Source organism: Gavia stellata, chromosome 1 (genome assembly GCF_030936135.1).
Source record: "Gavia stellata isolate bGavSte3 chromosome 1, bGavSte3.hap2, whole genome shotgun sequence".
In the NCBI taxonomy this organism is placed as follows: domain Eukaryota; kingdom Metazoa; phylum Chordata; class Aves; order Gaviiformes; family Gaviidae; genus Gavia; species Gavia stellata.
This window is the reverse complement of record NC_082594.1, coordinates 30238782-30310870: the sequence shown is the minus strand read 5'-3', so window position 1 is coordinate 30310870 and position 72089 is coordinate 30238782.

The following is a 72089-nucleotide window of genomic DNA, read 5'->3' as shown; positions in this document are numbered from 1 at the left end:
CTTTTTCTTCCCTTCTCCAAGAAAATAACTTTCGCTATACAAGCATGCAAGCCTTATCTTTTTTTTTCTAAGGCTTGCATCTTGATATGCTTGCTATATGATACTACCACAATTCCTCAAGGAGTAACGTGATAGTTTTCAGCAAAGGCAGGCTATCTGAACTTAGCCAAAATATGGCATTTGGAAAAGTAAGCTGTACATCATTTGTCTAAACGAGACAAATGTAATCAGAATGCAAATAGCTGGCCTTCCCTGAAAATTTCAGACAATTTAGATCAATATGATTTAAAGGTAAGGATTTGTATTTGCATGACTCAAAGTGGAAAAATGAGCTATAGATCATGAGCTCAAGCTCTTCTAACATGAGATTTCTTTAGTTTGATAAAACAGGACGTGATGTTTTGAGAGGAACTGGGCAAAAGTGACATTGCCTGAGTGTAGAGTAGGAGCTTATTCACCAATGAAAGAATGCAGAGATTTTGGTGACTGCATCTTTCTCAAGCTGCTGATTTAATTCCTGCATTTTGCAACTATTGCTTTAAGCGCTAGTGAAAGAGTGGCATTTTTAAAACACTAATTCCCACCCGCCTGGGTTTCTTCATTGAACTCTGTTGACAAATGTCTGCAACGAACTTTAGGAGCACTTTTACATGAAACATTACACTGACATATCTTGAAAAAACAAATGATTGTGTTCTTACACGTTTTTCCCCTTGCTTTTTTTCGTTGCCTTCGTGTTCCTCTTCCTGTTTAGATGTGTGGCCACTGGATGATTTTCAAAGTCTCCGGGGCTCAGGCCATTGGTCCAGACTCCCACTGATGATGGAGGGCTCAGAGGAAGAATACCAGCAGCTTTGCCTTCTCAGAGGTTTGAAACTAAGAGGGTCAGTTTCAGAAAAGGAAGGGGAACTTGAGTTTTCTGGAGTTTGTCAATAAACCTCTAGGTGAAACTGAAGAATTATGTTTGCACTTCAGGTCAGATCTGCTGAGAAATGCCTGTGAACACCAGGACATTGGAGAAATGTATTCAAGAACATTTCATCCTTGTGAAAATATTACCCTGTTACAACTGCCAAGGTCACTGAGACCCAGAGTGATCTGCTGGTCATGAAAGTTAAAGATGCCTGGCGGCTACTATAATTAAGTTATGAGCGCTAGGAGAATAGGGGCAGCAGTTTTCCCACAAATATTTATTTGAATTTAAAAGTGACTTTAGACATGACCATGCTCAGAAATTCTCTTAGTTCTGGGGGTTTTTTTTCTCCTTGAAAACATTCAGATGCTGAAGCTGGATGTGAGTGCCCAGGCTGCCCCAGTTTCCAGAGCCTTTCGCTTCAGCCCAACTGAAGAACAGAAGCGACATGTCTCAGGTTTGGATCAAACACTGTGGGCCTTTTGGATATTTGCAGCTATCCATTTGCATCACACGGGCAAAATCCAGCTATTGCCTGGGTGACCTAAGAGATAGCTAGAACAAGAAATGTATTTTAAATTCCCACCAGGGCTTGTTTGTGGATGAACCACCAAAATAAAAGAAGAGTGACATTTGGATAAACTGCCTTGATAATCAATAGCTACTTGTTCTCATATCAATGGATGTCTTAGGGGAAAAGCTTTAAAATTCATATTGCCTGTCCTTTTGGAAATGCTCTTTTGTTTGTTTTAACTTCTGCTTTTTGGATTTTGGTTAATTTTCTTTTTTCCCTCCTGAAATGCTGAGTTAGCAAGTTCACAGGCAGGTACATGCAATATCCAAAAACCTACTATCACTAGGCCCCAGCATAAAGTGGAAAAGACATCTTACACTACTTCTTTGTAGTTCCGATTACATGAAAATCCACAACACTGAGCATCAGGGAAATGAGGAGACGACCACAAAACACGGAGTGCACACATGTGCGAAACTGAAGTGCAAGGGATGGTGATATGATAGATTTTGTGTGGCATATAGGATCGTTGTGCCTCCAGACTAGGTGTTTAACATTTTTCTATTGTTGTTTACAATGGAGTGATATAGAAGTTTAAAAACAAATACAACAATAAATGGCAAAAACCCTCCAGCTGTGTCTCATGTAGTATTTTAACATAGACTGTATAAAGAACAGTCAGCATCTTAAAGTGCAATTAACCTGCAGCTAGCTGAGGGATTAAACATGACTATTCTCAACTTGAATGACCCTTTCCCCTAAGTCGAGCTGCCCATTTAGCGCCCTTAATAAATACATGGATAATTTAAACCATGTGGCTGCAAATTGAAAACATGGGCTTTTGAACTATGTATTTTCTTTCTCATGTTGGAACTCTTCCCTGGAGATAGACTCAAGTCCCATGATCTTGTAAAAGACAAATCTGTGTATCTTTTTTATTAAGTGTTTCATGATATATATTTTTTCAGCTCCATTGCAGTGGATGCATCTGAAAGATGTATTCCGTTGACAGTATACAATACCCTCAAAGACTCTTGATCCATTTATCAATTCAAACTAATAAAAGGAGGATAATATTTCTATGAAAAAGAATGGGTTTTAAAAGCAGCTTGACAGCTTGGTAGAATACATCAATTAAGTGTACAGAGAAATCGGAGGAAGAATGGGGATCTTACTTTCTTTGCTAGCATTAGAATTAATAAAAAAATATTTAATCTGTCCTTCAACAGGAAAAAAATAGAGTTCATTCCCAGCTTGCATACCTTGTGGTTTGAGCTGAAGAATGTTACACTCAAGTCTATATTCAACTACTGGTTTAAATTATAGCCTTTAGAAAATAATCTACCATTCACTTTAATTAATATCAACAATCAGGGAGTCAGTTGGAAAAAACCAAACACAACACAACATGCTAATGTGAAATTAAAAATGTTTCTGTCCATTTTTTTTCATAAAAAACTTCAAAGAGTCTCATCTATTGGCAGCTTTGGTACCCCGTAACCTTAGGTTTCTTTCATGTTGATCCAAGGAAGGTTCACAAACAGTTTTCTCTAGTCGGTGGCCCATGAGACACATCTGGCCCCATCATTTCATCTGCGGTCAGGAGAGACACAAAGTGCTCTGCTAGACTATTTTACCACAAACGCTCTTTAGTACCTTCTTCCCCTGAGACAAAATCCTTGGGCTTGTCTTTCCTACCACTGTTTTGCGATTTATCCCCATGGAAAAAGTAGAGGCTGAGGTTCTTCTCCAGCACTGGGCCAGAGAAGGCACCTTTCAGGATTTGATCTCGGACCCTGTTGGGTGCCTTGGCCGGGCCTTTTCCTGTTTAAACTGGCAATGCTGAGGTAAAGGATCCTGTCCTACTGATGGAATATTCTTGCCCTCAGCTGAAAGGTCCAGATGTCACTGAAAACAGGGTGGTAGCAAACCAAAAAAGCAAAGGAGGGTGTTTTGCTGTGCAGATCTTACATTCAAGGACTTGTATGCAGCCAAAATGGTTCAACATTACATAGCTGAGAACAAATCTGGCTCAGGAGTTCAATGGGCAGGTTTGCGAATCTCTGACTGAGTGTGTGTGTTGTGTTTGTCTGCTAGGCTGGTGCCAGGGATCATTTGTATTAGTTAGAAACCTGTCTTCATATTGTCAGCCTGGAATCTGTGCGCAGCCCTTGGGTCAACAACGCGTCTCTTCTACCAATGATTTGCTGGAACAAACTGAGTAATATTAGGGCACAGCATACCAAGGGCTTATGGTAAACTATTAGTTTTTGGCTCATAAGGTAAAGCAGTTGCAGAGACAACATTTTGTGAACTATATTCTGCTTGAACAGCAACATTCATTTCTGTTTTGTTATTCTATCACACTACCACCAGTTCTATAAAGCTCCTCTGCGAAACACAAATCTGCAGCATAGTCTGCCCAAACATAACCAATTGATGGTAATCAGCCAAGCTGAGAAGATTTTTTCGACTGTTCTTCTATCTTCTAACAATACACTAAATACATATGGACTGTACAGTTGTGTCAATACTATGGTCCCTATCCCCTATCAGTGAAAGCGTTGTCCACAGTGTATTTCTCATATTTCTTTGCATCTTCTCTTTCGTGAGGGTATAGGGTGAGAAAGGAGAAGTCTATGCCTTCAGATCTTAAGAAGAGTTTGTGCAGGATCTGATGCATCCAGTTTCCATCTCTGCAATGCCCAGAGGCCCTGCAAAGTGATGCACGTAACAGTCCTGTTCACCCTTGGGAAGCTAGCAATTGGGATGTTCTTGTCTGGGTTACTGTGTAGTGCCACAAGTTCAGTGAGAAATCTGCTATTAGTGTATTGTCAGCTTTCTCAGTTTGCTTTTTGAGTTTTTAGAAGGTGGTGGTGAAGAGGTTGACTGACATTCCTAAATAATATGGTTTTTTGCAAGGCTCAAAAATGGTAACTGGCAATTTTGCTTGACTAACCAGGAATGCAGTTAATACATATTTCCATTTTTTTTTGCATGGTTTATTGCTTAAAATTTTACGATTGTACATTCATGTGCAATAACTTTTGTGAATGTTCCTTGCTTTGTGCATTGTCCTCCAGTCCCATTCCCAATGCCAGTAGACTACATTTTTCCTCAAGTAGGAAAGTAAAAGAGGTAAATGCACGAGGTGCCTCAGTCCTGCAGCCCCTTGGTTCATACTTTCATGCCTCTAACAGAAGGGTGGTCTCATGCAGTTTGCTGGCAAGTGGAATCTCTGCTCACGTGTCAGAGTTACATTACCTCCATGGCGTCAGGAAAACTTTGGTATATGATAGCAAGGGACAAGAAGGTTGCGTTACCTTTGTCAGAAAGGCTGCCAAATGAAAAAAAGCAATGTTGCATACTCTTAAATTACACATATGACACGGATCATTCTAGATATGGTTCAGCGCTTTGCTGAATGGGGCCCTTCCTGAATTTCTAAAATTGCAGGTTTTCTGTGGGTGCTTTCTCTTGGCCTTGTCTCTGCATTTGTCTTTCTTCCGCTTCAGTGCTGCTTATATACCTGAGGAATACCTACTGTCAACAAATAAAAAGAAAGGTGTTGATGACTGCAGTTGATTGAGCATCATCTGCTAGTTACTGAAGTTTAAGTTAATATTTCTATCAAATCCTCCAACATGGAAATGGAGGTTTGTCTTGATTTAGTTTATTCCTTATGGTATCAAAACGTGGTGACAGCTTAAAAAAGAAAAATAACATACTGCTTCAGGGAGCAAAACCAGAGTACAGGATTTTTAATGGTTTTAATTACATTACAGCACTGTTGGTCTTTTTTCTAAGTATTCACTCCTCATATTTTTCTTTTGTTAGTAGCCGGTTGACAAGGGGAAGCTCTTATTCCCTTTTCATATTATTATGTTCGGCTTTGTAAATTCCAGTTGGAAACATTTTGTTTATCAGAGCTATATGAAGAGTTGTTAAGTGGATCTTCATTAGCTTCAGCTTTCGAAAGACTTGTTTGGTTAAAGCAAAAGCGTATCCCTCCTCTTTTTCTGTGCTCCCGCACTGATTCTCCTGGTAGGAACTCCTTGCCTCTGTGCAGGGGAGAGAGATGACATCAGGATCTGTGCAAGGGAATCCTGCGGAGTGAAACATTTCTGTTTATGAGCAGTGGTAATAATGAAATAGCTGAGCAAGAGCTGGAGCAGCCTGGCACGTGGGGTCGGCACCTCTGCTTTCAGAGCTTACGTGCGGCACTCTGGTGCCAACGCCTGTAGGAAAACGCTTCCACCCTCACTGCGCGGGGCCAAGTGGCATCTGCTGGCCTGAGACCCCGGCGTAAATACAGGGCAGGGAGAAATGGTTTGGACAGGAACCTGTCTGGGACAGAGGGTCCACGTGCGTGAACTTGTGGACGGAATGGTTCCTCAAAAGGAAAACCGTGGTATAAAATCACAGATTTGAGGGAACATTTTGAGCCTGTGTGAAGCTTCCAGCCAGCTCCTATTGGGACCTTCAAAAGGTCTTCTGTCCCTGCAGCCTGCAGAAACCCCCCATGGGCTTCGGGCCCAGGGAAACCCTAGCAAATATTCAGTACAACCGACAGTCCTGCCAATGTATCTGTGGCAGGGAGCTGACAAGAGGAGGCGCTTTTTTCTTAACCGGTTTTTGGGTGAAATCAGCCTAGAAACAAACAAGAGGGGAGGACGGGAGAATTAGTTTGCCCTTTGCCAGGAAACCCTGCCATTTTGCTACCTCCAGCACAAAAAATTGCTCTATGGCTGAAATCCTGCCAAAGAAGTGCCAAGTAAAGTGCAAATTATGTATCAAGGATTGTGTGTAGAGGCCAGGTCTTTAAAGATGTTATGTATCCATCCCATCTTTATTTCCTGCATTGACTGTAGTTGAATGCTTGAAAGACAAAAGAAAGGAATAGTAAATTACAGGAATAGGGAAAAAAAATCAAAAGGAAAAAAAAATCTGTCTTCACAGCTGGTAAATCTATCCTTATTATGCTTCTGTTCCCTGTGACTATTTTCTGATTTGGAGGTCATTAGCCATACATGATTTTTAAATATTCTTTAAAAACACCCATGCATATTTTTGATGTGTTTAATCATCACAGTTGTATCAACATACAACAAACTCATACAAGGACAGTAACAATCGTGGGGTAGGCTGCCAGGAAACTGGAGACGTGCCACCACTGAAAGTTGCCACCATTGACTTGACAAATCTTAAGGGATTGTCTTGATTCACTTGAACTTGCCCCAGTGCAAGGAAACAGACTGGTTGATCTCTTGAGATCCACCCTATCCTTTCACTCTGTGATCTTTTTGTGGATTTTCTAGTGGCAGTATAGTGTTTGTTATTATTTTCTGCTGCGCCAAGTAACGCAGCAACCTTTGTGAAATGAAGCTTCTATTTTAATAAGCAGACACCCTGATGGGAACCCAAAAGGCAGCAAGAAGAGGTTTAGAAAACATAACCTACAAGGAAAGGTTGAGAGAATGGGGTTCGGTTTTCTGGAGAAGAAGAGATGAAAGGAGACGTGGTACATTTTCCAGAATGCAAAGGCTGTAACAAAGAGAACAGTGATTAAAATTGTTCCCTGTGGCTGTTAGGAAAAGGTCAACAGGAATTTAGATTAATATGCAGCAAGGAAGATTTGGGTTCCACGTTACAAAGCAACTTCCCAGCTATGAGCATGATGAAACACAGCCTGCTTAGGGAGGTTGTGGCTCTCTCCTCCTCTCGCCTTCAAGAGCAGCTGAGAATAACATGTCAGGGGTCATATCCTCCTTATTGCCCCGGGACTGAGGCAAATCAGATGAAGCTGAACCTCTTCCAGTCTTTTGTCTATGAAACAACCGTAAGCCATGGGTGAATTGCTACCACTGCTGACTCCTGGCAGGTTGGCTTTGAACTGGTGCTTGTGAGAGGTAAAGTCCTCCAAAGTGCTGGTTTTCAGCCACCCCAGTCACCAGGGTGTCCCGGTGGGTTGGGCATCCTCTCAATGCCCAGGGCATCCTTGTGGGTGTGGGTCCCACCCAGGTCCCTGTGCACCCCATTCAGGCTGATTGCTGGCTGCTGCAATGTGCCTGAGTTACCCATTTCAGCTGTGGCCACCCGGCTGAGCTGCAGCCAGCCTTCATGGTTTGAACAAAGCAACATGTCCATTACCCAGGGATCAGGTAAACGCTCAGAGTGACAGCTTCAAGCGCTGGAAATGAAAGGGGTTATGGATGAAGTGAAACGTGACAAAACAGCCAGTCTGCTCTCAGCTCAGCAGCACATGGCTCAGCGTAGCCCACCTGAAAGCCTCGTCCAGCAGCTCCTTAAGCCAGTACCCACCACAATGCTTGGTGAGACAATGTCCTCCAGTCTCCTGGCCAGGGGCCACCAGGAGTCCCTGGGATGCAGACTGCTGAGTCTGGCAGGGCGTTTCAGGGGAATATTGTATATGCTTGCTCTGTTGTCTCCACTGAGGAGTCCATTTGGCCACTTTCAGAGATGGGATACTAAGCTATACAGGGCTTTAGTTCAACCAAGTCTAACCACACTTTGTTCTCACCCTGCTCATGTTCAGGACCCTTGTTTTCTCAGAAGCAGCACAACAGAAGAGCAAAACAAGAGTTTTATCCTGTGCATGTCTGGGAGAGGCTGGTTCCTCCCCACCTGGCTCCTTTCTGCCAGGTTCGTGATTCCCACCTCACCCACCTGTGATGTTAAGGTGAGGAGGTATGGCAGCATAGGATGTGAGCGGCTAGCTCTTGCCCAGACTGATGGGAAATTCCTCTTGGCTTCCCTAGGAAGAGACTGAAAGCCATCATCGTGCTGCCTTGGCCAACTTTCTCTCTTTTGTCATTAAAACTTACTGGAAACACAGCTGGAAACACAGCTTACGTACATATACCAGCACTTGTGAATCTAGGAGTTATTCCTTCTAATGACCACTTAAGAGAAATACTTGTAACACTGAAAAGCTGAATCCCCATGTTCCCTGCAGTAATAAAAGCACCATAAATAGATTTTCTAGTCAGGCATTACGCTATTTACAGCAATGAACTCCCTGCAACTATTCAAATCCCAATAAACTATTCACTCTGGAAAATGGATTCCACTAAAAAGTTGTCGGTAACAATGATCGAGGAATTCAGCTTGTTGCCAACCTCCAGTATGCAGGTCTCAGGCACAGCAGCACCCTGTACGATGCTCGCAGCATGCAAACAGATGTTGGTCCACATGCAGAAAGGCTGAATTAAAACAGTGGGGGCTCACATGCTCATCTGGGAGTTAAATGGTGCCCAGGTGTTTGTAGGTCTCAGGGACTTCTTTTCCTCAGCATTACCCAGTTCAGCTGGGAGCCGAATTTCACCCGAAATGATGCCCCAAGGTGTCCTGTTTGAACCACGGCAGCAGCAAGGCAGTACAAGTAGCCCTCTGAGGAGGACGCCCCAAGGGGCAAATGTGCCTAACCTCTGGAAGCAGTTGCTGGCACTCAAATAAAGGGGCTGAAGCAGAATTTGAGCAGGCAGCAGTGCCTGAAAGGAACAAGGTCCAGGCAGGGGACCTGGGGGGTGAAAGAGGCACAGAGGGAACACCCGGCTCCATAATGTCTCTGTTGAGAGTATTGATGGTAGCATATCCACTATGGAGCCTGTGTGGAGCTGATCTCAAAGGGGTCTTTGTTACAAGGGGTTTGCAAAACAGCTGTGTATTTTTAAAGTTTTCATTATTAAAATATTTTGCAAAGACTTCTTGCAAAACTGCCCTGTTCTGTAGAAGGAGGCTTGGCAAGCCAGGACGCTGAAATGCCAGACCCAGGTTTCAGCAGGTCCTGCAGCAGCTGACACAGTGAGTAGTGGCTAATGACTCTGAGCCATGCCAGCTCTGAATGAAAACTAGAGCTAATTTTAAGCTAATTCTATGCTGAATGTTCCTATTGGTCTGGCCGCAGGGAGCCGTCTACAGACCGTTTTAATCTTGTCATTTACTTTAATGTTTCTGGGTCTCATTTTAGAATAGAGCATGTCCTGCTTTTCAAGTTCAAAATCTATTCTGAATTAATTTACAAATTAGGCAGTGTGAAGACCTCACTACAGCTAATGACCGATGCCACCAGTATTTATAATCTGAAAAGTATTTCTTTCTTGCATTCCTTTGCACACTTTGACCTACCTCCTGCAGCAAAAGCACATTTTTGGTAGTTCAGTTCCATTTCAAATGGGAAATGAAATCAGAAACCAAACCAGAATACTTTCTGCATTTTACCAAATGTGATTTGCAATAAATAGTTAACTTTCCTCCGTTTCATATCTACACTTTTGTAACCTTTTTAACTCCTTCCCCTCTTTCCTCCCCACAACCTGCCAGCTCTGGTTCATTTCATCTCTAAAATTTTCCAAACTTGTAATGTCAAAACAAAAATTTTAGCCCATGCAACAGCTTTCTAATCCTGACAGCCATGGGGGACTGGGTTTTTAAAAGAGGCCAGCTTCCCTGTTGCGATGAGACCAGATCCTTCGTATGCTGTAATAGGAACTAATAGAAAAACAATAACAACAATAATAACAAGAAAATTTGGGTCAGTTCCACCCGCCAGCTACACCCTTGTGGCCCCTGAATATTTATTCCCTGTCCTATTCCCAAGACAAGTGCTGAAAGCCTTAACGTGCTCACGTAACTTCAGACAGAGCGTATTGATGAGCAGGCCACTCTCGCCAAGATTTAGCCCTCTGATTTAATGTGGATACTCTGCTACTGTCTTCTCAGTAAAGGGTGTCTCCGGATGGACAGGCTTTGCCTCTGAAGACTGCACTGGAGGAGACATCCCAGCCACTTCTGCCTCCTCTCTGTCTCTCCTGTGCACATTCAGGCATGCGACTTGCCATTCCCCTGGAATCGTTTCAAGCCGCCAAATCAACAAAACTAGTTCACAAAGTCTTTGACTGAATTTATCCCCTCCTGTTTTTAATAACGCGGCAGGAACAGGACATTATCAAAACCTGGCTCCGGACCCTTCCTGAGCCCTAATTCTGATTACTGCTGGGATGGCTTTGGGAGTTGGCCGAGAACTGCTCCATGGGCTGGAAAGATGTCATAAATCTTTCTCCTTTGTCACTGTCCCTTTGGAGATGACAGCAAAGTGTTCCATCCTGCTATGGCTGCTACTGGGCTCGCAGCTGAGCAGCTGCATGGACATCTCCCTCAGCATCTCAGGCGCTGGGCTACAAGCATGGGGGTGGCAGGTTGTGTACTGGTATTTGGCAGAGCCAAAGCCCCTTCCCATATCACTCCTCTTTCCTACAAGGAGATGCTTTGAAATTCGGAGGGCTCCATTTTTCCCACGTGTCTGAGCTCCTTGCGGCTGACGCCTTCCATGATGTCCTCTTAGTCATATGCTCTTAGGACCACTCTCCTGCTCTGTCTCCTCCACCCCACAAATATCATCTTGTGAGTCTAGCAGCGTGTGACCCTTGCTGCATGTTGATTTTTCCAAGACTTTCCAGGGTCTTTATCAAGCCATCCCTCGTTCCTTATACCTGGATTTCTTCTAAGTGTTGCCCTACTGCGTTGCAGCTCTCTTGACAATATTTCTAGTGATCTCCCACTGGGACGCCAGCCTCCCCCATCTCTTTCACACATGAGTTTTCTAGAGTCTCAGACTTCTTGGTTGGTTGATATTCCAGTCTACAGTTTTTATTCCCCAAAGACTGTGTGTTGTCATTGCAGCTCAGCTGTTTCCTGTAGTTTCTCATCATGAGAAAGCTGTCTTTCACCATCACTATTACCAGGTAATGCTTTGCTCCCTTTGGGCTTCTCTTAGACTGGAAGTTATTTTTGTGTCTTGAATCAATATCTTTAATGTCATGTCTCTGGAAGTGCTTCTCTTCTAGATCCTCAGGTGCCACTGTGAATGCTCATATAAGAAAACGTTCACTCTGTGTATCTGTTACTTCCTTTCTGAGACTTGGAGAGGGGTGCCTTTTTCTGCTATCATTTCCCTTGTGCCACTTAGAAAGTGTGGTAATTTCATTCATATATGGAATTTGATCATGCTCCTCAATACATGTAGCTCACTATGGGACTTTTCATGACACTAGGGACAAGTGTCAAGGTTGGCTTGAGCACATATACATGGAACAAATCCCACCACCTAGTGGATTTACTACCTCTAACTTTCTTCTTTCCTAGGTCCAAGCAAGTAGTTGCTATGAGCAGTTTTCTCACTGACATTGGTAGCTGCAATCACCTCATTTTTGTAGTGGGACTAGATTGGGTCATTACCCTGAGTCAGGCTAAAATGACCAGTTTTCTCTTCCATGTTCTCCTCTCCATAAAGCCCTTCTAGTCCTGTATTGCACTGCCTGCACAGCTCACATTAAACTGCTGTGACCTCAAAGAAGTGGTTTCAAGGCAGATGGGGTGTATCTTAACTCTGAGACAGTTATTCCAATGACAGCCTAGACCTGAAGCAATGCTGGCATGGCAGTCAGGAGCAATAATTTTGCCCCAGCAAAGTGCAAGTTGCTCATGGTAATTTTACTCTGATTTAGGTAACCACACAGTGAAGGTGTGGTGGCAGGGGACTGCTGCCTGAACACTTCAAGTCCCTGGAGCGTTTCTGCAGCTGATGCTACCACCTCTCCTCCTCCTGCTATAAACCAGGCTACCTACAGTGTATGTACCTGTGCCGGGGTCACCCCATCTAGGATAACCTTGCTTTGGTTCAGCCTCAGCTTTTGAACCCTGAGTCAGGAATTAATTTGCTGCAAGGCACAAGGCCTCGTGTTGTGCATTGTGGTCTTCGTGCCCTTAAACCTCCAGGGAAGAGCCCCACCACGGCACCTTTCTTCTTCCCCTTGCATCCAGTCACACTCTAATTGCTCTTTTGCGGTTATCTTAACAGCCCAGGGAGAAGAGGGTATGTTCTCAGCAGGGAGGCACCTGTCAGGGACCTGTTTCAAAAGTCCCTACAGCACTCAGCCCTGGGAAGAAATATGGCTTTTGAAAATATTAAAGAAGTTTCAGCTCCCCCTCCTTGCACAGCCCCGCAAGCCAAAGCACCTTGACGCTTCAAGTTGTGAGGTGTGCCAAAGGCAGCTCCTTCCTCCCCCCAACCCAGCCGCTCTTTTTCAGCTTTAGTCCCGCAGCCCCTCAGAGCTGGTAGCACTTCTTGTGGGGTTGCCTCTTCCAGCTCTCCATTTAAACTGACTGAAGAGAAAGCAGCTCCCTCCAGAGAGGCCGCCCGAGAGGTGCTGCGTCCCCTCGGAGCCTGAGAAGCCCCAGGGGGTAAAGCAGTGTGTGCCCAAACCACACCTCTCCCCTCGCCTGCCTTTGTTCGGGCTCTGCCGACTGCGGGCACCGAGGTGGTGGGCAGCTTGCCACTCTCCAGATGGACTTGCTGCCTCTAGTTTTCTTCTTCTTTTTTTCTTTCCCTTGCTGCAGGCTAAATCCTGATCCCAGGGAAGCCGGTGGCAAAACTCTCATCTGTTTCTTGGGGACCTGGGTTTGGCCCTGTATAAATGAGTCAGGGTAAAATGGCAAATGGGTTGTGGCAGAATATTTGTACCGAGGCGGATGATAGGTGAAAACTTGAACTGTGTCCCGTTATTTTGGCTGCTGTAGCAGCTGAACTAACACTGAATCCCCTGAATGCTGACTGAATTACCCATGCTCTTAAGATTGCAGTGAAGCACCCAAATACATCTTTTCCCATTGGAGTTTGTTTGCAGCCTGACGTGTTAAGGTCAAGATCCATGCTCCAGAGAGAAGCAGATGGTCTCCCGAGTGATGAGTTTTCACTCACTGAGCATGAATATGAAAAAGCCTTCGTATTTTCCAAGCATATGAAAGTCAGTAATGTAGAACAGTCTCAGGGAATCTTAATATGTGAATAAACATGTGTGTTGTAAGAGTTTATTTTGGTCTTTGTGCTCACTATGGATTCCTAAGATTAAATGATACCCGAATACTATATATCATTGTTTTTATTAACTTGGTTCAAACGTTAGAGCCATGCCAAAAGGCTGTTTCAATTTCTGTAGATTTATAATAATTCTGACCTTCATAATGAACTAAACAAAAGCAATTCTGGAGTCAGTAAATGTTCACTTTGCAGAAGTCTCTATATATTACAAATACCAAATACATCAGGGATATTCTGAAGTGTTTATGGTGTAGCAGAGCTGTATTGCTGAGGGAATGGGATGAAGAAAATCTCTGGAAACTCTCTGTATAACAAATTATGTTGAGTTTTAAAGCCTGATCCTGCTCTCCCACTGCATCATGCAGCCTTTAGAGAGGAGCCTTAGGCAAAGGCACCATCCCCATCCCTTATGTCCCACAAAGCACATCACACCATGTCCAAGCATGTTGCCATGTGTATCCCTCTCTATACCACCTTTGCCATCAGGCAGTTTGAAGGTCTGTGCCCTTCATGGCCTTTCTTCCCCTATCCCCCACCCATGCTGGAAGGGGGAAACCCACCAGCCATGTTGGGACCCTGACACATCATTTGGTCCTACCATGGGCAGAGTCAGTTGGGTGGTTTCTCCGAGCCCAGGCTGCATAGAGAGGCCAGTATCTACTCCTTCTTCCCAAAATAATTGTGTTTAAGAGCGCAGGGAGGAACGTCAAAAAGTTTTTAATAACCAACACAACATTTGGAGTGCCTGTTTCAAGTCTTATTGAGCCAGTGGAAAGAGACCCATGGATTTCAGGGAGATTTGGATTAGATTCTAAAATTGCATGCATGTCTAAGAGGGGTACAAAGTAGAAAATCAGGGAAAAGGCTCTTGAGCATTTTTTTTCCCCTAATCCTTCACCTGTACCAGCTGTTGGAAAACATCTTGCCAAACATCCTCTCTCATCATGCTCACTACAGAAATTTCCTGAGCTTGTCCAGCCAACCAAAACATTAATTTCTACTAAGACACACACAACCCCCCACCTTTCTTGCCAGCTCAAGTAACATTAAACGTTTTATTCAAACACAGAAAAACACGGAGATTCAGAGCTGAGGCTGCTGCTTCTCTATGAGCTCTGTGTATTTTTAATGTTTCTGGCTAAAGATGTGAGGTAAGGAAGAAGTGGAAGTGAGAACAGTGAATTCCATGTTGAAAGAGTCATATGCAGGTTTTTAACAGCATTTTTAAGTGCACCTGAAGAATTTGCAGTTGCATCCATTTTGTGCGCAGAAAATTGCATGGTTGTGCAACTTCTTTGTGCACAACAAGGAAGTAACTGCAAATGCCTGTATAAAATGTCATCTCTCTGTTCATTTACCCACTTGCCAAATGCAAATAGACATGCCTGCAAGTTCTGAAAAAGGGCCGTGTGGGAGTCTGTGTTGAAAATATGCCCTTTCATGGTCTTTAGATATTTCCTCAGTTTGTTCTTGTCTGCTTATTTCCCCCCCCAGCATCTAAGCCATGTAACGAGGGTAAAAGAAAACCTCTGACAGTCTGAGGCACCCCCATAATCAACAGTTCATTGGTTCTTAAGAGCATTAAAGCCCAGAAATGAATGCTGCAAGAAACTTTATCTGGGAGCTGACTGACTGATGGATGGAGCAATCCACAATGGTAGGCATTTAAAAACCCAGCTGGCTGTGCCACACTTGCGCTCTTGAGTGTGAGCAGAATGTATTGTACCTCCCCTGAACAGTCTTACAGCACAGTCGTTCCTTTATGAATTTTGATAACCGGCTTGTACACCATGCATTTTAAATCCCTCAAGACACTGATAGTCTGCAATTTTTTTAATGTGGATTTTTTTTTGGAGTGAGATAAACGTTTATAGTTGCCAGCATACACCAACACTATTGGTTAAAAATTGATATTAAAACGTTGTTTTGCTTTGAAATAGAAGGAAAAATCCTTTAAAGTCACAAATTTCTCTTTTGTTTGTTTTTTTGGAGGTTGCTGTTAGATCCCTACCCTCAGCCTGCTTTTAACCTCTTTTGACTCAAAGCGTATTTGTTTCTTAAGAAAATAGGTTCCCAGAGACTTCGTTTGCCCACTATATGCATTGTAATAGAGGCCACAATGTATGGGGTTAGCAGCGAGAGCTCGCTGGTCATGTTTTTTTAATTCTAGTTCTGACTCACTTGTTGATTTGGGGGAAATGTTTTTGTGAAGTAAGACTTATTTCACTGCATTCCTAATGAAATGAGCTTAGCCCAGTGATTACGGCAGCAGCTTGACCCACCAGACCATTGAATATGCCTCCCAGGCTTGCAATGTCCCTGTGCAGATCCTCAGTCCCTCTAGCAATGACCCCAGCTCCCTGTATCCCAAAGGGGGAGATGGGTGTTAAAGGATGGGACTCCCAGAAGCCAGTATGATGAGGGAGATGGTACATAGTGAAAGACTCTAAGAAAGGGTTGAGTTTTGGGTCCTTCCACTGCAGAATTCTCCTGCCCCGAGGTAAGTGCTGAGAGGCAATTTTGGGCTTTAGAAACTGTGGTTAGAGTGTCCCCTGGGGAAGTGGACTGGGAGGTAGCCATCTGACCCCATCTATAGGTCGGAGGGACGATCCCTCTGCTGTCAGCTGGGCTCAGCCACATCTCAGATACTCCCACAAACCTTTCAAAAGCCTACAGTGGTGGACATGCCATGGTTCAGTTCGTTCCTGTGTGACCCTCCTTTAGCATTAGGAAAGCGTTTCCTGATCTCTAACCTCAGTCCTCCTTGCCTTAATCTGTGCCCGTCTTTTGTCATCCTATATGCCATGGCAGAAAGTCCTCTTTTCTCAAGCAACCCTATTGTTTTAGTCGTCTTCTTCTGTATTGCATTCCTTGGTTTCTAACAAGACCTTTTCCTGTTCGCTCGATGTAGTACAACTCAACCATATCTTTCTTGGAGAACAGTGCTCCAGAGTGCACACAGATATTCCCAGTCATTTTGTAGAGCTGAAAATTGATTGTGTGTCTCACAGGGTGTAATTTTGCTTGTGCACTGCCAGTCTGGGGCTTCCCTCTTCTGCAACAACACAAAGTTGCTGTTCAGCTTGTGATCTGCTACAGCCTCTGGACGTTCTTCTGCAGAACTGCTCTCCAGGCAGCTGTTCTGCATCCTCCAGTATATAGCTGGTTATTCCTGGTGAGATGCAGAATCTGCAAGCTTGTCTCCAGATTAGCATGTTTTTTCTGTCAGATCTTAAAAACACTGGTTTGCCAAGATCATTTTGAATTCTAATCCTGTCCTCCAAACTCCTGACAGTCCCTCCCTGCTGGCTGCCATCTGTATATCCTCTCTGTTCCCTAGTCTGGAGCGTGAATAAAAATATTGAACACAACTAAACCTGGGAGAGGCTGTGCCGCACCTAGCCCATATGTCCTTCCACTTTGACTGGCAATACAATATTCTCTGAGTACAGCCTTCGTGCCCCACCGTGTCTTCTTCTGGATTACACCTCCCAAAGTTGACTTCAATGACAGTTTTCCTCACCAAAAAGCCAGACTAATGTGAAAGGCTGTTATTCAACTTCTTCCCATTCTCCATGTTTGTGTTTACTAGTATTAAATAATTATTTGTTATAATCAGTTCTGAGAGGAATAATCTAATAGGTACATAATTCACTTAATCTGCCTCATTTTACATTTTAGAGGTACACGTGATATTTGCCCTTTCCTACTCTCCTGCCTTATCCAAGACAATCTCTTTCTGTAAGCGGTGCAGAATAGTGTGTCACACTAACATTAATGCAAATACATTAATACAAAGCTTCCATATGTATTTGAGATCTTTAAATATATTTTTGGGGGAGCCTTACCTATTTATTTTTTGATCTGTTCTCTTGGGACCTACGTTCCTGACGTCCCCTTTTTTTTCTGTTGTTACTCCGTCTCCCTACTGTCCCATGGTCATTCTGCCACGGTCTGCTCCCAGGGGCTGTCTGAGTCGGTAGCCCCTTCCCCTTGGTAACATCATGTCTTCAGTGCTGGCGGTTCCTCTCACTTCTCTAAAAGTACTGCCAAACTAACCTTCCTGGTCTGAAGGTCCAAAGTAGCTCTGTCCTACGACAGCACTTGTGCAATTTTCCCCTTTTATCACCGCCTAAACTCCCTCCTCAGGTCGATCTCCTATGGTCTCAACCTTAGGGCAAATGAGAGCATTTTAGTCTATAATGCAGTATGATTTTGGCCCTGGGGGAGAGCAGGGGAGCGGGCAGCCCTCCCTGTAACAATGGCAGCAAAGAGGGGCTGAGCACTGGCCCCGGTAACTCCTCATCTGTGGAGACAAGTTGGAATTTGGGGCTTGTTAAATTGCCCTGTCATTATAAAGGCACTGCAGTGGCCCAGATCTAAAACCTACCCTGGCAGATTAGGAATGTGTCAGATGCTGAACCCTTCAAAAGTGCTAATACCTTGCTGCCCTTTTATGTGGTTTAAGTCCTGCATTTGTTTTGGAGCCAACAGACAGTGCCAGGAAAGAAGACGAAGCAACCTTTGCCAGTCCTCCCTTTGTAAACCTTCATTGCACAGCGGGAAGGAGGAGAATTTATTTTAACTAAAGCCAAGTCAGTGGTTTAATCTTTGTAAACATGTCTTAAGTGCTCTGCCTCTTATCTTTATGCCATGGCTTTTGTACCAAAAAGAATGGGTAAAAAGCTGTTCAGCCAGAAATATCACAGTTCTGACATGAAAACTGGTCATTAATCACTTTTCTGTGGAGCTCTGTGTGTGTGTGCGTGTGTGTCCCTGTGTGTGTTTGTGCTCCTGTGCTGTTGAACCAGCTACTGGTGGCCTACAGTACAAACACGGGCTGCTCCTGCAAGTGCCAGCACGCATTAAAAAAAAAAAAAGAAAGGATTAAATAGTCAAAAGGGAAAAAATTCCTCGTACAACAAAATCTGAATTCTCTGGATTGTTTGGTAAGTCTTCCAGGGAGGGAAATGTCTTGCAGACACTGAGGATGTTGCAAGCTAAACTCAAGTTCTGTTTGCCACCTTTGTCAGCCTTTGTGGAATAGGTTAGCATTGTGGATGCTAGTAGTCTACTAAAGGCAGATGTGAGAAACAATAGTTTGAAGGCTCAGCTTTTCATCTAAGACTTTCAGAAAAATATTCCCCCCCTATTACATGCAGATATATGTTCAAATTTAATTTTCATGGAGCGGGATAGCCTCTTATACATCACTCCCCACCACAGCACAAAAAATGCAACATAGAATAGGAGGAAATTTAGCACAAAATAATACCACTTTTTGCTTGTAGCACTGAGTAACTGGACTTCTAAAATGAAACTGAGAGAACAAGTAATGTTGGTGGACCACAAAAAGCTAACAGTGAATCCCTTAGATGCAAAGTGAGCTTCAGGACCTGCTCTTCCTACATTTGTATGAGGCAGTTATATTTATCTCATCTCTCTGTGCCATGCAGATGCAGGCACCCAGGGGACGTTTTATTAGGTGCTGTGTTTACAAACCTTTTCTTCAGGTGCATCTTCCTTTTAAATCCTGTTTGTTACATTGATAACAATAAAGGGCAAATTTGGTGCACTGTGCATTAAAACCACATTTTACCAGGAAGCTTTGTGGCATACCTGCAGCCAGACCATTTTGGTTTTGACATCAGAGGGGATCCCTTTGTGCAAATGAGGTGCGTGTGCATCTTCTGAATCCCTGCTGAAGGAGGGTACTACATGATGGTGATGTGTCATGGGCTGCTGAAGGTGCTATTTTTATTAAAGTCTGTAAAACATTATGGGACTTCTGATCCTAGAGGGGCCAGCAGGAGGTTTTCTCAGAATACTGTCAGCTGGGAAAAGAAGCAAAGGATGTTTTCTTTTTTTATATATATATATATATATATTTCTGAATCAAACTAGAAAAACCTCTGTTGCACAGGAAGAGAGACCTGGAAGAGGCTCTTCAATGTTCAATGCTTGCAAGGCAAAACACTAAGGGGAAATCAAGAGTGGGAAGCCTGCTGGGCTCTGAGAGAGGTTGGGGTCAGATTTGTAGAGAGCAGACGGACACCGTGCTGCTCAAGCATCTCAGAGATGCAGACTTGGGCTGGAGAGAAAGTGGTTTGAGGGCACCACAGGGCTATCTGTCTGCTCAGCAAGGTTTACCAGGCAAGTGAGGTGCTGGGCTGACATAGCTCCCCTCTTCCCAGACCCACCAGGTTTGCATCTTGTTTGTTCGGGTATCTGCACAGTGTGGCGATGTGTGCTCCACAGATGTACTGTGTGCTGCATTAGGATGATCTGGTTGCATGTTTTAGACAGTGGGAGAAGATCTGACAGATGACTAGAGAGAATCACGGGATGTTTTCTTGACCTTTTTTTTTGTCAGGGATTTTTTACCTTTTGTGTACCCTGATTTTCTGAAATAGTCCAAATTTTCTGTACTAAACCAACCTGAGAGAAAGGCTGCCATTGCAAATGTTACAGACAACAATTTCAGTGCTACATCCAACTGGGAAATCTCCTACATTAGATCTTGTCTTTACTACAGCAGAGACACTCTTTATAAAATGAACAATTAGCAATGGCTTGGGTATAACTGATGACAGTGGGATTATATTTATTTTTATCTCCAAACAGAATGCAGTCCAAGCCAATAAAGCATATTCATTGTGTCTTAAAGAGAAAATTTCATTTTAGCTGAAAACAATGCTGGGAGAAATTCAACTGGGAGAAAGATTTTATTAACAGGAAAATCTGAATGATGATTGAGAATCATTGGATAATACTTAAGTGGATGCCCAAAAAAGCCACACCCAAGAAAGAAATCTGCAGTCATTAAATGGCCTGCCTCAGAAGGGAAGTAAAACTTCTTATGCATATGTGTACTCGGACCCCAAGAGAAAATGCAAAAAGTGCTTAATGACAATACATATAAATTAGAAGGTAGGATTTGGAGAAAATTGGTAAAAGGAACAACAGGTCACAAGGAGAACCATGACAAGCAGAGCTGAGGAAAATTGCCTGTTGAGGAGTATTTTGTTGTATGTTTGGGATTTTATTTAAGTATTTCCAGAACATAAAGGATACTAACAATGACACGAGTCCATTACGAGATGGAAATAGTAAAACTGCCAATAAGAAAAAAGTAAAAGAAGAGGCTTATTCTATAATATTTCTGTCTTACATCCAGGGGTGAAAAAACCCTCTAATCATTTATTCATGTCAACCAACAGTGATCACATAGTTTTTGTTCTAGTCGTAACTAAAGAGGAGGTTAAACAGCAGATAATAAAGTCAGGCAGAGATCTGAGTAACCTGTATCCAGCAGTCTGAAAAAAAAAAGCCAGCCAAAGAAAATAAATCTTAGCACACTGGGGAAGTTCCAGATGCCTGGGAGAAAGCTAGCACGATAAATGGCACGACCCGGATAATTTGTAGACCTGTCAGCCTGATGCTGATCCCGGGGATTTGAGTTGGTACTGCATAATGTTTTTATTAGGCAACAAGGGTGATGCAGAATCAATGGGGCATGTGCCAGATGCACCAAAGATGGGCAAACCTCTGGTCTCAAAATAGTTTTGCGCAGGGGTATGTTCATGATCTAAAGATGTTTCTGATATATATACGTGTTTCTGTGTGTACTGGAAGAGAGAGCTGGGGGAGAAAGGAAGCAGGTGTTAGGAGTTGGAGACCTTACACTGATGTTGACATTCCTGAAACTATTCACAAACAAAGCACAAAAATATGCTGAACTGGAAAATGTACCTGATAGAGAAAGGTCTAAAGGGACCATCAAAGCAGAAGGTGGCTTGATTACAACCTCTAGCCACCTATAAGTTAACAGCTGACTGCAGAGACTGTTTCAGACACAAAACAAGATCCAGTGGCTGGGGTTGGAAATAAATTTTTAATTAAAAGTAGTTGACTGTAAGAAAGTACTTCATCATTGGAACAACTCACAATGGATAAAAAAAATGTTTATACTGGAAGTTTTTCCAGAAAGATCTGTTTTATTCCAACCATTGTCTTTGGACCTGAAGCAGAAACTGATCTCAGTAAGTCTTGTGGTCCATGCAAAAAAGGACGTTGGCTTGAAGGTTCGTGGTGAGTCCTGTCCTTAAAATCTATGACCTGCAGCGAAATAAAAGCAGTGCTGCACGCTGAGGGACCTGCTCTACGTCAGGTGCCTGTCAGAGGAGGCCTCACTCCTGGTGAAATAAGTGATTTCTGAATCGAGGAGATGTTTCAGTCAAGAAAGTGAAAGTCATTTAGGGCTCGTGTAACAGCTTGGTGGTTCAAAAAAACCATACTGCAGTAATCTAATGATAAAACCAGTAAACAGTGCAGTGGGAGAAGGGTGGTTATTCACTGTCTTCAATATCTTCTTTAGCACATCACATTCAAATAATTCCTTGGACTGGAAGAGGTACTCCTTATTGCATAGATTAGATTCAGTCATTTGGGAAAATGGGGTAGGGGAGGAATATTAGGGTGTTTTTGCTTTGTTCCTTTTCGAGTCATTGTATCTGGCTGTAAAAATACCACCGAGCAAGTTGGCAGTATCACCAATTCCCAATAGCACTATTTCACCCCCGTTTTGCCCAAATCTAAAAAAAACCAAAAAGCTTTAAAAAGCAAGAAGCACTACGTAAGGTAAAAGACAGTTAAGAGAAAGGCCATCAGAGCTGCCGTTTGCAATGTCTTTTTGCTAAACCAGCTCAAACTTGAAATAAACCAGCAGTGGGGGACATCTGTGGACTGTCAAAGATGGTGCAAAGGTTGGTGAAAATCTTTGTGGCCACTGTGATTCATAGATACCAGCCAAATACAAACAAAAGCTTTTTCTTTTGTGACACACATAGTATTGTGGCTTGAATCACACAGAGCCCTATTGTTGGGTTATTTTATCTTATTCCTTTTGTAGATTCAAGTGGAGAAATAGGCTTAAAGAGCTGTTGGGACAGAGCCTGTCTTGCATGCAGACAAGTGAGGTAAGCTCTCTCATCTCAGGCTCTTCTCTCACAGCTTTCTGTCCTGGGCCCTTTCTTCCCTCTCACTATCTGTTATCCAGAGATGGATGACCATGTGACCATGGGCAACCTCAGTGCAGTTTTCAAGAACCACCGGGGCCTTGGGTAATTATTTGGGTGTTTAAAGTACAGTCAAGTCCAAGCTATAACAGCAACACTAGTGGCAGAGCTCATCTGGGATCTTAAACCTAGCACTACAGTCCAGTCACACCTTTGGTTTTTGGGGAAAGCCAATCAGCCCAAATGCTCCTTTTTGCTAGTACTTCATTCCATTTTTTCTCAGCAAAATTGATGAATGGTCGTAAAATGAAAACAAGCCATGCCTCTGCAAGTAATCTGTTGCAGGGGATGCCAAACCCAGCAGCTTGATCGAGGTGAGGCAGCAACAGCTCCATGCCTCCAGGTCTGTCCTGTATAGAGGGGCTGAGCACGAATCCACCACAGGCACACGTCCACACCCCCACAAGATGCACATACACATGTGGCTGGCCACACAGATCAACACAGACAGAAATATTCATGCAAACACAAGCGGCTTAAATGGTCTAATCCTGTCCTGCTCTCTGGCAGTTCAGGGTGAAGGTCTGTGAGTGGGAAATGCACACATACATGTAAAGTGTGTCCCTCCAGCAGCTGGGCTTGGACTGTCAGTCTGCCCAGCAGCTGCCCCTGGATCCCAGTCTCCCCAGGCTCTGGCACCTCGGTATGCAAAGCCCTGTGGCTGTGGCCCCACTCCAGGTACCTGAGGTACAGACCACCTTGCACACACTCACATACACATGCACACACACAAACAGGTATCTCAGTCATCCCCAATATCCCTTGGTCCCTACAGTAGCTGGCTGACAAACCCTTGGGTCCCTCCAGGATGTGGCCCAAACCTACAGGCACCTCAATACCTGGCTCCAAACCCTCTTATCCTACTCACCAGCTGGCCCGGCTTGGCATTTGTTTGTGAACACACGCTGACATATGCCCCTACATAATACACACACACTCCGGTCTCTCCCGTCACACGTGTCTTTGACCCTGCTCCCACTCCAGCTGCTGCAGTCAGACCCCACACACCCACAGAAGCTCAATAGGGTACCTCTCCCAGGAGAAGGGTTAGAAACGGCATTTAATCAGGAGACAGGACAGACTGTGCTGATCAGGTGCAGGGCATGGCCAGACAAGTGTACTGACCAGCTGCCTATCTGCACGACTGACCCCTTTTATCCCCTTATGTCTCCATTTTCACTTGCTTGTTTCTCCCCAGACACCCTTGGTACCTCCCTTTCCCCACCTTTGGTTCTTCCCCTAAATGTCCCATAATAAGTCTCATGCAATTCTGAAATGCCCTTCCCCAGCATCCCATTCCCTCACAGACAGTAACCCTCCTCAGCCTGTCAGGCGCTCTGGAGACCCTCTCCTGCTGACTCCTCTCCGCGGGTTTCACTCCCTGTCTGTGGGGCTGACGCTCTCCTGCAACAGCCCTGGCAGGAGTCGGGTCAGGATGCTCTGTTTTCTCTGATCAGGTTATTGGGGTTCCCTGCCTGTCATTGGTATTATGTGCTCCATCATGGTTGTGGAGATAAGCCTTTAAACACAGAAACTAATAATGTGAATCCAAGTATCACACCTGGCTACCTCAGTGGCTAGTGGTGCAGCTTCAGTGCCCAGCCATGGTGAAGGGCAGGGAAGAGAGAGACCTGAACTTTTGAAGCATCACTGCAGAAATCTAACTTACATAGAAATATCACTATAGCACATAGACCACCATTAGTCACCTGTGTGTCAGTACCTTCTCACAGAAAGCAATGTGCAATTTGCTGCAATTTTGCCTCTCTGAAAATTTTACATTATGTCAAGATTCCTGATGCATGGGAAGTCCTTTAGGTGTTATACACTAGTGAATGTCAGGACAGGCAGTGACACTTTCCATGTCATACGCCATAGAAAGTGCACTCACTCCTGAATCTGCCTGCAGTATGCAATTGCCATTAATGTCAGCGGAACTAATTTGCTGCCTCTTCTGAAGTTTCTCTTTACTTCATAAATGAACAGGAGGGAGTTTAGAGAGAAAGGGGGAAGGTTAATTTTCTTCTCATTAGGCCTGGATGGATACCTCCAGCATATTTCCTAAGTGCACCCACTTATCTAAAACATTTAATTTGTTTCACTCAAGTGCACACTCTGCAGATACTTTAGTGAGGGAGTTTGCTGGCAGGGTATCTCACAGAGACAATAGAAGTTAAGTAAACAGCAGGCAATATTACCTTTGCAGATAACAGACAACTATAGCTAATATATATAGATTGTCAAGACTAAGCCATTTTGAAAATCTGTTCATCAAAAATTAGGTCATATCTGGCAGAGGCAGCAATGAGATCTCTGGCCATGCTGAGGTCAAAAAGGACTTTGAGGCCTTTTGTTGAAAGCTTGAGTGCCGTGTCTGGCGCGGGAGGCTGAGTTAGCATCTGTCTCACTGCAGTAAAACTGTGTGTCCTGGCTGAAAAGAGGAAAAGAAGATATGATGCTGATAGGTCTTTCATCTCCTATTTGATGTGCATGGAGCCCTGCAAGCAGTCTGCTAACTTGCCACCATCCCCAGTAGTCCCTTGTTACCACAACTGATGATAAAGGATGATGCCATGACAGCATCTCCTGCAGCTATGGGCTTCTCCCTCGGCACTGGCTCCTCTCATCCTGGGACAGACTGGGCCCCAGCACTTTTGCCAGTCTAGCTGAGACTAATCCAAGCTCCCCCCTATTTTTCCTTGATAAACTAGCAGAAATACTCCAGACTTCAGCACTAAAACATCTGCTGGGAAAGGCCAGAGCCCTGGCTTTAACTCAGTCTGACCAGAGCAAGCATCCCAAAACTGTGTGGGTCATTCACAAAGATGCTCCATGTGCCAGTCTTTGATATAACCATCCCCACCATAAATGTCTATCACTGAAGGAGGTCATATAAACTATTCTGATCTTACCTGTTTGGGTCCCTTAATAGCTGCTTTCTCAAGCAGAAGAGGGGGGCTGAAACAGAGCAAGAAAAGTTTCACAAGGCTGATTAATCAGAGGCATTTCTTCTACCCTCAGCTTCTTCCCATCAGTCTATAGGCTCCTTCTCTGTTGCTTTTTTATTTGCTGGCTCTCAGGATTTTTAGGTGTCTCAGGCAGTACCTAGTGTTTTCCTTAGCATCCAAATTCTCAGCGGTAAATAATTCCCCAAGAGGAAAAGGAAGTTGGTGTTCTTAGCTGAAGTAGAAGTATCTAACAAGTCAACCAAGCGATCTCTACAAGCCCAGATCAAAAGACAGATAATCTACAAGTCACTGTTGTCTTTTTTAAACTCCTAATTTTTCAGGGCTGAATCTGGTGTTTGTAATTGGCTTAGCTTTTCCCATTTCTTAGCCCCCCTCTCTCCACCTCTTTCCCACTTTGGTCACAGAAGCAGTTGTTGAGATGGTCTTAGTCTAAGCAATAGTCATCACCCGGAAGAAATCACGGTTTGCTCTTTCTAGATGTTAGTAGCTGTTATTAATATTTACCTTTCCTGCAGTGGTTTTGGAAGGCTGACAGATGGTTTTGGAGTACTGTATTTACAGATCTTCCAAGGGTGGAGTACTTGTGTTATTTTGCTAATGTGCTTGGCCTCTCCTGTGGCAACTTTAGTGCTACTAATCTGTGGATGAAATGGAGCCCAAAAGCATGCAGAAATTTTTACCAGATAGTTCCACAATACATTAGGAGCTGGACTTTCCCTTTGCTACATGCCAGTTAACAACTACACTTTCATCATCTTTTCCACCTATTTCCCCTTCTGATGTAGCCAGCACGTTGGAATCCTTCATAAAAACATGTCATTTATACTTATGCAATGTAAGGTTTTGCTGTTGCAGACAACTTGCTTAGAGTTTACTGGCACCAACAAGAGCAAAGCATACAATGGTAAATGGAAGCTCATTTCTCGAGCCAGCTTGGAGCTGAGGGTCTTTGTATTTGCTGTTTCCTAACTGTGAAAATTATATGGAAGGTTCTGCAGGTATCAGCATTTTGCTATAATCATTTCCATATAACCAAATAGAGAAATTCAAGATTTTGGTTTCTGCACCTGAATTTGCAGGTTTTTAGAGCAAACTGAAAGACCTCTGAACAATATCCTCCTACATTTTACATCTCAAAGTGTAAAGCTCTTGAGGGTGGTGACTCATAAAACATTTCTTCCTTCCTCAGAGATCCAAGCTTGCAAATGGAAACAAGGTCTGCAATTCCAGTGAGGAAGCCGGCATGAGGGGTGGGGGGGGGTGTCAGGGCCCACACCACATTACATGATGATGGATTGATGGGACCACATCAATGGGCCTTGAGAGCCGTGTGGCTCTCTGGGTAAGAGAAGATGGCAGCAACAGAGGAACGTCATTAGTTAACCCACCCATGGGGCAAGACAGACCTCAAAACCGACAAGCAACAGCCTGGAGGTGTCTGGAAGCTCACAGCTGAAGCCGGCAGGTGAACTTGGCTTCCTGAAGAGCAATCTCCAGCCAGTGGAAAGTCACCAAAGCCCCCATCTGCTCCCCCACTTAAATCAAAGTCACAAGGTGTCATGCCACAATGCAAACAGAAATAAAGTCTGGCTCAACCTGCAAGTCATATATTTAAAAAGCAAGGCAGGCCTCGCTAATGCCTTGTAGTTCCCTTTGCAGCTCCTGATTTTTTTAAGTCTGGAAGAAATTACCCAAACCTAGATGTATTATAAGCTGGAGCCAGAGCACCTGCCTCTGCCTCTTTTGTCACAAGCCCCACCATAACTCCAGTGGTAAAAATCAGTCAAAGGAGTAAGAAGGAGCAGTTAGCATTTCCTCCACAAATGCTAAAAGCAGCACCAAATGATGTGTATGAATCATCACATCTACTCTTACACAAGCTAGGATAAAAATGTAGGAATCATGAAAGCTGGGGTAAGCTGTCATGCTCTGAGATGTAATCTGTCTCCTAAAGTTAAGCAGAAAGTGTTCCATGGGCAAGTCATTGCATAGCGGTACGCTGTGTGGGGCTTGCACCTTTCTTCAAAGAACCTGTGCCAACAACTGCCAGAGGCAGAATACCAGATTGCAGAAGGCATTTGACGAACCTGCAATAGCAATTCCTATCTCACCACTGGTTATATTCTGTTCCCCTTTCACTTTATCTTTGTCGTGGTTTAAGCCCAGCTGGCAACTAAGCACCACACAGCCGCTCACTCACTCCCCCCAGGTGGGGTGGGGGAGAGAACCAGAAGAGTAAAAGTGAGAAAACTCGTGGGCTGAGATAAAAACAGTTTAATAGGTAGAGCAAAAGAACACTGCGCGGAGAAGCAAAGCGAAAGAAGGAATTAATTCACCACTTCCCGTCGGCAGGCAGGTGTTCAGCTATCTGCAGGGAAGCAGGGCTCTATCACGCGTAGCGGTTGCTCGGGAAGACAAACGCCATTACTCCGAATGTCCCCACCTTTCTTCTTCCTCCCCCGGCTTTATATACTGAGCATGATGTCATATGGTATGGAATATCCCTTTGGTCAGTTGGGGTCAGCTGTCCCGGCTGTGTTCCCTCCCAACTTCCCGTGCACCCCCAGCCCACTCGCTGGTGGGGTGGGGTGAGGAGCAGAAAAGGCCTTGGTGCTGTGTGAGCCCTGCTCAGCAGTAACTAAAACATTCCTGCTTTATCAACATTGTTTCCAGCCCAAATCCAAAACACAGCCCCATACAATCCAAAACACAGCCCCATACTAGCTGCTATGAAGAAAGTTAACCCCATCCCAGCCAAAACCAGCACAATCTTTCACAAGGCCATCAAGGTGTATCCATGTCCCTGCTGTCAGAATGTATCAAGAATGCCACTCAAAAGCGAGAGGTTTGCATCCAGTCTTAGGTCTGCCAGGTAATGAAATTGTCCTTTCAATGCTTGTTTAATCACTGTGATTTCTCTAGTGCTGTAATACATATGTGATGAAATGATGATGTCTTACTTCCACAGATTATATGAGTATCTTTCTGCTTAATGCACTCACACTTTTGAAAGTTACTGCTCCTTTTGTTTTGCCTCCTGCAACAATATTCAGAAGACCATATTCTTAAAAGTAGCAATTAGGACATTGCAGTGGTACAAACGTCAGCTAATCCCCATGTTGATGAGATCCCAAAGGCAAAGCATGTGCTAATATACTGAACAATGCCAGGGAACATTTCTGGGCACTGAGACTTAGTCACGTGTATTGCTAATGTGTCATAGCCCTTCCAGGCACATTTTCAGCCCAGCACAACCACCAATATCTCAAACAGTCCTCATTTTGGGAGTTAGCATGGGACACTGACCCCCCAAAGTAGTTTGGATGTGGTCACCCTCCTCTGAAGATCTGCACAGCGTAGGTGGCAGCGCAGCCCATCCTGTGCCCAGTGTCCTCATTTCTATAGGGCAGTGATGGACACAGTTAATTTACTGGTGTTGACAGCTGAACTTCTATCATCTCATGCTCACATCCTTGTACTCCTGCATTTCCTGTTCTTATCAGCCCTCTCCTCTGCTTTATCTCATTAACAGAACATGCTGCCAATGAGTTGGGCAAGGATAGCCATGATTTTTTATGCGCTCCCACAGGCAAGGTGTTAAGGGCTGCAGGACTGGCAGAAGGTCCTGGGTGTCACATTTTCTCATGTTTAGCCCCCCCCTTCGCTCAGTCAGGCACCACATCTGCTGGGCAAAGAGTGGGATCTTCAATAGCCAGCAAGCTGAGAGGTGCATGAGAGAGCAGATGGGGAAAGTCCTGGAAAAGAGCAGGGTGAATCCCCTTCACAGAGCTAGAGCAGCTGGATGCCTATGGATGCTCCCTTCAGTGCAAATTGATGCTGTCTGCTAGTTTCTGGGATTACATTCTTAAACCAGCCCTTTCTTAGGAGCCATTCAATGTAGAGGAAACTTTCCAGGCAGGCTAGTAAATGCTTTCTGGGTTCAGGAGGAGCAGGGGGATTAGGAAACATGCATGTGTTTACACCCTTGCAGGGGTACTAGGTTGCCCTTGCTCGCCTAAATGATTTGTGGATGAAGCCACAAGTCAGCCACTGCTGAGATTTATATGGTTTCCTCTGACTAAGCATCATCTGCCCCACATGCCTCACCACAGCTCCCCTGCTCAAGTGCTCCATAGGGACCCCCAGCACAGAGGGCCAGACCAAGGGCAGGATACCTCCGAATTCATCAAAATGGGGCCTAAATGAACTTGACGCACCGTGGAGGCACCGTGGTGTCTCCACGCAGCAGTCCCTCTCACCCCAGCAGCTCCTGTGTGTTGTCTAGTGCTGCGTGACGTGCAGCGCCTTAAGCACAGGCTTCCTCCAGCTGAGCACACACCATATGGGTGCCTCCTTCCCTTGACAAGCGGCTGCAGGTTTCCTGCTGCATATGTTCAGCCTCCCACAGCTGGAAGCAGTAAGAGGTAGTTTGATCTACATGTTATACGCAGGAAGGATTGGAGTTTGCAAATTTTTAGCACTCTGCACGCTAGCAGGCCAACAATAATCTTTATTGGCTGGTTTGCTTGCTTTATGGTTGCAGTTTTCATCCTCCTGTGAGAAGATGCATGTGCTTCCTGCAGAAGGAAAAGGCTCTTGTCACTTTATCACCTCACTGTCATGGATCTCTGTCCACCACTCGCTAGTTTGGGGGGAAAAAAAACCATCTTCAGCATTGCTTCTGTCCATCAAAAGAAAGGGTTGAACTGGCATTTTGCCACGCTTGGCAAGCGTGGGTTGATACAAACTGTCTGAGGTTTTTTATAGTGCCTATCACCAGAGTATCAAAGCACTGAAATACTGTTAGTCATGTTCGCCTCCCCATTGATCTTATCACCAAAGGCCAATCCTACTAGACACCATCGGTCTTCCATGTGGTACTGCTTAGAGGGTTTGTTTCGTTAGATAGGCTGATCTGTAGCCAGCGCTGGAATAGTCTCTAACGCTGGGGTCAGACTCCAGGCTGTAATTAGTACTGATGGTAAACACACTGTTTGTAACAGCTTTTTGCAAGATGATTTTAGTGCTGTTTATAGACGTGTTTTCTTAAATTGATTTGTTTCATGTAGTGAACCTTCCAGTGCGTAAAGAGGTCTATGGACAATGCAAGTCTTGAAAGGGAGGTCAAAATACCCTGCAACAGGTGGTACTCATGTAGGAAACATCACGGAAATGGATTTATAAGAAGTCTATGATGTTTAGAGATATCTGGCTGTGCCATTCTCATTTGACTGACAGTTTTGTCCATGATCTATATAATAGTTACATTAGACCTTTTACATTTCAATATATTTTTATGCTTTGGCACTCTCCAGACACATTGAAATCAATCTTGTGGGTTTTTGCATGTTGCAACAACTGGGTGCGTGCTACTGTGGTCAGTTTTAATAGGTATTAATACAGTGAGTAGCAAGCAAATTATAACTGTTTCACATTAGACATAATTTTACAGCAGACAATTTTATAAGGAGAATGGAATGAATCAAATACAGTAATTTGTATTAAAATATCTTTTACATTCCCTGTGTTCCAGTGGAACTGATGACAAGCCTAGAGAAGCATGCTAGGACAAACAGACCAGAAAATTAAATTCTTTTAGCTTTCATATGCCACAGCAGGAATAATTTGCATTTTTTCCCTTTCTCAGCCTTTCTTTTCATTTTCCTTTTTGGAGAGAGGATTACTATGTAATCTTACTTTTCTAAATCCTTTCAAAAATATTTCTTTTCAGTTTCATAGAACTGTGATCCTGTGATCTGTTTTAGGTTTTTTTGGGGTAGACTCTAATGTAGTATGCGTGATAGATGGCATTTACTAGCATTTGAAGAAAACCAAATGGTTAAAGTCAAGGTTGAAATCTCAGGACTCTGGATCTTTGGGGAATGTTTATTCTCTTAATTAAGCATATACATATATTTGCCAGATGTCCAAGATCAGACTGTGTTTTTGACATACAACCCATTGTAAAAAGGGTTGTGCTCAAGCTCTAGATCCCCCTGAAAGCAGGGCACTTAAATACGCGGGGTGCCTTCGGGCTGAAGCACTGGCAGTTTTGAGCTTACTGTGCCCCATTAGTCAGGAGATGCCTACAAAGGCTCTGAAGGGCTTCATGGCTGCTGGCAGCTGTGGAGCATTCAAGGTCAAGTCTTCCTTAGTATAAAGTGAAACTCCTTCAGCCTGATTTTACGTACCCATAGATTTAGGGTCTTGTCAAAGTCACTCACCTAGCTATAATCAGTTCAGAGACAGATACACCTGTAAGGGCGCTATTCATCCCAAACTTCTGTAGGTATTCAAGACCAGTGGAAAAACTGGTGCCTGACTGTCCATCAACTACAAGGAGACCCCAAACAACAGGCTTGGCTAGATGTCTAACATTTAGATAGCTGCACTATAGGCCCAAGCTGTTGCAGTCTGCGACTGGGGCACAGACAGCCATCTACATGGGAAGCATGGAGTGATGGAGTTTACCATGGTTCAGGTTTTGTTTTCAAGCCCTTTCTTCACCTTGGAGCAGACACAGTCGCTTCACATCTCTGAGCCAGTCATAAATCAGAAAAATTAGTGCCTTCTCCACCAGGTCTTTACCACTTGTAAAATAAGGACTATCAAAATATTTGTGATGGTTGTTACACAAGGCTGATACATGGTCATTAGTCAGTGTATGCAAAGGGCTGTGTGATTCATGGATCAAAGATGTGGAGCCTGTTTCTTTGGTTTAGGGATTTCCATTGCACTCATTACTTGCTCTGAAGTCCTGACCCTATAAACACTGCTGTATGTATGTCCTCAACTTTTTATGTGAGGAGTTTCATTGATGAGCTAAGTCCTGATACCACTTTTACACAGTTACTTATTCCTACTCACTTCGTTTATAAACCGGGACCATTTCTCAGAAGTTCAAAAGCTCAAGGCTCTGTATATGCCTATGTGAGAAAAGTCAGGTATGTTTCTATTTGAAGTGTCCTTATTTCTTGGTAACGGAAATAAAAAATATTTTGCTTTCAAAAACCAGAAGCTTTGTAAATATATAAGAAGAAGAAAAAACTACTAGATCTTTCTTTGTTCCCCTTTCCTTTTTATTAATATTCACTAATGCTATTTTTCTGGAGAAGGGCTTAATTTTTGTACTACTAGTACTGATGATATCTAGAGCTAAGTGGTGGGAAAGCTTAAAAAGAAGATAAGTCACATTTCTTTTTCATAGCTTCTTGTTTCTTTTTGCAGATGGGCTGATATATTGTTCTGCATGCCGTTCTTTGAGATACTGAAACCCAGTGAAAAGAAGCCTTACTGACCAAAATGTTTTTTCTTTTTTAGAAAACTTGTTTTCTCTTCAGTGTCACAACATGGTCAGCTTTTGAGATTTTATCAATCAGATGTATGGCAATGAGACTTTTTTTTTAATGATGCCTCAGTTTATGCTGATATGTCATTACAGGGAGACTTGTAGTTTAGGAGAAAAAAGTTGTGGGTGGACACAGGACCTGGAAACTACACTCTGACTTTAGACTTTACATAAAAGCAGCCTGAACTGTGCTCCAAAAGAAAATAGCTTGATTTTTCAGCCAGTCTCATTTGAGGGGAGAGTGCTCATAATTTTTAAGTTTCTGAGGCTGTCGAAACTCAGGCTAATATCAGGCTACACTGCTGTTAACTTATTTGCTAGTCTTATATTAGCCTAGGTCTGGGGACTACTTACCGGAATTGATGCTTTCAGCTTGTGGTAGAAATTAAAGCTGCTTTTATTTGGCGTTATCTCCTTGGGAGTCAAAATAGAAACAGCTCCGCAAGGAGGAACAGGGAGGCAGAGTGTGCTGCTGCCTCAAGGGCCTTTCACAACCTGACTGTGAACACCTTGGGGGACCCACCGCCCTCCCATGCATCTGGATGGGAAGGAGAGAAGGTGTCCCTGCACTTTGGAGCCGGCCAGCTTTCCCTCTTCTTCTTTCCACCACATGTATGCAATTCAGCTGCTCACTGTCGTTTCTGTACAGAAGTGTGGCCACGGAGTGGTCGCACAGTTCTGCTGGTCTGTGACATTATTTCATGCTCAATAAAAGTTGTTGCTTTTGTATTAGCACTTTATACTAGATTTTTAAGGGGACAAAACAAACTGTTTCTGTACAGGGAAACAGAAGGCTCAGATGTTTAACTGCAGGCTAGGACCCCTCAGGGATAATGATAGGGGTGGAAAGGAAGCCACAGGTTTCTGAGAGGATGAAAACTGGATGTAGGAAGGCTGTGCCATGGTCCCAGCTGTGCCAGAGCGGTGTCCCTGAGCAATACATTTCCTTCTCCACACCGTATTTGTTAAACAACTATAATAACTTTTGCATGGCTGTCTGCTCCATGCAGAATTGTGGACTGTCACGTCTGCGTAGCATTGCTAATGTGTCAAGACCCATATAAATAAATGACAGGCAGGGCTACTTGCAGACTTCCCTTGCAAGCCAGGTGAGTACAACATGGCCTTGAGGCTTTTCCCTGTGTTGTCCTGTTAGAGCCTCTCCTTTGTCACAGAGCAGGAAAATTTGCTGTTCTCTTGATTCTTTTAACATTTCCTTCTTTCAGTCTCAGCTCAGTTTGGTCTGCTCATGCTCTAACTTTAAGCCTTCAGCCAGGCCCCGACTGTCTCCTGTACTGTAAAAGTGCTGTACATCACTAATATATTGTTTACAATATGGCTTCTTTTACATGTACATTATACCATAACTAATAGTTAATAATAGCTAACAGTTATATATAGATTTTACGTGAGTGGTGAAAAACAGATGCCCTATAGGCACCATTTTTGAGTGCTAGGAGTCCTTACCTCACTTGTACAAAAAGCAGGAACAGCTGTAGCAAAGTCAGTACCATTCTGCCAATGCCTTCTAGCGTCACCAGTGAGAGAGTCAGCAGCCTTTTAAGGTCACTCCAGTCAAAGACTAGCTGAAAGTCCAAGCAGAAGCATCCCAGAAGTCATCTAGAGTTGCCTTCCCTACCTCTTGGCAGCATTTGGGAAAGACAGTTCACCTTTGGCTAGATCCTCCCCCATTCTGACATGGTAATCTCTCAGCATCTGCTTATTTTTAGTCTAGGCAGATGCTGAGGAGGAATCTGTGATGAATTCACACTCTTCATCTGAGTGAATTTTCCAGGTATGTTCCCTTTGTTGCTTATGCAGAGGGTGAGACTCTCATGGCTGGAAAAATGTCACTATGTTTTCTGCTTACATAGCGCATCTGTCAAAAGGTGTAAAGATCTGCTATCTAGTCAAGGAACTTCTTGTGGTTTCCATTCACTTGGCACAGTAGTTAGGAAGATCATCACAGGTTTTCCCTTTACTTCAATAAGTATTATTGAATAGCAGGCATTGAAACGCTGGTGGAGTTCCCGGCTAGAGTAGACATACAAGAATAACACAGACCTATCTGCATCTATGAGATCTGCATAAAAATACCAAGTCGTTCCAGCCATTCTGGAAAACGAAACAAATGTACAATGTAACACTATTCACAGTCACAGCCTTAAAGCTCTGTGCCATAAAGATGACAGCAGTGAATATCATGCTAAAATTTAACAAGTTGGAAAGTATAATCAACCCGTGGCACATAACAGTTACACAAAGACGCCCTGAAAATATTTGGCATCATGGCTGTAGCCCTCCCTTGTCTAGAGGGGTAGCCATGTTCCAGCAGCCCCAGGGTTGATCTGCCCCTCATTCCCACCAAAGTAGCTGATGAAATAACCAAACTGTATAATACCAAGTGGCAGTCTGTAGAAGGCTGTCTGAATTTGACTGTAAGGTCTACAGCTACGAAACAAGGTATTAGGAGCCCGTCTTTCAAAGACCCCTGTGCTTCAGCGCCATGGTGCACAGAAGAGGAAAATAGTTATAGACAGAGCTGTTTTAAGAGGTGAGCACTCTTGGCAGTTGTCCAGGACCCCAAGTCAACAGGTCCCTCTTTTGTCCAGTTTAGCAGAGAGGCATCCAGCAGGCAGCTGGCAAGAGGAAGCAGCCCATATTCCCAACCTTTGCCCAGGCTCTCTATGGATCTGACACCACCTATAGAGCAAAGCTGCTGTGTTTGCAAACAGCCCTGTCAGCAGAGATGCCCCCAGAAGAGATGAATCTAAAATCTTTGCTGACCATCCCACACATTGCACTGGACATGCTCATCACCAGCTCTCTCACGTAGATATTTTTACACCACTGATGTAGACATTCCACCATGGTACACCACCATGTGGATATCCTTACATCATCAATGTTGTCCAAACCCAGGTTCTGGGTGAAATCCAGAGCTGTCCAGAGGGCCACTGCCACCTTCTTGTGTTCTTCAAGACCAACTTAAATGTTTTTCCAAGTACTTTCGGGAACATGGGACTAGATGGTGATATCTGGATTATCAAGTCAACACCCCTGCAGTTGTGGACAGCACGCCATTCAGTTTAGTCAGAAATGCCCAGGATGACTTCCTCCTGAGGAACCCCTGAGATCATTCCCCATCCTGCTATTACAAACTTACAGCCTGTGCAAAGTCCAAGAAAAGCAAGGCTAGAAATGACAACTATCTCTTACAATTGATGCCCACTCGGAAGAACCTGGTGCTTCACATGGTCAAGCAGAGCCCTGGGAAGAGTGGATTGTGCAGCCCCCAGTGTCCAACACTGCACTGGACAGTGCTGGCATGGTGAAGAGGGGCTCCCACCTACCACCACAGTACTTCCATTCCTGGTTTCTAACTATTCCAGCATAAAATCGTATTTGCTTGTTTCTGCCCTGCTGAGATGATTTCTTGATACAAACAAAGTGCTGTATCTTCATCTCTCTGCTTTTTAAAGGTGTCCTTAATTACATAAGGTTCCTGAGAAATTAAAAGTAACAATTGAATTAAGACCTGATTGGTTGTTTCTGGAAATAAAAAAATATGGTGTCTTTTGACATGTCTTTCATGTTTCCTCGTTTCCAATGGAGATTCAGCTGTTATTTGTTCCAGTGGAGATCCTTTCTGAGTTTTGAATTCCTCCCTCTGCCTCTCCCACTTTGCATGGACCAGCTTTTTCTTTTCTACCAAAAACCCAAGCAGCAGCAAAGTTTCACAGAATATACCCAAGAAGACCTGAATGAATTCCTGGTAGCCCACCTGCACAGAGGCAGACTTTCTCCACATTCAATGATACTTCTTTGCAAGCTCTTAAATGCTGTGAGAGTCACAATAAAATGATGGTATATGGGACCTGTTGACAGGGTCAAGTGTCTGATTTGTTCTTTGGCTAAGAGCTTTCCCTTTTCAGGATGTTCAAGAGCCCACATCCTTGGTTCATGAGTACCTTTGGTTCCCTGCATCTCCAAGGTGCTATCTGTATTGTGGTGGGTTGCTATGGCTGCTGCTGGAAGTGCTCACATAAAACCTCTGCTGGACTGAGTGCAAGTCAAAGTAGTCCCTGATCAGGATAGCTCATTCAGCAGCCTGCTGAGGAATAGCTCTCAACGTTCCTTTTTACAGTTTGTCTTTTCCTGCACTCGGTCTGTACAGCCTGCAACTTTCCCTTATTCCCCCTGGCTCCATGGGGACCATGCTTTGATTGACCACTGATCCATGCAGACCTCCTGGAAATATCCTTCAATCCTATGTGCTTAGGGAGAAAGACGTCTAAAAGAAGCCACATGTGCTCAGTGCCAGGCTCCTGGGCTGCAGGAGAAGGCACAGGGAGAAGGAGTCCACCACCGAAAAAGCCCATCCTTGTGCAAAAGCCTCTCTTACTACACAGCCAGGAATGCAGGAGGAGACATGGCTTTACATCAGGTGGACACCCCCTGCCCCAGGGCCCTGGAGAGCCCCCGGCTCTATACATCTCCACACGTTGTCCCCGCATGCAGCCATGAGCGTCAGCCGTGGCAGAGGGTTCTCCAGCCTCAGTTATACTTTGGAGATACATTTGTTAATTGTGTCTCAAGTTCAGCTTAGGCAAATGCCATTTTAGTATAATTTAATTTTCACAGGGGACAAATGAAACCAACAGTAATAATGACACGTACTAGGTGCAGCTGTCTATTTTGTTCCCCTAAGCAGGCCTGCAGCACTGTTGCCTAATGTAAGCCCTGATCCTACAAGTCTGAGGAAATTTTACACCTGGGAATATTTCCTCTAGAGTTGTTTGAAGCTGCTCAGATGTGCAAAGCTGGGCCTTACTACAAGTATTTTCAGGACTTAGCCCGTAGTTCGAGAGGCCCAATTTAGCCTAGTTTTTGCCTGTGCTTCAGAAAAAAAAAAAATACCAAAATTACCACAAAGAAGTCCAAGGAATCCTCCATTACTTTCCTGACCAAATTTTGATGAATATCTTAATGGTAGTGATGGCAGTAAAATGACCTTTTTCACTTTGGAAATATTCTTGCAAAAGTCTGTTGATCATTGTTTGTGTCTCATTAAGATGATGTACAAATCTGAAAGGCTCTATGTTTTAAAATTTAAAAGGAATGAAGTTTTGTTTGGTGGTTTTTTTTTTTCTAAATCTAGAACCCAGGAGATGATTACCTAAAATAGGGAAACAAATGCAAGATAACTTCACAGTCAACCTCCTTAACGTGTAGCTGAACATGGTGAATTTATATGCTGTGGAGCATGTGACAGATTCCTTTCTATTTTTTTCATTTGTATCTATAATATGTAAAAAGTAACACAGAACCCAAAATAAGAAAACAGAAACAAAGAGAAACGGAGGACTACCACAGGAAACTATAGGAAATCCTTTATCTCCTTTTAATTAAATGTATTTCCATTGATAATTATGGTATAACTTACAGTATAAAAAGTATCTAAAAATAGTCTGAGTTTCTGCACCACTAAATGCAGTTTTCTGTACAACAGCAATAATATCGGCTTCACAGAGGAGCTGTGACATTGGAATTTATAAATCATGGAGAGGTCCTCATACAGCAGGTATAATATAAAAAATTCTACAGTAAGTGATTAATCTTTTCTTTAATCAGGCCTGAAGACTAAATAATTTATGTTTCTAATAGCTCAGGAAATTTTCAGGATGTTCCATAAACATTTCAGGACATGACCCTCAGCTGGATAACAGGATTGTAGCTCACTGAGTCTCTTGTCTAGTGGTTGATGATGACTTCTATTATTTTTCCACATTTGTGATTTTTTAATTCAATTTTCATATTTTTCTGTCATTGCATTCTTTTTTTTTCTTAGTTTCTGCCTCCTCTGACTATGATGGAAAAAAGCAGTGAGCTATTGTGGGCACTGGCAGACGGGGGTAGGGGGAGGCAAATTAATTCTGCATAGGGCATTTAGCACTCTGAATTTTGCAGACTTGTCTTTCCCATTTAACAACATTCCCACTTACTTAACAACATAAAAACATATTTTCATTTAATATAGGGGGAAAGCAGAGGAGAAAGTGACGCAGATCTTGCTGTGATTGTAGCAGATAGTAAAAAGGAAAAGGAAAAAAATGTATTTCAATTCTTCATGTAGCTGGAAGCCAAAGCCTCTGGCTGTTGGTACAAGAACAGTGTTAACAATATTAATAACAGGAGATGAGACAGATGATGGAACTGGGAAGAACAATTTAAGGAAAAATTACCATCCCTCTATTAGACTCAGTCACATACAGGCACAGAATGGTTAGTGTCGCAATTCCTCTACAGCTGAACGGCAAGAAACTAGCTGTTGTTGGATCACTGTGGGTACATGAAAAGCTAAACAAAAAAAAGTGGCTAAATAGCGCAAAATATACTGTGAAAACAGAAAGGAAGATCACGTAGGTGGGACCATATGGCATAAGCTTCTTCAGTAACTACAGAACATTCCTCTTCCGAGAATGAAGAAATAGAGCTTGATATAGAAATGTTTTCCCATGAGTTCAAAGTACTTGCTTAATATAGAACATGGAGGGAATCAAACTTGAGATTGTTTCTAGTATCTGTATCCTTGGTGGAGGTTTTTGGGCCACATTTATTGAGGAGCATAAGCAGGGATGCAAAATCAATGACAAGTACATGAACTACGTGCTCGACGAGAACAAATCCAAAGGAAGTTTGTCCTGTTGGGCTAAGGTGGGGACCAAACTCCGCTTTTTCGGCTCATTGTTTTCTCCTGAAACATAGCATCATTTTTTGGAGGAGAAATTGTATAAAAATTGAATTATTTTCTTCCTTCTTTGTCAGGAGAGACTAGGAAGACAGCAATTCCATGCCATTTTATTTGCAGAGGAATCCTGAAACGGTCAGCTCACAATAGAGAGGACAGGAGAAAACCTAAGAAGGGTATGTATGTTGAGTGAGGAAACACAAATGGCCCTTGACAGCACGAACCCTATGAAACTCTGTGAAGATACTGTGTGAAGGCTTCCTGGAGTATTGAGGTTGCAAAGCCCAGCATGTAGCCCTGAGGAGATATGAAGCAGGAATTGTTTTCTGCTAGTTTGAGTGGTTTCAGCCTTTAGGGCCTGAGTTTGGGTGTTGGTTGAAGAGGAGCAAATTGAATCCCTGTGTGGTTGCAAGGAAATGCACGGGAACCTCACCTTGGGCAAGAGAGGGGGCTCTGGATTCATGAAGGACATGTGGGAAGGAGAAGGGGGAGAGAAGAAAGCAGCTCAAAAAAGGAAGGATCTGGATAGAGTAAAAGGAAAAAGGGAATGATAAGAAATAGGATAACATTGTTACTCTCATTTGATTTTGGACTTCCGTTTCCTAGAAGGGACAGAGGGGTTGATTTACACTGAACTATCTCAGTAACAGGTAACTGGGACACTGGCCTCAGGCTTACAATGAGTTAAGGGATTGAACAGTTTTAACTGGGAATGCCAGTGTTGGTACAAGTGGCATGCCTGCCAGAAGATGGATTGAAGTAGCAGAATACACAAAGTTGCATAAATCTGGCTTCAGTTGTGGAAAAGGAAGCTAATTACACTTAATGATGCTGGTGTTGGAAGAGAGAGCTGCAGAAGGAGAAGGGAAAGTGGCCAGTTCAGGAAGAGACTATTCTGAGGGCATGTCAAGAGTATCGTCCTGCTTAAGTGATTCAACCATTTGACTCAGGAAAGGGAAACTTCACAGATGTGTCATCCCCAGACACATCTTCTCCCAGTTCTTTCCTCAAGGTTATCTGGATACCGGTATCTTGTGGTTAGCTGGACAACCTGTGCTGTGCTGTCTGGATGCAACCCCAGCTCTCAGTCTCTGATGGCAATCTTCCCAGCTAAAACAATGGTCTTTTTCACCTACCAGTGATGCAGACCTAGCAGACATATCAGACCATAACTGTTTTCTCTTTTTTGTGTGTGTGTGTGTTGTTAATCACCAGCCAGTGATTTTATTTTAAATGAGCATGACAAAGCAAGGGGCCGTGGTAGCAAGAGCACATTGTAGGAGCTCTGGCACAAATGCACTTGAGCTGTATCAGACATCCATGTTCTTCGTAAGCAGGGCTATTCCTGCATCAGCGAGGAGAGGAAATCTAAATGTAACCCCTGCACTTACATAGCGACCCTTGCACCTGACTAGTTTTTATGGGGCTGCTGCCTTCAGCAAGACCCAGGAAACTCAGGGAAAGAAAACATCTATCGTCTTCTAATATTTCTTAGATCTGAATCTCTCTTACCTTTCCTTAAATTTCTCTCTTCTGCTTGAAAGATAGAGGCCCCAGTGGGCTTTTCCATCCCTCTGCCTGGCCACAAAGACTGCTCACTGAGTTTGGAAAGAAAGATAGAGGTGACTGATGGCCCCGGCTGGGACATACTAAGTCTGTTTCTGTTCTCAGTACTGCTGGCTCAAAGGAAGCTGTCCTTTGTACAATTATAATATTGCCAAGGAAATTCAAATATGGAAGGAACCCCCAACTGTCTACAAAGAAAAAGGAAATCTAACTCCATACAAATTATTCTTTTCATTCTAATGGTAGAAATGCTGCTGTTTTGAAGAGATAGGAGCAATTTGTCCTCCAAGTACCACGATGAAGCTTTAGAGAAACTGCTGCCCTCCCAGTGCCATGGGAAATGCTGCTCTCTGAGCATCCTCTGGCAGTGTAAAGTACAGTACAGCCTGGAAGAGAGAATGCTTGAGTGAGCACCTCACGGCACAGCACCGCTAAACACTGTGTAAGGTCTAAGGAGAGATTTTGGCTGGGGACATAGTTTTCATTTTCCAGAAATGGCCAAGGGACTTGGTCACCCAGCCCCTCTGTTAAATCAAACTACTGCTAAGCACGTCGGGTGTGATGGACCTGAGCAGAGGCAGACCTTTGCACTTGTGGTAGTCGTGCAGGCTCCCGGTGTGGTCATGGGAGAGAAGCCCCACTGCTGTGCAGCTCTCCTCCTCGGGAAGCAGGCGTCTAAAACGGGCTAGATGAGTTGCACTCTGAAGAGCCTGCTTGTCTCCCGTGACTCTAAGGGGAGCTGACAGTGACTTGCTCAGAAGCAGAGGTCCCCTCCACGAGCACGCCATGTCAGGTGAGGTGAAGCCCACCACTGTGTCTTCCAATCTCCTTTAGTTTGGGGCATTGGAGACAGCAGCTCCATGGAAGGCTGGACCCTGGACAGAAAAGCAGACACATGTCTAAAGATGCCTGTAGGCCAGCCTGGGCATCGGTCGTTCTTTGTGCCAGGACTGATTTTGGATCCCTGTGCGCAAAGTGCAGCTCTGTGAAGCATTGCAAGCCGGAGAAAGCAAAAGCGTGTGGGAGGTTTGTACCATAGAACAACGAAACATCTTTCTTTCAAACCTTGGTTGCCATAGAACAAAAAGCAGTTATCGCAAGTGTTTGGAAAGCAGAGTTTCTTCTTAATAAACACTTAGGATGGTGTTTATTCCCTGCTTAATAAAGTCTCTGTGAGACAGCAAACTTAATTGTAATAGTAGTCTTTCTACATGGCAAGTATTTTCCTGCTCCGAGGTCTCTAACATCTATTGAGACTGTCAGAGACTTAGAACGTAACCAAATACAGCTGAAATTTTCCATGAAGTGGAAACTGAAAACGTCTGATGATTTGCAAAAGTTAATTTCAGAATGATTTTTTTAAATTATTTTCTTTTAGTTAATGTAATGTGTTTATCATTTTTATACTCATTATTTACAGTATTTCACAATGTGTAACTAGTGATAGCATTTAATTACTTAATTGAAGTATGCTATTATTTTAATTATATTCAAAAATCATAGAAAGGCAAGTGTTATTTAGGATGTTTAAAAGTTTGATCTTCTTTTCTATTTCAAAGTGCCTCCTGCTTGTGATTCTTGATGCTGGCATAAATGCTATGAAATTGTGTAAAAATAATAAAATTAAAACTTAAACATTAAATTACTTCAAAACTGGATAATGAAATTCTGAAAATTATGAAATTTTTTTTCATGGTAAAGTGATAAACCAATAACTTTTGATCAGATATTATGAAAATCTAGGTTTTTTCAACTAAGTTTAGATTTTTATGTACAGTGCAAAAAGCAAGACTGGGAATAAATTCACACTGATCTATTATAGAATGCTCTTCTCCAGAGTAGTTTTCATACAAATTTTGTTCAAACATATAGACCTTTGATCTAGAGTTCTCCCTTCAGAGACATATTTGTAATTCCCACTAAACCTAAGAGACATGTGCATGCCATTGCATGCATAAATCTGGAGAAAAAACTGGGCCTAAAGTTTGAAGAAAACAAAATGATCAGATTGCCAGATAAATTATGGTGATGGAAGATGTGACTAGGCAGGGACAGCTAAATTAATTCAAATAATTGCATCATGTTTGCCATGGGCAAACACATACCCCAGGTTAACTCTGAAACTTGCTGCAATGCTAGTTTTTCATGTGTTAAAATTATTTTTAGCTATATCTACTGAGAGGGAAACTGTATTAGAAATGAAATATGTATTGATATTATTATTTTATAAGCATAAATATTGAATTGATTGCATATTTTGATGTAGCATACAATGAAGCAGTGTAAAACACATCAGTATTTAGACAAACAAAATTATCGACTTCAAAAATTTGTGATGTCTTAATCTGGAGGGTAGCACCTAGGTGTGCATAAGTGCTAAGAGAAGCTGGACTTTCATACATGTCGCCTTAATGAAGAAAAAGAACCATCTAACGGGGCTAAATGAGCCCTGCAAAAGTGGTGATCTAGTGGTGGGCAAGGTGAAGGAGAGTCAAGAGAGCCCAGTGGAGCTCCTGCATCTTTCAGACATGGCCTCCTGGCTTTGGTGAATGCCATGAGAAGAAAAGGAGGAGGGGAGAGAGGAGAGCACCTGGGACTCCTGTGGTCAACCATATGCAAAATCAGCTTTATGGCTCCTGGGGGTTGTGACTCCATGGGGAATGTATGAGCCCCCACCGCAGCTCTGGCGTTCAGACCTGGAAACCTCTATCCCCAGACGAGATAACATCTGCTGCTGCTGCTGCTGCTGCTGCTAGATGATGATATTAGTCAAGCAGTTCAAGTGGTAGCAGAGTGCAGGAGTGGAGAAAGTTCAAGCTTAAAGGCAGCTGTCGATGCATGACTGAACAGGGCGGGGGGGAGGGAGAATTGTTACAGCTGCACATAATGGCTTTTATTTCTAGGAGTGAGGTTTTGAGGGTTGGGCTTTTTTCATTTAAATAAAACCTTAGAAATTAATTGCTGCTGCCTGCAGTCAGGGCAGTGTGTTAGAGGGACCTGGTCAAGGAGCCTTTCTGGTGCAAAGAGGCCCCAGCTAAAAACATCGCAGACTGATCGTGGCCAGGAAACTTGCAAGTGTGTCAAAGCTGCCTCTTTTTCTGCACCCCATTTCACGTCTGCAACCTTACAGTGAAGAGAATGGAAAAGCACTCTGACAGCATGTAAAAACCCCAAAGTCCGTCCCCCCACAAAGCAGAAGCCAACTCCACCACCCTGTCCCCGTTCCATATGTGAGATAATTTGTATTCATCCAGATGCTGGGGAAGTTGTTGTATTTCCAAGATGTCTAGCACGTGGACTCAACAGGTTCTGGATCGCCTGTATGATCCTAAGGGCAAGGGAAATGCAAAACCCTGAGCGCTGCTGTGGGCACCTGGTCCCTGTGAAACACAGAAAGCAAAGCAGGATCGCAAGGGCAATCATTCAGCATCCAGGTACCTCAGGGACCAAGGAGCCAGCCGGCCCCGACCATTCAGTGTGGGCACCATGGGCTATCAGCAAGGTGTTGCAGCCATCTTCTGTATTTCACCAAGGAGATTTTGTGTATTAGCCCAGCACCCAAAGCCAGACATTTGAGCACTTTGCAAACACCGCCCCCCCCACCCCCCGCCTCCAAACCTGGGCCTCGTTGTGAGGCTGTTGCATCTCTTCCTTTGACTGTTTGGCTGATATCCAGTTTTTTGGGGGTGTTGGTGGTTTTTTCGGTGTGGGGTTGGGGGTTTTTTTTGAAAGTCTAAGTCAACAGAACAACTCAGTGAAAAATACAGAGATGGCTAATTTCTAAGGGAAGAAATGTGCAGATTTTAGAGGACTATATGACAAGAGACAGCTCAAACCAGAAGGGTCTAGGACTTGTTTTCTACAAAAAGGTTTTTTTTTTCCCTTGACTTCTCACAGTGTTCTGGGGGGACGGGGAGGATACGAAGGTCTTCATGTTTGTTATTGCCACCTTCCCTATCTGTGGAAATTGTGATACACACAGACACTGATCCTCCTCTCACCAGCGTAAACCCACAATAAATCTCCTGGTTTCAAGGGAACCAGTTAGATTTACCCAGCTGCCCCCTCCCCGCGCCATCCCAGCGTCCCTGCGGTGCCCCGAGGAGCTGGGTGAAGCATTCGGCCAAGGGCAGGAGGAGGGGAAAACTGAGAGGGCTCAGTGTTGCTGTGTTATGAAGTGACAGATAGAGCCAGCCAGGCGGTGCCCCGGCCCTGCGCGCGATGATATTCATTTCACACAGCCCCTGCCTGTTCCAGCTGGAACGATAGGAGATGCAAACTTTGACTTCTGCGTTTGAAAGAGATATTGTTTGATGGAAGTGTGTGGGTGGCGGGTAAAACAAGCAGCTAAGTGTCAGCACGAGAAGCAAACATTCTCCTTCCCCCCCTCCCCGATGTAGTTTTTGACGTAATGAGCATTGCTCCCAATTTTCCTTCCAAATAGGCATTGCACCCGTCCCCATGGCAACTGTCATGCTCAAAAGATGTCCTGTCAGGAGCCATGAAAGGCCCAGAGACATTTGTATTAGATGGTCACAACTGTGCTAGCTAATTCTTAACAAATACACTACAAGGCTGCATTCGTCAAAATGAAGAGCGCAAACATTTGTGTTCCATTAAACAGAAATTAATAAGATTCGAATAGGAAGAAACCAAACCGGACTGTTTTTTTGTGTATACAGCTGTGTTATGAAGTAATACAGGGAACGTTAGTATGAATAATGATTGCACATGTGCATTCAATTTATTTCTTCTACTTCTTGTATGGTCTCCTTTAACCCTTTTTCTCTATAGGTTTTTCAGAAAACAAAAACAGGTTTAACAGCTGGGCAAGACAGGGATTTCAACCGCTCCTTTCACACTACCAAGGTCCAATAGCACTTCTTTATTTAAAGGCACTCTGGGTCATTGGGAAGTTGTGCTTTTGAAAAATGTTCACGTACTTGATGATCGAGCACATGAATGTGGTGGTCTGATTTTTACCAGGGAAAAGAAGTGCTCCGGTCTCTAAACAAGGCAGGTCATATCCTGAACCGCTGTGCATCCTCCTACCTTCCTTGGCTACAGGGAAGCAGAGCTGATTTATCCCAGCTGAGGATCTGGCCTCGGGTCCAGGCATTACAAAAACAAAACAATAAGGAATCGTGTTTCCAGCTCAGCTGAAAATCAAAAGTGAAAGTTCAGGAAGACAGCGGAGCCTCCTCCCACGACGGCCCTTCTCCTGGCTCCCCATCACCCAACATAATTTAGAGCAGTTCCTTCCACCCACTGCTGCAAGTAAACAACAAAAGTGGACTGTGTTACACAGCCTGACAATGACAGCCTGTACTCGGCTTTGCAGGCCACAAAAGGCTATGGTAGCTTTGCTTTCTCCGGTCAGCTTAACCTCGCTCCTTTTCTTCCAAGAAGGAAAAAAAAGAAAAAAACAAAAAGGAAAATTGGCCAGGGTCCTGGTTCAGCAATGGGCCCAGGCCAATTGCCCGGTGCATGTGCGTGTGCCAGTGCCTGGACTGCCTCTGTCTTCACTGCACATAACTCTTCTTCAGTTATCATTTCCCTGTTTTAAACTCCTAGCTTCACAGGCAGCAGAAATAATCATCCCAGAGTCTGCATTTCCATCGCACAAGGCTTTTATTCCTACAAGGCCTAGTTTTGCAACAGTTTGAATGCTTAAATATTTGTTCCAGGACTCTTACCTCCCCGCCCCTTCCCCCTTTCTCCTCACACTCCTGTCTCTTTCATTTCATCTGTGAAACTCCTATTATCCCCCCAAACCTCCATCTCTCGGGCTGAACTGAATAAGACCCTTATCCCAGGCTGGGCAAGTGGGAGGGAAGGCAGCAAATGGAAGACATTTCTCTTTCTAGATGTAATTGCAAAACAGGAATTTGCTATTTCATCAGCATGCACATGTCCAGACCTGGACGTCTGTAGAAAAGCCAACTTTCACTTAAGCCTTTGAATAGGTAGCCGTTCTTCTGGAGAAGTTTCACCATGCCACACTCCCATACTCCTGTCCTTCTTTTCCCCAAGTCTTCAGGACAGGACAACAACCAAAGGAGACTAATAGTCTTCCCCAAACCAAACCACTGTGTTCAAACACAAATGACCTCTGGGCAGTTATGGATGACTACAAAAAAGCCCTGGCTTGAGCTCATTCCTGCTGTTGCATCTCCTGTGTGTGCCGTGCAGTCCCATGAGATGACGGGCCCTCTCCACCTGCACAGAGCACCTTCCACCTTCCTAAACACCTCCAGGCTCTGGAGACACCCAGCCTTGGAGCAAGGAACTTTTGTCCACAGCACATATTTTAAACTGGAAAATGCCTATTTGCTAAAACCAAAATATTTCTTACAAGGGAGTCCTTTTCAGCAAAACTTCTGTTCAGAAGCTCCTGACCAAGCTCCCCTCCAAAAAGAAAGGAGACAACTCCCACAGAAGCACCTCTTGGTGCAGCCGCTCAGTCGGAGTTTCAGAGACTCGGCTCAAGTCTGGCCCCAAACCCTGAGAACAGGGATTTAAGTGGTGTCTGCACCCTTCTAGGTTTGTGCTTCAAGGAATCATCAGCTATTCCAGTGTGTGTTAAGCAGGTAGTAAAATCTGTCTCTCCCTCTGAATACTTCTGAAAAAAATTCATTTTTCAATGCACTGGAATAAGGATTTTTTAAAAAACAAAATTCTTAGTGAGACAAAATTCCCAGTTTATGCCCTTTAATTCCTTTCTTTATCTAGCAGCTTCAAGGAGAACAAACCAATATTCAGTATTCCCATATGGGGTTCAGTTTTCCTCCTGATTAGCTTACATACCCAGTAACATGTGTTACGAACAATTCTTGCCATATTCATGAGCTAAAGTCACAATAATGGATGTCACTTTTAATGCCAGACCTTTTAGGAATAGTCCATATTTCCCAGCCCATATCCATATAAAGGATTCCAAGGTTTTGTGATCTTGTGTTTGACATATCACACATGTATTCGCTCAGCTCAGGCCATTGTTTTAGTGAAGCCTTGGAGTCCTTGCAGTCTCCAAGCCTGTGTACAGAAGCATCTTTGAATGATGTTGCTGGGCTAAAATCAGGCCTCAGTTTTTTGTATCTTTGTCATTCCTCAACTGGACAACATGGTAAATGACAGGAGCCATCAGCACTCAGGAAATGTGGTCCATGCGCCTCTTCAGCAATGTGAGCTACCATAAGCTTGTCAGACTCATTCTTTCCTCTCTACAATGTTTTCCTATAATGTTTAAAAGAAGCTTGAAGTTTAAACTGTAATTAAAGAAGTAGAAGCAGAGACAGGTGACCCAGGAGGAATACAGAGATACTGCAGGACCAGGGTTAGGAAAGCCAGAGCCCACCTGAAGGGTGATGAGGAAAGGCTTCCACAGGTATTACCTGTTAGCACCAAAAGGAAGACCAGGGAAAACGTGGGCCCACTGCTGAATGGGGCAGGAGAGCTGGTGACAAAGGACATGGAAAAAGATTGAGGTACTCAAATCTCTCCTTCTCCTTGTCTTTACTGGTAAGATCTGCCTTCAGGAATCCCAGGCCCCTGAGACCAGTGGAAAAGGCTGGAGCAAGGAACACCTTCCCTTGGTGGAGAAGGATCAGGTTAGGGAACATTTAAACCAACCGAATGTACCCAAGCCCATGGGACCTAGCAAGATCCACCCATGAGTGATGGGGGAGCTGGCGGATGTCATTGCAAGGCCACTCCTGATGATCTTTGAAAAGTCATGGGGATCACAGGAGGGTCCTTAGGACTGAAGGAAAGCAAATGCCACTCCTATCTTCAAGAAGGGTGTGAAGGAAGATCCAGGGAACTACAAGCCAGTCAGCATCAACCGAATCACTGGGAAAGTGATAGAACAAATCCTCCTGGAAGCCATTTCCAAACATATTACGGACAAGGCTGTGGGTGGGAGTAGTCAGCATGGATTTATGAAGGGGAAAACATGCCTGCACAACCTGATAGCCTTCTGGAGGAGTTAGGCACCTGAAGTGGGGCTTAGGCAGGATACAGATACCAAACACAAAATTGCCTTTTTGCCATTTCTTTCTTGAGATTGCTCCATAAGAGAGATGGCAAAATCTCTGGCAGGCCTCTGGCCTCCCTCATTTCTGAGCAAACTTCTTTTTATGAGCAGATAGTTAAGTGTCCAAAATATCTGCAGTCAAGGCTGAAGAACCTTGATAAAGTCAAACTCCAGAAAAGATATTGCCTTGTGTGTATTAGCCAAAAATTCTACCCTCGTTTGCTTGAAATCTGTATTTTATTTAGTTAGTCTATGTGAATATGTGGTTATGACTGCAGTGTGAAAATTTTGGTAACACTCTTTATAACAATGAATGCTCTGGCCCCAATATTTTCCTTTATGTCAGTGAAAGTTCTCATAATTAATTTTGACACCCTGTATTAAAATAAAAATAAAGAGCCCTTACTGAGCTTCTTGAGCCAAAAATGTAGCATAACACTCAGAGAAGCTTGAAAATTTTCCAGCAGACAGGTTTTCTATCAGAAAAGGTTGTTTGATTTGACAAAATGGAAATGTTTCACAAGCATCTTACTGAAACTTTGGCACTTAACTGTAAATATAACATGTAATTTTTAGCTTTATTGAACTGTCCATAAATTATTCCATTCTGGTCTATAGGATGAAAACCTCTGAGTTTTGAATTGAAATGCTGAATCTCTGAATGACCACCTCTGAATGAGGTGGAGAAGGTTAATAAGGACCCCTCTTTCACTTTCACCCAGGACAAGAACCAGGAGGAGGAAGGGGAAGAGGGAGTCAAATGCATCTAGCAGACGTCAGGTTGAAAGCAAGCAAAAGGAAGCCCTTTTGTGTGTATTTAAGCTGAGGATGTCCTTCAAACAAGAAGATGCTAAAAGTTCAGGGAACAAATCTTATGAGTACTACTGCAGACAAAGACACCAACCCCAGCACAGAAAGTCTCGGAGCCATAACCCCTTGAAAACTACAAGAATATTCTGGTGAAGAATCACCATTTGTTTGCTGTTTGACATTTGGTACATGATGCCAGGTTCAGAGCAAAATGCATCTTTGATCTCATGTTCTCAGGGAGGGAGGAAGTGGGGTTTCTGACTATTAGCAAAATTTTGTTTCCACCTGAGCACTTCCTGCTTTTTTTGTTCTATCCTTACTTTTTCAGGAGAAAAAAAACAAACAACAAAACCAATATTCAGAGGGGTTTATTACAAAAGATTAAATTTTCAGAGAAAAAAACAACCTTTATTAAATTTCAAGTTTGGGATACACTTATAAAGCATAAAGGAGAAAATAATGAAGCATAGGAGAGAAACTTTAGTCAAACTCCTTTAAAGCAGGCTGTAACAGGACCAAACACTCTTGTTACTTTTCAGGCTTAACACTTTATCCATAACTCACTTAGTTATTTCTGCAAAGTGTACCCTGCCCTACGTAACAGCACAAACAGATGCCGTTCAGTAACTAAGCATAACTTACAGACCTGGGTTTCTGTTCTTTAAATCTGTAATCTGGAGTAATTTACGTCAGGTGTACCCTCAGCTTTTGGGAGAAGGGTTTCATCCATTTTCCTCCGGGGACCAAGAGAAGCCAGAAGCATGAAAATTACTTAGCTGGGGTTGAAATCTAGATTGGAGATGTCATCTTTAATTTTTAACATCCTTGGCTTTTCCTATTGGCATAAGAACCACAATGTTTTAGTATTTTGGAAAGTTTATTTCTTGTTATTTTAATGTAAACCTTAAAAAAAGCAACATGATTAATCATTCTGGGACTAAGTATGAAAATTGTTAGAAGGAACCTTTACAGTTTATCGAACTATTTGCTAACTACCATGTGAAGGTATATATTTACTAGCCCTTTAAAAGTATGATTATTTTTCCGGAACACTGGAAGGTCTTTTAAGACCTGTTACAGTCCAATACGAAATACTTGTTCAAGGAGATTTCATATCATAAAGTGTTGAGCTATTTATCTTTATGCTATGCCTGGCATGTATACGTAGCGAGTTTGCAAGTTTTAGGCTGTCATGAATGTTTCTTGAGAAACAGCCTTGGACGGAAGTAATTTTTCTAAATTAAATAAATATGTTGTTTCTGATTTTCCAAAATACCCAAAGGAACTAGCTCACATTCTAGATCAATGGCCTGCAAAATTTCACTTTGAAATATGATGACATTTTTTACTTAGTGAAGCACAAAATATCTCTGGAAACAAAGAAACTCTCTGCAGAGGATCTGATCCTGCAAACTTTACCCTCTCCAGGCAAGTTTTCCCATTGACTTTAACAGGGCTGCTTATCTGAGTTTTCATGTTAGCTGAGTGTCAGGATGGAGCACTGTGCACAGGTGTCTCAACAATCAACATTATTTTGTAACCAAAGCACATAATTGATGCTTTCCAGGATATTCAGACTTTTAAGAAGAAATGAGGGTTGGCTGTTTTCTTAAGAAAAGAAAAATTCCAACCCTCTAACAGATAAGGATTTTTGAGGGTCAAATTCAGAATCATTTTAGACATGATCCCCAAATCCTTTTCTGTGTGTCGGTTTATATAAATTGCGTTCAAGGCTCCAAGTTATGAAGCATAAGGGTAGGAAATAAAACCTTTTGAAGGCTCTGGCCTCTCTGTAGACACTAACTCAAATTGTGCCAGGAGCTCTGGATACAGCAAACTACTATAGACACAAATTCAGGCTGCGTAAGGTTGTTGCTGGGTCTGTTTCAAACACACTACCTAAAGCCTTTAGGAATCGGTGGAGAGGATCCCACAGAGATACAGTTTTAAATGAGATCTTATGGGTAATGGCTTCATTATAGAAGGGAGACAAGAGCATCACAGAACTTTTATTTCCCCACTACCATGGAGCATTAGAAATGCCAAGGCACAGATGGGCATATGGAGAGCAACAGCAGCCCTGAACAAATTCAACATCATTTAAAGTGATGCAACAGCAGTGAGGAACCAAAGGCAAAATGGGCTCCGGAGTATTTATGACTTCACTGTTTGCTTGCAGTTATACATTGCTTTGGCTTAAATTTCTCTGCAAGCGGGGCTTTGTCTTGCGTAGATATGCTTCTTGTGAGCTTTGGCAAGAACTACACAACTATCTCTCCTCTCATTTCTCTGCCAAAAAGGTAAATTGGATGTGCAGGAAGACTTGGGTCTGCTCCATGAAGTGTTATCCATAGAAATAGAGTCAGAGTCATACAGATGTTCCTAGAAAGGCTATTAGATCATCAGGACTGTTTTCCCAGGATAAAATAGGCCATGGTTTTGTTTGTTTGGTTGTTTTTTTTTTAAATCAAGGTACTTCCATATCATGTTGTCTACCTGGAGTTTCTCTGAATCACAATCTTCCATATAAACATCTAGTCTTCAGGTGAAGACTTTTGAACCAATAACTTAAATTACTTTGGCTTTCCAAAACATTTGCTTTATTTCTCTTGTGAAATTGTTTCACTTTTACTCTCCTTTGCTCATCACAGTAGCCTTCTCCACTTTAGTCCCAAATTAGTGTCTTGTGATGAAAGTACTCATGGCATATTCAAGGTACCTATTCTTCCTCTTTTTGATCAGATCTTTATGTCTTGCATTATGTAGAGGGGTTTTTTTTCCAGCATTGGAATATTTTTCTGGCTCATTTTTTGCATCTTCTTCAGTTTTTCAACATCTTTCTATAAATATGGGATGACCAGAACTGTACATAATGTTCTAACATCGCTGTCCCTGCAGATGTGTACAAATGTAAAATTATGTCCGTATTTCCACTGATTGCCACCATCTTTTTACATTTAGGGCTTGTTTTAGCTACAGCATTGCAGTAGAAACTGTAATGCAACTCCTTGCCCATGAGTCCCAAGTCCTTCTCATAGGCACTGCCTTCCTGAGCCTCGGACTCTGTGACCATCCTTGTCTTCCTCAGTCCTACATGCAGATTTCTGGTTTTTGCCTGTATTGAAACACATGCTCTTTGTCTGTCAAGTCCATATAATTTTGTATATCTGCCCAGCCCTCACTGTCACATACCACCGTACCAGGTTCTGTGTCATTAAGACATTTTCAGTAGTAATTTACATTCCCTTCTAGATTACCGACAGAAATACAGACTAGCATCAACACCAGTACTAATTGGCACAGATTTCTATTGTAAACATTTGCATTATCATGTGATTTCCCACTGAAAATGTTATTTTAGGATCTGCCAATTATTCAGTTCTTCACCTACTCCAGAATTGCTTCACAGGTTCTGTATTTTGCAATGCTACATAGATAGATGGTTTGATATTAAACCATGTAGCATTCAGTAAGTGTTTTACATCTATACAGTGCCTTTCATCAATGAGCCATCATCAGACAATGAAAGGCGTTTGTTTAACATGGTTTATTTTTCTTTAAACTATCTTGACTGGCAATATTTTCTCACCTGCTATTTCCTTATTACAGTTGAGTGAAAAGTTTCTTTAAACCTCCTTTTTCCCACTGAAAAATGCAAATTGAAATAGACCAATATATTTTCTGAAATCATGTTAATTTTCTCAAATTATTTCAGCTGAAAACAAGTGTATCTATATATGTATGAGTACAAGGAGAACCTGAAAATAGAGTTGAAAAGTATTGGGTTGACATTTTAAAAATTGAATATTTGAATTTTTCCATCTGAAATATTTGGAGAGATTCATCTTGAGGGCGCTCACAGGGCACGTGAAGGACAACTAAGGGATCAGGCCCAGCCAGCACGGGTTCATGAAGGGCAGGTCCTGTTTGACCAACCTGATCTCCTTCTATGACCAGATGACCCGCCTAGTGGGTGAGGGGAAGGCTGTCGATGTTGTCTACCCGGACTTTAGTAAAGCCTTCGACACTGTCTCCCACAGCATTCTCCTGGAGAAGCTGGCGACTCGTGGCTTAGACAGGTGCACTCTTCACTGGGTAAAAAACTGGCTGGACGGTTGAGCCCAGAGAGTCGTGGTGAATGGAGTGAAATCCAGTTGGCGGCCGGTCACAAGCGGAGTCCCCCAGGGCTCAGGTTTGGGGCCGGTCTTGTTTAATATATTTATCAATGATCTGGATGAGGGGATTGAGTGCTCCCTCAGTAAGTTTGCATATGACACCAAGTTGGGCGGGAATGTTGATCTGCTCAAGGGTCGGAAGGCTCTGCAGAGGGATCTGGACAGGCTGGATCGATGAGCCGAGGCCAATTGTATGAGGTTCAACAAGGTCAAGTGCCGGGTCCTGCACTTGGGTCACAACAACCCCATGCAACGCTACAGGCTTGGGGACGAGTAGCTGGAAAGCTCCCCCGCAGAAAAGGACCTGGGGGTGTTGATTGACAGCCGGCTGAATATGAGCCAGCAGTGTGTCCAGGTGGCCAAGAAGGCCAATGGCATCCTGGCCTGTATCAGAAATAGTGTGGCCAGGAGGAGTAGGGAAGTGATTGTGCCCCTGTACACGGCACTGGTGAGGCCGCACCTCGAATCCTGTGTTCAGTTTTGGGCCACTCACTACAAGAAGGACATTGAGGTGCTGGAGCGTGTCCAGAGAAGGGGTCTGGAGCACAAGTCTTATGAGGAGCGGCTGAGGGAACTGGGGTTGTTCAGTCTGGAGAAGAGGAGGCTGAGGGGAGACCTTATCGCTCTCTACAATTACCTGAAAGGGGGTTGCAGAGAGGTGGGTGTTGGTCTCTTCTCCCAAGTGACTAGCGACGGGACAAGAGGAAACGGCCTCAAGTTGCAGCAGAGGAGGTTTAGGCTGGATAGTAGGAAAAATTTCTTCACTGTGAGAGTGGTGAGACACTGGAACAAGCTGCCCAGGGAAGTGGTGGAGTCACCCTCACTGGAGGTGTTCAAGGAATGTGTGGACGTGGCATTGTGGGACATGGTATAGTGGGCATTGTGGGTGTTGGTTGATGGTTGGACTTGATGATCTTACAGGTCTTTTCCAACCGTAGTGATTCTGTGATTCTGTGATTTAATTTCAAAATTTGCTTTAGCTTTATTGTAAGAACATTTTATACTTGAATACCAAATAAAATATTTCTTTTTGAGTCAAATAAAGCAATTTCTTTAATCGATTGTATTTTTTTAAAGTAGCCTCATCAATCTAGAACAATTTAAAGAATGGAATTGCAAATAGATTAGGAAAGACTTTTATTCACACAATTGCTTCCTTTATTGATGAATGTCATTTCGTCTTCTCAATTTTTTTCCTAAAATTTCTGTCAGACAAGAGAACCTCTCACTGCTTTTGATTATAATTACCTATTTGCTTTCATGAATCCTGGCACAAAGTCAGCATCTCCTCAGTTACCTGAAATTATCCTGATACACTAAAATCTCTTAAGCATCTCTTAAATATAACGCCAATATGCCAAAGGTTACCTCAGACATATCTTCCCCTGGAGCAGGTGATTTTTAAGAGCCTCTGTAGGTAAATTGCTCTGTGATACTCATGTGAGCAGCATGTGCCTCCTTCTGCTGCTTGTGAAGTGTCTCATGGAATGATTTATTTCAAATGTCACTGTGTGTTTATGAGAAATTTTGCCATCTCCAAACACTGAAATTCCTATAGCACTCATAGGCCTTTTTTTCTTTCATGATCCATCTATACAGTTCTACAATGGAAAGGCAGGTATTTAATAGACCCATTTATTTCCTTATGCCTTTACTTTCCTTATTGCCTTTCCACATTGCCATACTTTGTGTCTACATCATCTTTTTCCTGCCACATCTTATATATTGTCACTATTGTTGTTTTATTCCTAGTTATCTTTCTTCTTCCCTTTCTTGTTTGTGGAATCGAAGTGCTTTGGTCCATGCAGTAAACATCTTCTAAAAAGCTTTATTTCTCACTATGCTTTTTTCTGGTTTTTCTTTCTGATCTGTGAAGTCTGCAAGAACTTGTCTCCACACACAGTTAAAACTGTCCTAGTATTTATTCTGTGTAAATTTTTATCAAGCATCATTTGCCTGAATACCCTAAACCAAAGCTTTTTATCTTATACTGCTAGAATAACTGCATATAAAGCACGGAGAGTTCACAACTGTGAAATACTTGAGATAAAAAGGCAAGGTATGAGAAGGACATACTAGTTTCAAAGTTATTTCTTTTCATCGTATCAGTTTGCAGCGGTGATGATTTTGGTTTTTGCCTGAGTATACATTATTTAAGGAACTCATCGCAGTCATTTAGGACACTATCACCATTCTGTGCCCAGTCCTGTCCCCTTGCACTCTCGTGCTGACTGGTGGGATTCACAGCCACAGACATGGCTGCACAACCCACAGTCACGTCCACTCTTGGGTATGAGCATTGCTTAACAAGCCACTGGCATGGGAGGATGCAGCCGGCCTGAGAACATGCTATAAAAAATAGGAGGGTTGCCTCTCAAGTGTGATTTAATAGTTGAGAGGAAGAGCACTCGAACAAAAGCTAACTTCATTGACACTGGTGGGGAAAGCCCTATTCTGTGGAGCTGAGTGTGTAAATGGTGGTTAGAGTAACCTCTAACAAGGAGGATCTTAGTACTTAAATAAAGGGATCATGGGGTCATATGAAATCCCCTCTAAGAAGGCAGACTCTTTATATAAATCATGGGAGCATAATCTCTCCAAAAAGCACAAATAACAAAGAGGGCTCAGTACATAGATGGTGGGACCACAGGTCACTCAAGTTTAAGTCCCCTCTAAAAAAGGGGAATTCAATACCTAAATACTGAGAGAACAGTGTCATTGTGAACCATCATAACAATAAGGAAATTATTTTTAAGATGGAAAAAGCAACCCCTTTTGCTCCTCCGTGGAAGTCTGTCATTAATGCCGTGACATGCATTTCTATGCATATTTACAGCAAGAACTGCATGCCCACTCCGGGAAGCTGCCTGAGACATTGTGATATTATTAACTTCCTTCCCTGTGTGAAGATGTGTCCTTCTACCCAAGACTTACACCAGGCACGTGGTGTCCACACTGTCTCACTGCTCCCGTCCCTTTCCACGTTGTCCCTCCCTGCTCATATCACATCCCTGTTCCGTGGCACTGTGCTCACAACCTTTTGCAAATGGTCCTGCCTCCATCATGTGGCAGGTTTTATTTGGTGTGAAATACTGCCAGCTGCCCTGACCCAAGGCAGAGGGACTTTCAGAGCCTTCTCAAGACCATCTGGAGACAACACATTGCTTCCCGGTGCGATGCATGGAGGGAGGCACAGCAGCAAAAAACAGCAGCTGAATGGGACATGGAGGGAGATGTGGCCTTCCCACAGCGTTTGTTTAAAATTAGCCATCCCTTCCCTAGACAGCAGGTCAAAGATCTGGTGTGGAGGTGCCATTTCGACAAGTGGAACACATTCTACATAACTTCTACACATTATGGGCCGAGCTGGAAGGTGGCATTAAGGGAGGTTTGCTCTTCCAGGAAGCCATGGACCGCTGGGACCTTGGTCCTGGGTGTTTCCCAAGCAATGCTATCAAGATCCTGTGGAGTGCTGTGCAAACCAGTGAGCCCCAGATCTGAACCCATCCAATGCATTTCTTCCGAGAGCTCAAGCCTGTTTTCAGATGGTATTTGCAAAGAGTGAAGGGTTCTTGCCTTATCCCGTGAATCATCTTGCTATGCAGACTATCACTTCAAAGCACGAGAGCATTTATACTAAATTTGCAACATGTTATAATGTAAGAATCAGATTACACAGAAATATCCTCCCATAAAATGAAGCATAAGTGTTTTATTGCATGTTAGCAGGGAAAACATTTTATTACATTTTTATATGTAATGCAGTCATGTCCACATCCATATGTTGCACTTACAGGGGAAAGAATAGCTCCCACTATGAGTGTACACACATACATCTTCAACTCAAACAGGCCCACTTACAGAGACATAAATCCCACTGAGGAGCACAAGTTCTGACAGGTCTTTTATTGTTTTCTGCTCAGAAGAAGTACATCTGTCTGGTGTAAGATCAGAGGGATGTCTTTTGCCTTGAACAGAAGTTACATTGGTATAACTGAGGGTAAAATCCTCAGTGCTTAACAGGGCTCCGTGTCATTTGGACTACATGTCTACATATATTTCTGATAAAAGTGTTGTCTTGGCATAGTTCAACAAAAGCAACTGCAGAGGAAAGCAATGGTTTCCATCGTTAAAATAATACTGGGTCGTCCTTTGACCAGATAACAGGTTTGTACAATCCTGATGAAACAGTAATAATAATATATGTATATGCATGTGTGGAGTGAGTGTGTGTATGTACATATACAAATGGTATTTACATACTCTTCAAATCTATGCTTCTAAAAGGAGACTGATCTGGTAGTCCATGATGCTGAGAACCTAACCTCTGAAAACACAGGCCACACACATACTTACTCGATTTCTAGTGGTTGCTGGGGCCTGATCCTGAATACACTGAAATCAAGAGCAAAATCCTCAGTGACTTCCCAAGCACAGAATCAGGCCTGCTCTGCAACCACAGCTGAAATATTTGAGTAAGCTTCGCTGGAACAGTGGAGAAGAGTGGCAGGCTGTCTGTGTGGGGGCGAATTTTCAAGTTAACTCCAAGGTCACAGGAAAAAGCACCGGTCCGGTTCAGGAAAAGGAAAATGCAGGCTTCAGTCCAGCGTGCAAGTGTGTGGATAGCACCTCTGGGTGTCAGTCCTCACACTGACTTCAGCAAAGATCTGCAGATACTTAAAGTTAAGGTATGTGTTTAACTACTCTTTTGGATGGGGACTAATTACTGCTGGTTTAAATCACATGAAATGGCCATGGGTACAAGGGCTTAATCAGTGATTACAGCCTGGTTGTACTTCAACATAATTTTTCATTTTCATTATATTCCATGTTTTCTGGCTTGTGATCACTCCTTACAAGTTTTTGAAAAAACTAACTTTCCATAGGTGTCATCTGTGTGGCTATGGGCTGTTCTATACCTCTGGAGCAGTCTAAGTCAGTAAAACTGTGAGGAAGGCACAGAGTTGCTAAGATCAGGGTTATGTGTTGGTAGTAAGCTTTCTTTTACCCCTTTAAAAGAAGCTTAGAGCACAATTTTGGAGCTGGATTTGATTGTGTGTCAGAAAGGTGAACCGCCTCTGCTCATTTTGCCCCTATTTCTGCTCCTGGAACAGGCCATCTTGTCATGATGGCAGAAGTTCTGGCTCACTGGTGACTTTAGGGCGGTGAGATACAAAAGCTGAGAGGGTGCAGAGCCGAGTCTCCGATCCAGACAGCTGCAGGAATTACTTCTATAGCACTAAGTTTAAAGTATTTTTGTTGCCCATGTCTCCAACAGCTGACCAAGCTTATGGGCTTACCTTTCCTTGTCAACCATAGGCTTAGTCTCCTGTCTCAGCCTGAGAGTGCATGAAACACATCTCTTGGCAATCCAAAGCCATGGAATCCAACAACCCCCTCCACCCTCAAAAAAAGTTTTTCTATCGAATTCCCTCAGAAGTTTTAAAATGTTGTTTGGGGTCTTTTGGTCTTCTGTTTTCAATAGTTGTATTTTTTTGGCATGTGGCACATACATTGTTTTGAACTTACTTGCTATAAAGACCCACCTGTGATGTACATGAAGGGCACTATATAAATTAATGTAAGTTGTAAATCATTTCAACAAAACATTTGGTCTTCGAGGCCAAATCAAACGCAAGAGAGGCTGATAGTAAAAAAACACATGGGGGGATGAGGGGGGAATCATGTTCATCCCGCAGGAGGCCATTACCGGTTACCACCATCAGCCTGTGAGATACCAAGACGCACCAGCCCTTTTTTACAGGCAGAGGAGCAACCGCCTCCAACTTAGGGGTCCCAAGAGACTTCTTGGCTGCACTCGCAGGGTGTGGGTCAGGGGGATTGAAGGTACAAAGACGGAGCCCAACCTTGGCAGTGTTGGGAGAGAGGGAGGGTGTTGGCGCAAGTCCTCCTGCCTCTCCCAATTGAATGTGCAACTTTCAGGCATAAAACTATTGTTTTGCTTGCTGGGCCTTCCACAGCAGCCAGGCCAAGCTTCCTGCTAGGAGCCAGGATCTGCAACCTTATGAAAGTTGCAGGGCCCGGCAGGCTGTCGGTATTTTCAGCTGGATCGAGCCCAGAACAATTTTATTTTCATCAGAACTGTTCCCTGGCCCTACCACATGTGCAAGTCTACATGAAACCACCAAGAAGGCTCCCTCCCCCAGCTATCTTATTTAGCTCAGATTCAGCTGCCCAGCAGAACTGTTTCTTATCCAAGCCCTTAGAGACAGGAGAGGAGTGTAGAGATTTAATTATAATCTTTCTCTCTCTCCACCTCCCACAGTACATTAATGCTTTTCATTAGCCAAAGCCAAACCTTGCTTTATAAGCTGTGAGAGCTGTCTTTTAAAAATATGTCCAGCATTAAAAGAGTTCTGAATGGCAGTAACAGCAGCGTAACCCCTCATCCACAGGTGTGGGAGATTCGCTGGAGGATTGCTGGTGGAGAGGCGAGTTTTATTTGAAAGACATCTGATTCCTATTTCTGTCCATTGGCTGATTACCCCTCACATTACAGCACTTCTGTGCCCACTGACAATTTCACATACACATCCAAATGAATGAGAGAAAAGCCTCGACATTCAGGAGCTCTGGATGATTTTTATAACTATCCAGATGTTTAGACTTTTATCTGAAGTCTATCCAAAAAATATGAGGCCACTCCTAGCAGCAGCCTGACAAACATCCACAGCCATTTATTCTGTGGGTAGGTCTAGAGCATACATTCATACGGACATTATCACTGGAGTAGGTACATCTGTTGACCTCAGTGGTATAGAAATGCAGGTAAATCAAGAAAGACATTTTCGACTCACAATTACAATGTGATTTGAGTGACACAATTAAGTCAGTTTCTTATATTGATGGAAAGGTTCTGGGGAAATGTAAGACACTGACTTAATTGTCATTGCCTTACAGAATACATAAAGCCGATTTTCATCTTTGAAAATTAGTACTTGCCCAGAAGGAGACTACCCAGTGGTCAGAGAGCACTACGAGAAAGACGGAGACTGGTTCCTCACAATGGCTGATTTTCTATTCTTTTTCTCTTCAAACAAAATATCACTTTTCTCATAATTCCCTTGACATTTGCCAGCTTTAATGATATAAGTAGGCAAATGGACCTCAGCAAATTGCAAGGGTGGCTTCAGGGGTATTTGATTTTTTTATCTGGTAGCCCTTGGAAGCTTCAAGTGGGCAGCTCCATTGTGCCGGCGCTGTGCAAACACGTAGTGTGGTAGGAAATCCTCATGTGTTAAGAGCTGACAGCCTGCTTGGAGGAAAGAACACAACAAGCAGCATAACAAATACCTGCCTAGTTGATAAAGGACAAGTGAAAGGGCCATGGGATTACATGGATTACAGTTGTTGGTTACACAGATTAACCAGGCAATTAAAGGCAGCAGGAATAATAAATAGCCTTCCAAGAGAAGGAGCTGCTGTTGGGCTGCAGGCTGAATGTAGCTGTTCCAAGTGTAAACTGTTTTTGCCATAAACACAAAAGCACAAAAGCTGAAGGAGAGGGAGAAGCCCCTGGAAGCAGTCCCACAAACAGGACGTGCTTTCCTTGATTCCTCAGGAAATTTTACACAGTTAACTGGGGTCTTTTTTATGTACATTTTGATGGTTTCTTATCTTACATTTTAATAGGAAATCTGCTGAATGTCTAAAATGCCTTTTGGCAGTCAGACCTTTTGTTGCTGATCTCTGTGACTTAAAAACAGTTTAACTTATCAAGAAGCTTTGGTGTAGATCTGGTGTAGTGTGTAGGTTCATTTGGTTTTTAACTGCTTTCTTTTGGATCACTTTTAATCATCACTTACATTGCATATGGCCATTTATGCATTGACAGGTTGATGGGGACTTTAATGTACATAAAACTTTCTCTGTCAGGACTTATGCCTCTCTGTCAGATTTTATCCTGCAGTAGAGAGGGTTCATGTACAGTTGCTGACAGATAAAATAAGCTCCTCCAGCAGCTGCAGCTCTGTCTCCCACAGATTTTTTTCTGCTCTGATCCTGTGTCCCCAGCTAAGGGCTGAGAAAGCACAGGCGGCACCGCGGGGCTTCACCAGGACGGGCAGGAGCACGGCACCAGACCTGCAAGAGGGAGGATGAGTTAGCCTCATCACGGCCATCTCCTGTAGTCTGATACTAAGTCCTGCAATGTTTGGTGTCTTTCTTTAGCCCCGGCTGCAGGAGACGGGCGGCAGCAAGAAAAACCTTGTTCTATTCTAAACAAAAGTGAATTTCCAGCCCTGATTCCTGCAGAGAAAAACTAAAAGGCAAGAAACTTACTTAAAAAAAAGGTTTACATTCACAAATCACATAAAAACTGAAAAAGCTTATGAATTTTAAGTCTGTCCCATCATCTTAAGGACCAGAATCATGAATATGAAACTCTTGGGTTTGAATACGGGGACCTGCCCTGTGCGGTTTGGAGGGCAAGCACTAAGGTTTTTCACAAGCCTGGTACAATCACAGAGTTGAGGTACGCAGATATTATACCTAATATGAAAAGGTGCCCAGCATCTGTCATTCCCCCAGAAGCCAATGGAAACTGCAAACACTCAGCTCTGAAGGATCAGGCCTTTAATGATTAATATGTTTCCAGATCTATAAAAAAATGTTTCCTAAGATACTTTATTTCTGCAAGAAATTCCCTGTTGGCAAGAGAGTTTTCATAGCTCCTTAAAGGCCTATAAGGAACTGTGGAAGAAATAAAGTGGGGCTTTACTTATGGAAATCAGACCTACTGGAGAGCAACTGGAAATGTTTTTTATGAGTCTTTATAATGGAACTACAGTAGCAGTTCCATGTTGATTTTTATTCTAAGACCCTATATTTTTTTCTTCTTCTTTTTTAAGCCAAATTTTTTCCCACCTGAAACTTCACGTGTGGTCTCTTGGCAAAGAATAATATTTTTGGAAAGTTTAAGGTTGATCTGATAAGCCTTTTTTAAGTAAGGAGATTTGAAAACTTAGAGATATTTTACTTTTTAAAAATCTTCAAACCTTTTCTTGTTCATTTAGAAGTTGAAAACTGCTTACACTAAAAAAATTCCTTTTTGTTTTTATATTTGCCCTTAATGAGATACAGCTCATGAACATATTTTTAGTAATTTCAGTGGTAACAAAATTTGGGGTTTTATTAAGTTTTCTGCAAAGGTAACTTTGAAAAGTAGAATAAAAATAACATAGACTATGAGAGATTTTGATAGAAGATTCAAATATTACACATAGGTGTGTCAACCAGCATGAGGCTATGGAAACAGTGGAGACAACAAAGTTTAATATATACTAGAATCTTTGAAATAATTAAGGTGTTCATCTGTATTAAAATTATCCAGCCTTCCTTTTGTATTGATGATATGCATTTTTGTAAATAATTTGCTCCAAGTCAATTTAACGCAAACTACTGTTCATGTCTAATAACTGGTTTCCAGCAGTAGCTGAGATCTGGCATGTTCCCTCACTGACTTAGTACACCAGTAGCAGTTCTTGTAGGGACAAAGTAAGAAAAGGGTAGTTTCAGTGAGACCACCATACTGAATTTTTACATAGACCTATCAAAGTGGACAAAAATTGAAGTGACCCATAGATGACAAACACAGTTCTGTAGTGAATACTTTGAGCTACCCCGAGTATCTCCGAAGAGAGCTTTGGGGCAGAGAAACTTCCTCTCTGGACAAGTATGGAAAAGAGCACATGGCAGAGATGTCTCTTCTCCATTTTAAAATGCCTTTGAGTAAAGTTTTAGCAAACAAGTCATGAGGTTTTGATAATGGACACACTTTAACTTGTGATACATGGCCTGATCATAGAGGTCACTGGATCTGAGCTCTGTCCATGGCTGCTTGTTCCAGGCCTTCCTCCATGGCCATGGACTGTGGCAGTGCAACTCCTCAGGCTCACCTCCCTTTCAGAGTGCTGGATTTCTGACTCTTCCTCCTCTTTCTCAACACCTTTGATGGACACTGGAGTTGCAGCCCACAGTGATTTCAGTTTCCTAATGGAAACTGAAGGCTGCTTCTGGAGAAGTTCTGTGTTTTTTGCCACTTTGTTTTGTTCAAGACAAAAATTGTTGTAGGAGATTAAAAATGATTCATTTCATCTCTTGGAAAAGACAACCTTCCTCCCAGCAGACAAGTGCCACTTCTCCTTCCCATGTGCTCCCCTCGTTTTCCTTTCTGTTCTCTCTTCCTTTTCCTCCCCTCACATTCATAAACCCATGCCTGCTCATTTGCTTTACTTTCTTCAGTAAAGAACTTTTCTGTCTTTCTTTTTTCTACTGATACTTTTTAATGCCTTCCCTTACAATTTTAAAGCAATTTATATTCAGAAAGGAGGGGAAACAGGGGGCCCCTTTTCTGATTATGCCATTACACCAATCACGCATACAGTAGAGTGCATACCCAGGTTTTTCCAAAATTACAGCAAAACATGAATCCACCTAATTCTTTGCCATATGCAAATACGCTATGCTGAGTAGGGAAGGAATTGCCTGCTTGTTCACTGTAAACCTTTGTCAAGGTTTGATGAACAGCGAGTGCAGGGGACTCCATCAGCAGAGCTGTTTGGTCACCATCATGGAGCTTTCCTGTTCTTCTGCCCTCTCTCTGTAAGGTGCTCAAGGGACCTGGGGCTGTAGCTGCTCAAATTTGGCTCATTATAAATTCTGTCAGGTCAAAACCTCATTTCAATTAGAACACAACTTCTGTAGGGTGAGATGTTATACCCAGGGTAACAGTAACTTCGGCAGCTCTGTATTTCTGTTTCAATGAAAGACCCTAGGCAGCAAAAATAAGAGTAATGTTGGGCAGGCAGATTATAATGTAGTAGGTTGGCTTCTGATACAAGGGTTAACTTGCACTCCTGATCTCAGTCAAATAAATTTGAAGTTTCACAGAAGCTGAACAACAGCATTTTTTCCTTCTTACGCATCTTCACATTTCTCATTGTAATGAGTACCTGTAGCAGAAGTCCCCGTGACTAAGACAAAACTTTTTTTTTTGCACTCTTTCTGGTGTAACTAGAGATGAAAATTGTGAATAATCTCGCCAGAGTCTATTTTCATGTTTTTCATAAACCTCTCAGCAGTACTCAATGCTTTTAGTGACTACTTGACTCAGACTCCTGGAGACTCACCCTTGTTTGCTAATCACTGTTTCTGGGATTTGACCTGTATACCTTGCCACAGACTGAGATACCCTTTTTATACCATGCTGCTCATGATGAGGCCATGCCATGCAATACATTCCATACAGCATCTCCTTTAATGCCTGCCAATTTCATATTCCATTGATTTCAGTGAGCTTGGTATCAGGTCTTGGACAAGCGTTTGGAAGGCTGCACTGAGTTTATGGCTAGATATAAACTTAAGCTGCAATTGCTCAGTGATTTTCTATGTAGGTTCCAGGGTGTGATGGTATGTAATAACTGGAGATAAAATGTCCTTGTGAGTTGTCTTTTGGTACTGAAGTAATGCCTTACATGATGCTTGGATGGCTCCTTCAAAAACATGACAGGGCTGTCTCAAGTAGTATACTTGTTGAGAAACAGTCCTTCTTAGAACATTAGGTTCTCCACGACAGCATTCTTCTCAAAGCAAATGTGGTGGTGGTAGTGGTGGTATATGAGGGCTTGGCTGCAATATCAACTTTCTCAGATGTTTGATGGGTATATTTGAGTTGCTAAGCTAGTCTGTAGGTTTTATATACACATAGTATGTATAATGTGTATATGTGTATATACACACAGACACATTCTATTCTGGCGTTTACCTTTTTTGATGTTATTCATAGTGTTCAGGAAAATTATACTTGAATAGGCTATCTCGGAGATAGAGCAGGAGCAGGGTAATGACTATGAAATTTGTGGTAGGAATTGATATGGAGATCCAGGTTTCCAGCTCAAATGATGAATATGTCATCTTAGGTACAGGTTGGGCTTGGTAACAGAATTTATAAACTTAGAAATCCTTCTACAGGTGTCCCATGAAGAGGCTGGCATGTTGCAGGTCATTTTAACTCTCATGTTCCTACTCATATTCTGGAGGAAATGTGGGCTATTTAAAGTAAAATTGTGAGTGAGGATAAAGTAAATAAGGTTGCCACTGCCTTCAGGCCAATATGCTGTATATTGGTCCCACTCAAGAATATTCAAGTCAAGTTTTGATGCTATCATGATCTGGATTGTTGATTTACAAGCTAGTGATATACCCAGTAGCCAGAGCAGTATTAATGTAGAGGTGGTTTGCATTACGTATTCTATGGCAGAAGTCTGTTGCAGCTTGCAGAAAGGTATTACTAGAAGGTATTTTGTTAACAAGGGGTGTTGGAGGTGGTTCTGATGAACCCAGTAATTCTTCAGTACCAATCTCCTGTCAAATACTATCAGCCTGCCAGGATTCCCTAATTTAGGCCTCTTTTAATAGAAGAACAACAGTGGATGAGAGTCCAGGTTGTATAGCTTTTGTACAGCTGTTTGGGAAGTAACTTGAGGTTATTGTTGAACTCTAAGGTGAGGAGGCACATAGGATCATTCTTGACTTTCTTTCAGTCAGTAGCAGCAGAGAGTTGTCCATCGTCCTCATTGCTAGAGGCAGTTACTGAGGTTTAGGATTACTGTATTTCCTCCTCTGGGTTTTGACTTAACCACTGTTTAAGCCAGATCTGAGGGGTCTAGTACTGAATGGCTACCCCTCTTCAAGAAAAGGAGGAGTTCTGATAATAATACCATTTTAGGTATTTTGTGTGGCATTCATCTTACCAACTTTAGCCATCAAAGAGTTTTATTTCTACCGTTCCAAAACAGGTGCACAAAGTGGGATCATCTCCTCCCCTTGTGAGTGCCTGCCTCTCTGGTTGACTCCAGAGAGAACCTAGAAAAGCAGCTGAGACCACCCTTTGGAAGTTGAAAGGGGATACCATCATGTCCTTCAGGGCGTGGACATGGCCAACTGTCAATTTATTGCGGTTTAACAATTTATTCATCATCTACTGAGCCATAGTAATTGATTGTGCGCATGTTCCCAGCCCACCCGAGTTAAGTGCTCACTTTAATCATCCTCTAGAGACACTCATTAGGCTGTGGTAACTTAATTGCTTGTCACTGTCTATTTGGACCTTAATTTCTCAAAGTGCATGGTCATATTCACCAACTTTGTTCCAGAAAGCCATCTAGATATTGGCTAATACTATGCACATAGACTGAGACAGACAAAATTAGAAAAATGAGTGAAGTAATAGGTCTACAGTTTTTCTTCTTATTCCAAGCAAACCTTCCAAGTAAGGAACAATGCAAATGTACAAAAGTAATAGCATCTAACTTTCTTTTTGGTGTAAAGTTGACTTTCTGGAGGAAGAAAGGCAATAAAGCTATTAATTTTTTTTTTCAAAATCATAACAGTCACATGATATTTTTATTTGTTTTCAAACAGGAGCTGTGTGGCTCAGGGAAGGGATACACTGACCTTTCACTTCTGTGCTCTCCAGCTCCAGCGCTGCCGCAGGCCCTAAGTGAAAATGAGCCTATTGGTCTCATCCAAACCCCGGCGCATGTTAGCCCACGTTACAAAACACCAGAGAATTTGGCACCATCAGCAGTTTCTGCTCAAGAGAGGCCCAGGACTGCAATAGCAGAGGTGTTAGAGATCAGGACTCAGGAACGCTGGTTGAGTTATGTGGGAAAGCAAAATACTCAGTCTCTCACTTTCATTGGGACTGCATTCACTTGCACAAAATAAACACAGTATGTACAATACAAAAAAATATTTATATCACACCAAATGATACTTATAAATAAGGCAAACAGCTCATTACCACCATTCATCCAAAGGTCACAGACTGCTTTTTAAGCAGAAATTTAGCTGTGCTGGTGAAGCAGTGTAACATCATTCTTATTTTACAGATGGAAAAACTGAGGCACACAGACACCTTCCTATCCAAGACCGCACAGGAAATCTGTGGCAAGACCAGCACAGGCTCCTGATCACTGGAGTCTGCGTGTGTCGGGGTTTGAGGAGGACCACTGAGTTCACTTACACTCACTTGCCTGTGGCAGAGCAGGAGCTGAAGAGCATGCAAGCGAAAGGTCAGTGTATCCATTCCCCGAGCTACAAAACTCCAGTCTGAAAACAAATATAAATGCAATGAGAGTTTTCGGATTTTTTTTTTTTTCAAATTTTAATAGTTTCTTGTTTCTTGGCCCCAGAAGTCAGTTTTACACCAAGAAGAATTATATGTTGCACACTGTTATTTACATAAACTTGCTCTGTCTTTAATTTGGAAGGCTTAGTAAGAATAAGAAAAAAAGCTGTAGATCACTGGAGTCTCAAGGCTGATGTTGTCCCCTTAGCAGCATGTGATGACAAACTGTTCTAGCTGAAATGGGTGAATGTCCTCTTTTGCCTCTTTCTCCAGGTTATTGTTTTTTCCTGAACTGATATCCACATTACTTCCTCCTTACATCCTCTAAGCTGTAAACTAAATCAGACATTGTTCTGGGTCCCAGACTTTTGGCTATAAATGCAGTTGCTGGGAGAAAAATCAAGCGTCCAGGAGAAACCAACCCAGACAAAGCAATGCTTGTGTGTTGTGACAGAAGTGGCTTGCATGGGAGTGAACCTGGAGGAAAACCAGTCGCTCCACAGTTGGGGACCTCCCTGAGCCTTCTGCAGGGCTGGGGACATCGCCATACATCCCCAGACTGTCACTCCTACAAACTGTTCTCACCCCTCATTCCCAGGTGCCTGATCAAATGCCTTGGGCTGCTTTTGGGGACACCAGTCCCCTCCTCCACACCTTTCATGCTTTGAAGGCTGTCTCCTAATTTGCTGTTTGCTCTCTGCAGAAACGCTGTCTTGCGAGTCATTAGATCCCATGTGAACTTCTCTGTGGATTCCTTAATTAAAAAGAATGACTTGGACGCTTGCCACCCAGTTACCCAGCATTATGATGAGCCCCATTAAGTGGGATTAATGGCTGAGGACACAGCCACGCTCACTAAGCACTAATCTGGTGTTCGCAGCAGCATGGAGCTGCAGGACCTCTCAGGGCTTCCGAGTAACTCGACAGTCTTTGGCAAAGGGACCATCCACCGGGGGCCAGAAAGATGGGCTTTTCATTAGAAATTGCACTGGACACCGTATTTCAATGGTGTCCCTCATATGAGCTTTCTTCCTGCAAGGAATGGGATGGGAAACAAGAGGAAGTCACAGAGGACTTGGTGCAGCAAACATCAAGCTGGCTGCGGAGCATGTTCGGTCTCCAGCACATCCAGCTAAGAGTAGTATCTCTGGCTTGCAGTGTGAAGCACCAGCAGAAGATATTACGGGGAGGCCTCCAGGAAGAAAGCAAATCAGAGAAAAGTCACTCTGTGATGAAGTTTCTTAGTGCTGAAACATCTTACTAACTTTTAAAGCCAAAGCACAGTGGTAGTGTTAATGGTCCTCAGGTTAAATATCCCACCTTCTTCAGACAATCCTGGGGGAATGAAATTCAGTCTGAAATGAGAAAAGTTTCCCAAAGGTGAGTTCATAGATCACAAAATGTGGAGATGGAAAGAATCTATTCAATCATCTATCCCATCTCTCTGCCAGTTCAGAATTACTCCCCATGATGTTTTTAACGTAACTGCTTTTCTCATTTAAAAAAAAAAAAAAAAGGTGGGGGGAGAAATACCTAGAAACTACTTATGAGATTTTCTATCAAAAACTGTTTGATTCCTTGACTAATTCTAGTGTCTGCTGTTGCTTTGTTCAGATGAGTTCAGCGTGTGCCAGGATGAAGGGTGAACCAATATTTTCTGGAGGGACTCTTCCACCATCTGCAACATCCAGCAATTGGAAAAATCCTCCCAATATTTGGGTTGCATCTGCATTTTCTTAACTGTATTCAAATTTTCCTCCCTTTGCATGAGACTGAGGAGTTGTTCTTCCATGGTACTATTCTATGTGGTTATGGACTAGCCAACCTGGAAAGTGCTAGAAGTCCCCCCTCTTTCAAACATTACGTGCAGACTGAGACACACCTTTGCTAAAATAATGGAAATAAGCCATGAATCTAAGAAGTGGTTTGGACGGTGCAGTTATGAAAGAAATCATCCTATTTCACTGTGGGGAAGAGGAGGACAAAGACTGTTTTTCACCTCTAACTGAGGATTCCATGAGTCTAACCTTATTTTTTCCCCAGTTTAATTTATGTCCTTGTGTTGCAGAGTCTGGATCTCTTTTAAACGCCTGGTTCGACACTGTAGCCTGTTTCACCCCTAGCACAAGTTTCCTATTTCTCTCTCAGAGTCCAGATGTCCTGAGGCCCTTGCAGGGCTCCTTGGTGATGCAGGTATTTGGGACAACAGTGTCCATGCAAAAAAGTTCAGGAAACTGAAGAAAACATATGTTTTACTCAGAATATCCTGGTGACACATGTAAATGGTAACCTGTGCTTCACCCTGCTCACTCTGACATTGATGCTGCAGTGGGATGGGTGTCAGCAAGAGCCTGGCTTCGTATGGAGTCCACCCATTTCGGCTTTGGGACACCTCAGCCCATGCTAGAGACACTGTAGCCACTTTCACACCGCTGAGGTGTGAAACGGTGGTTGTCAGTGTAACATCAGAACTGACAAAGCTGTATTTTGTCAATTTTTAGTAACGAAAATCAAAAGCATCTTGCTCTGCTCGTCTCTTCCATTCCTCCCAGTGAAACGGAAGAATGTGTACAGAGAAGAGTCGTGCAACAAGCTGTCGCATCAGCTTCAAAAGCAAGGGCCCACACAAGCAAATTTCCCTACTATACAGTCTTGGTGTTTAAGATTATTTAATCAAAGGTGGGAGAAAGCAAGAGGGTTTTTTTTTTTCCCCCCAAAGAAAGCACTTCAGCCACTTCCAGAATGGGCCTGAATTTTGACAGCAGCACCTACCCACAGACACAAGGTATGAATTGCTTAATTATCTGTGAAGATTATGGGAGCCATGTCATGCCTGACTCACCAGCAGTTATTTAAAAAGGAAAACCAAAAATGATTAGCAGCTCCTTTTGGAAAGTGGGCTATTCTAGCTTTCCTTCATGTGCGTATGGGTATTGCTGTGTGTCTCCTGGCAGTACTGTGCCCACCCTCGCTGGTGTGCAATGGGCAGGGGCCAAACAAAACCCAGGGCTTGGGCATCGCGATGCTAACAACCTTCCAAGGGACAATGCAAAGAAATAGAAGAAAAGCTGGAAAATGTGATTTCCTGGAAAAAAAACCAAAAAACAAAAACAAAAATCCCAAGCAAGTAAGGTCTTTGGGTTAAAGAATATTATTGCAGCACTGAGCATCTTTCCTTCATCTGATTTTATGTAGAAAACTTTCAGCATTTCAAGAACTTCTATTAACATGAGCAAGACCAAACAATACTCCATTTTGTGTAGTCTCATACTGCTGATAAGTGTTAAGCCCATTAGTGTGACTCTGAACACAAAACTGACCTGTTGGATGTTGTGGGACAATAAAAGTGGCATAGTCTTGCTGGCAAGCCTACAGTTTTGCATCTGTTGTAAGGCTCTTCCTCGCTGGTACCATTTTTTCCTCCTCAGGAGAGGTAGATGCTATATTGGTACATGTTACCACTAGTGAAGGCAGAGCTGCACTTGTGGTGTCACCAAAGTAACTATGTGATTAAAAAAAGAAACCTGTCGCTTGACATAGTTATAGGGGTGAAAAAAGTCCTATTTATAGAGGGGGCATAATTCAGAAATCGGGCTGAAAGCCTCAGACAACCCCTTCTTGAGATTTCCAGTGCTTTGGGAGTTTTGCAAATATTGGATTTGAAAATAGCCTTCCTGTAGTATTTGAGTTCCTCCACTCTCAATTCCAGCAGATAGTGTGGAAGTGGGTGGAAATTTAATAGCAATAAAAAATAGCAATAGTTGACTTAATTAATTTCGATCTTCTGAAAAAGCTGGGGGGGAAAGGCACAGAGAAGTTTCTTCCTTTTATTTATTTATTTTTCTTTCTTCTTTCCCTCTCTCCTTCCTCCCTCGCTGCT